The sequence below is a fragment of the Micromys minutus genome, assembly GCF_963924665.1.
Source record: "Micromys minutus genome assembly, chromosome: 27".
Classification (NCBI taxonomy): Eukaryota; Metazoa; Chordata; class Mammalia; order Rodentia; family Muridae; genus Micromys; species Micromys minutus.
Window position 1 is genome coordinate 42,233,351 of NC_137962.1, and position 69,344 is coordinate 42,302,694.

The window sequence follows — 69,344 nt, forward strand, 5'->3', positions numbered from 1 at the left end:
CTACTACCAACCAGAGTGTGAGAAAGGCGGGTTCCTGGTTAAGGGATCTGGTAACTCTTAGCAACCAGGGCCGCTCGCCCGAAGAGGATACGCATGCGCCACGCTAGCTGCAGGTCGTGCAGGGAAAGTTAGGAAAAGACACGCAGAACTGGGGGCGGCGACCGGGAGCGGCTGCGGCCTCTGCTGGGACTTCAGGGCTTTATCTCGTCACCCCGGCAACGGGACCCTCCAGGACTGCTCCAAAAATGTTTACAATGGGGTTTTTAAACGGTTTGTTAGAGACAAGTGCTTGTGCTGATTCTTAAACAATGCCTGCTTTCTTCCCGGTACTGCGAAGCAGAGCTCCGCTCTGGTCCCCTCGCTTCTAGAACCGCCCCCAGAAACCTCGCCTCCCGGACCTGGTTATATATTTGTTTCCAGAGCCTACATTCTACTTGACCTCCTTGTGCTTCCCAAACCGGATCGCCTCCCAGAACTCCTGTTTGGAGAATTGGACGTTTTCCAGAACCTGAGCTTCTTAGACGGTTTATCCCGAAGCTCTTCTCAGATTCCATGTGGGCTGGCTCACACTAGATGAGCTGAGAACACATCCTAGAAATGAGTGGCTAGCCCTTTATCAAGCCGCTGCAAAGGTCAGCCCCCTCCAAGCTGCCTGCCACCCTGCTCTCAGCTTGCCGGGACTAAGACTAAGTCGGCGACTCAATCTCTCCGCCCCACCCCCTCACACACACCTGGCTCTGTCATCTTCAGATCTAAATCTTCTCGGCTTAGCTCTTGAACATCCCTGGACATTTACAATGGGCACCCCCAGAAATACTTCTCTCCAAACTCCCTGGCCTTCCCCAATAGTTTTACTGAGCTCAGGGCATTCGGTTTTTTATCTTTTCTTTCCTCCAGCATCTTCCTGATGAGCTTTACTTAATTTCACTTCACCCTCCACAGATGTCTTCATGGCCAGCCTCCTCCATCGCTGGGGCTCTTATTATGCTCCCTAAGTGTGTCCAACACCTTAGAACTTCCCAGAGACCACGGGTGCTGTCACCTAGCACACCTGCCACCCTCCTGTATGGGCAACCTGGGATTCAGACTTCTCTGTGTCTGCAGAATCCTGTATGTGTAGACTGCATCCACGTGGCAAAGCATGAGTGACTAAAGCAACCGTTTCTCTTAAAGATTTACTGTAATTTGTGTGTGTTTCTGCATGAATACAGTGCCTGCAGAATCCAGAAAAGGGTACCAGATCCCCTGGAACAAGAGTCACAGGTAATTGTGAACTATTGGATAGAGGGTCTGGAAACCTAACTTTGGTCCTGCATAAGACTGGGCCACATGCTTAACCACTGGACCATCTCTCCAGCCCTTCCAGAATGGCTCTTAACTATTCTTTTCTCTGAAGGATTATTCCTTTCCTAAACCTTAGGAAACTCCACCCCTCCCCAGCTCACTAAGGAAAACTGCAGGAATTCACAGAGTTTTGGGAACAGGTTCTCCCTAGGGGCTTTTAGAGATGGGCTACTTCAGTGCTGTACTCCTCCCAGTAGTACTGTGGGGTGTTAGTTCATCAGGCAAGGCTGTTAGGAGGTGAGGAAGGCTCTCAATTGTTGAGGGTCCTAAGAACTCCAGGGCTTTTTAAATGAGAACCCCAGACTCAGCCAAAAAACAGGTCGGAGTGGGTTGGTCAGATGCTTTTCTAGCATGCACAAAGCTCTAGGTTCACTGACCAGCAGTGCATAAAACACCATTAATCTTGGTATACAGCAGGAGGACCAGATGTTCAAGGTCCCCCTTCAGGTGGGGCTGGCTTGGAATCTACAAGTCTGAAAACAAACAAACAAACAAAAAAAAAACAAACAAATCAGGTTGGAGAATAGAATAAAGCCATTTTCAGACAGAGAATATAGCTTCAATACCCCCCTCCCCATTTCTAAGAAAGGCAATAGAAGGCCACTGTCTGAAGTGTCAAACCAGTAAAGCTGCAGAGGCATTTGATAGCTGGTCCTTAGTGGGGACAAGCTGTTTGCCTTTTGCCTTCAGTGGTTACTCCCACTCTAGGAAGAGATGGTTCTGAGGGCCATGCCAGCACTCAGCCAAATGAAAGCTCAGGCAGAGAAGCTCCCAAACAGGGATTTACCCAGGAGAGTTCCTCAGAGTAAGGAAGCTGAAATCAGTAGACTACGTAGTGTGTTTCAGTTGGCAGAGAGCTTGGGGTTGAACTCGTGAAAAGTATATGAAAAGACAAGGTGGTTGTGAATTCTAGGGAATATGAAAAAGCTGGGGGCGGGGAGCAGTTGGAAGAATCCAGTGGTAGGAGGAGGTCTTGTCTGCAATGTCTGAAGTCCTAGGATTGAGTTGTGACATTAGACAAGAGAGGCAGAGGACGTGGATCCTTAACCTCCTCAGATAGAACCTGTAAATAATGCTCAAGTTAGAAAAGAACTTCCCAGGACAGGGGTGGGAGGGCTGTGGCAGAGAGTGGGGGGTGCCAGACCAGAAAGTAGGTACTGGGGCAGGGGCTGGGATACAGTTCAGTGGTAGAATGTTTGGGCCCCAGAGCATAGCAGGGGTTCCAACATTCAATGTCCAGCACAAGAACACAACAGCAGAAAACATTGGACGTGGACACAGAATCAAGAAGGGAAGCTCTGTGCAGTTAGATACCCAACCAGCAGTGTGGACAGTCTCAGAGGAGTGACTAAGAGGCAGAACTGCTTCCTTTTTTTTTTTTTTAATTAATTAATTTATTTAACATATATCTATATGCTGTTTTCATGCACACCAGAAGAGGGCACTGAATTCCATTTCAGATGGTCATGAGCCACCATGTGGTTGCTGGGAACTGAACTCAGGACCTCTGGAAGAGCAGCCAGTGCTCTTAACCACTTAGCCACCTCTCCAGCCCAGAACTGCTTCTTTCATTGGACCATTTATTCCAGCATGTGCTGGCCTGCTTTTCTATTTTTTTAAGAGTGGATGTCTAGAAACTGACGGCAGCAACAAAAAAAGCCCCCAAACAAAATGTAACTGTTGGAAATAAAGGGCTATCTTTTAAAAAAAAGATTTATTTATTTATTTAATGAATGTATGTGAGTACCTGTCGCTGCCTTCAGACACACAAGAAGAGTGCACCAGATCCTATTACAGATGGTTGTGAACCACCATGTGGTTGCTGGGAGTTGAACTCAGGACATCTGGAAGAGCAGCAGGTGCTTTTAACCACTGAGCCATCTCTCCAGGAAGTGCTCTAGCTTAATAAGACTGGGATGAAAAGGGAAGTTAGAATACCATACATAAAATTTGTGGTGTATAACTGAAAGAAACTCTGTAACCTAATTAAGCTTGCCAAGTTGAAAGAAGATAGGGCTCATAGTCTGAGCGGCTGATGGTTTCTTGAGAACAGAAGGCGAGAAGTCAGATCAGAGGAGAGGCTGTGTGGGTGAGCACGGCCTTCTGAGCCTTCTGACTGCCAGGTTGTCTGAGGCCAGAGGGAAGTCCTACGTCCTGTCTCACCTTAAACATCTTTGTCATAGCGGTGAATGAATAAACAAATTCTTCAGTCCATATCTTTTTTAAGCACTTGAACTTTATGTAATGAGTCCACCCATCCTGCCATAAGAAAGTAATCAGTAACTGGCAGCTTATGCAACAGAAACCCATTTTGTAGGAGGCTCTCAGGGCTCCTGAGAAAGGCCTGCAGAGGATGACCATGTCTTCTGCCCTGGACACCACTATGGCCAGGTCCACTCCAAGAGCTGTGTTGTGGGGCAGTGTCCTGAGAGTGGTAGGGAAGATGGGCTTTCAGGAAGTCCGTGCTGGGCTTGCTCCTCCTCCAGTTCTCCTGGGGCAGGAAACAATTCCAGTAAGCCGCCCTAAATGAGATAAGTCAGCTAAACTTGATAAAGAAGGCATATTAGACACAGGTGACTATACATAAGAATCTTCACAGTGGGGCTCTAGGACGAAGGGTGGGCTTGGGGGCCAGGCATTAACGCTGGGAGGATCCGAAGAGGTCCAACCAAAAGCAATTATAACTCACTGGGAGGGCTGGGTAGGGTTTGAAGCAAAGCAGATCACGGACTGATTAGCTGTGTCCATCCCAGATTAACATGTTGAAGGCTGTCTCTCCCTCCACGGGATGTCATGGAGACGGAGCCTTCTGGGTTAATGCGGGCTAGAGGAAGTGCAACCAGGCCAGTGCCTCCTAAGATAGCTCTCTATACCCTCAGGACAGGCCACACCCCAAAGATTGAATGCACAAATCGGGAAAGAAGGGTCACTCACCAGGAATTGAATGGGCTGGTACTTTTCAAGGGCAGTTGGAAAAGAGGTTCCTGTTGCTTATGCCCCCGCCCTGCCCCCGTGAAAGCGCTGCACAAAACACAACTGCTTAAAAAAGGACATGGAGACAGAGGATGCTCATTCATAAATGGGATATAACTATAGCTGTCTAGGAAGATACTGGATAGGAAATACATCTGTAGGGCTGGAGAGGTGGCTCAGGGGTTAAGAGCGCTATATGCTACTTCAAAGGACCTGGGTTCAATTCCCAGCACCCACATGGCAGCTCACAATCATCTGAAACACCAGTTCCAAGGGATCTGATGCCCTCACACTAATACATATAATAGGGAGGAAGGAAGGAAGGAAGGAAGGAAGGAAAAATACATCTATAACTGGGAATGGTGGTGTAAGACTTTAGGGGGCAGAGGTAGGCAATCTGTGAGTTTGAGGCCAGCCTGGTCTACAGAGTGAGTTCCAAGATAACCAGGGCTACATGGAGAAACCCTGTCTTGAAAGACCAAAGTAGGTAGGGGGACCTCTGAAGTAGACATGGAGAATTAAGAGTAGACATGATGTCCCCCAGTGTTAGTGCTCTTAACACAGCTGGATCAACATAGCAGCAGAGGTTTGGATAGTTTCTCTGACTATTTTTTTTTTTTTTTGAGACAATATCTCGTGATACAGCCCTGGCTGACCTGAAATTCTCTATGTCAGATCACACCTGCCTATGCCTCCAGAGAGCTGGTATCTTAGTCAGGGTTTCTATTCCTGCACAAAACATCATGACCAAGAAGCAAGCTGGGGAGAAAAGGGTTTATTCAGCTTACACTTCCACATTGCTGTTCATCACCAAAGGAAGTCAGGACTGGAACCCAAGCAGGTCAGGAAGCAGGAGCTGATACAGAGGCCATGGAGGAATGTTACTTATTGGCTTGCTTCCCCTGGCTTGCTCAGCCTGCTTTCAGCTGGGATTAAAGGTGTGCACTAACCATGATCCAACTTACCTTTTTAATAATGATTAGAATGATTTGATATATAATAGCCAGAAGCTGGAAAGAACACAGATGTCCTTCAGTAGATGAATGGATACAGAAATTATGGTATATTTACACTCAGCTATTAGAAACAATGACTTTATGAAATTCCTAGGAAAATGGATGTATCTAGAGAATATCATCCTGAGTGAGGTAACGCAGTCACAAAAGAACAGATATAATATGCAGTCACTGATAATTGGATACTAACCCCAGAAAGCTCTGAATACGCAAGAAACAACTCACAGATCATATGAAGCTCAAAAAAAAAAAAAAAAAAGCCAACAAGTGGAAACCTCAGTTCTTCTTAGAAAAAAAAAGTGTATAGCACCCTCTCAGAGTGGGGTACACCTAGAACTTAAATTATTAATAATTCAAGAGCTAAGAAGATAGCCTTGTGGCAATTTTTGGTATTTAAAAATCATTATGTTTAATCTTTACATATTAAGAAAATTTACTATTTCCATGTTACGTTTTGTTTTACATGTACTTTATGCTTATGGTAACTAGTAAGATTTCAATGCATACTATCAAACCTTTAAAAAAATCAAGTACTGACAAAATATATTCATATAGTTTTATGTCAAAATGCTTTTAAATATCTGTACATGTATCTCTGTTTTTTTTAATAAAGTTGTTTAAAAAAAAGAATGATTTGATAGCCAGGCCATGCTTTAGGATACAACATACAACACAGTCCCGTTAAAGCTGCATTTGGCTCGACAACCTGAGTTTAATCTCCAGAATCCACATGAAGGTAGGACGTGAGAACAAACTCTTGGTGATAATGCTTTGACTTCTACCTGTGGGGTGCAAGCACACAGATTTAGCTGCAGACAGTGAGCTAGGAGGATGTACAGGTCATATGTTCAATCGAATAAAACAAACCCAGTCAGGGCACCCTGTGGGGAGAGGCCTGTATTGACATTCATAACAAGGAAAGTTGAGGAAATTCCACTATCCATTAGTGAGGTCATCTGTGTCCCCTCCTGGTCCTCAGGGAAGGCAAAAGGGCACTGACTTTAAGTACTTATGTATCATAGCAAGAGTGGCTTCTTTCTTAAGGAAAAATGAGAGGAGGAAGAGAGATGAGTGGGAAGATGATTTCACTGTGAAAGTGGACAGTGGGTGTGACCACGTTTCGTGCAGGAGCTTTGTGCAGTCAGGAGGTCGAAAGTAAGCTGTGGTGTATGTGCAAGTATGTGTGAATGCTGCCTGTGCATGTGTGTCGCTGGGAATGGAACCCATGACCGTGTACATGCCAAGCAAACACCCCACGATCCAGCTGCACCCCCCGTCCCTGGTGGGTTTTGTTGTCATTGGTAACACTGGATTTCTGAATTGGGCAGAAAGTGGCCCCTTTCTGAGCTGCCATATGAGAACCTGGAGGTTCTAGAAATCTCTGACTTTCCTACCTTCCACTGGCTCCTGTGCTACAAGATTAGAGACCCCCAGCCCTGTCTGGCTTCCACAAGTGGCAACCTACCCCTTGGAATGGATTAGTCATGGGGATACCACCACAGAATCAAATTTACAGCCCGGAAGAGATGGGTTAGAGACAGAGATGTGGAAAAAAGAAGCTGATTCTAAAATATTACAGTTTGGTCTGGATTGAGCCGCTCTAGGGATTGCTCCTGCCTCATTGGGTACTGAGGAGTTTGGTTCCCGGGGTCTCTTGGATCGTTCCTGCTATAGTTTGGATATGCAATGTTTTCCCAGGCTCATGTGTGAAGACTTGGGAGAAGGTGGAAACTTTCAGGATGGGGCCTAATTGGAGAAGGTCACTAGGGACGCACCCTCAAACGAGACCTTGTCTGTCTCTCTTTGCTTCCCGGGAGATGAGCAGTTTCAGGCTCTCACCATGATGCCCCGCCCCCTACAGATCCCTAAAGCAACAAGTTCGCTGACCATAGAGGTTAACCTCTGGAATCGCAAGCCAAAATCAACCTCTGTTCCTTCCAGTCACTCCAGGTCACAGGAATAGACAGCCCCAACAGACACTTTTAGTGGTGACACTTACGTCAAGATTCCTGGCTCAACTGCTCGTCCTGCTGACACCTTGTTTATACTTGCATTTTTCCAGAATGAGGAGCAGAGGAGGTAGTCTTTGAAGGCCCGAGACTGGATAAAGCCGAAGGATTTAATTAGGGGCTTGTTTGTCCACGGCTGCGGACATCAAGATGTCAGAGCTGTGGCATGCACCTTATTCAGGGGGTGCACAGATCAACACAGCTGAAGAACAGATACTGCGTACGGGGGCGGGTGGGGGAGAACCGTACACTTGGTGTGTGAGTGCCTGTCTGTGATGAATGGAGAGATGGGTACCGCAGGAGGACAGGAAGCCTTAATCAATGTTGGTAATAGCCACCCATGCATCATGTGGAGGGGTCCCAAGCGTGAGGGCCAAGACCGGCAGTCTGTGAAAAATGAACTGTTTGTAAATACAATCAACACTTTCGTGTTTGTGAGAAAACCATTTGTCATCCGGAGGCCACCTTTAGTAAAAGATGTACCTAGCTCCTGGGTGAGATGGGCCATCAATCACTGCCACATCATGGGCCAGTGCAGGACTTGTCACAAGCACAGGCATGAATGCTTATTCCTAGTTGAAGGCAAGTTGAGTCACTTTAGAAAAAAATGGTGCCCCCGTGAGAGCATAAGCTTGCACCAGGCACCACAGTGAGCTCCCCCCATTTCCAAACCCCTTCCTAGAGGCACTGCAGGGGAGCCTCAGACAGGACATGCCCCAGCACACGGCCTTTCCCAAGGGGCCTGTATGCTTTCAGAAGGGAAGAAGGGAGGGGAAAGTTTTGTTAGAGCAAGAAGGCAGTTTGCTTGAGGTCTTCTGGGGACAGAACAGAAAAAGGATAATGGGGCAGGGTGACACCCAAATGATTTGCATGAGCACCTTTACCTTTAGGACTGTGCCTTGGTAAGGCCTGGGACTCTGGTATTGTGTTGGGCATTGGCGTTTGCCGGATCCTGGGTATAGTGGTTACCCTGAAGCACACCTTATAAACTGAAGCTGCCCAAAGCCTCCTGCCTCCCGAATAGCAAAGACTCCATGAGTGTGTCCAGGTAGCCAAGCTGGAACGGTGTAGCTCTAGCTAGAGGCTTGCTGACAATCTGATGTGGCTTCAGGGAAGGATGTGAAGGCTGAACCACGTGATGGTGTGGCCACCCCATGGAAAGTCCATTTAGGGCGCTTAGTGGAGCGGCTGCCAGATGGATCCACAGATACGTCCGATAACTATTGAACCTGGAGCTCAGGGTACATTTGCTTGTTTCTGTTATACGGTGCCCGGAACAGAGTTCATGGCGGTACTCAGAAAAGGAGGGACAGCATGGAGCAGTAGCACCAGGAAGCGGCAGAACCTACGGTCTAGGGAAGGAGGCGCTTTAAGCAGAGGAAGAGGCTATGGTACATCCAGGGAGTACCGGGCTGCTTTGGCTGGGCAGTAGCCAGGGGTATGGACGTGGACACACTGAGCTCAAAGAGATGGTAGGATTCAGGGCTGCGAGCCTGGGGAAGGCTTAGGGCTTGGTAATCTGCAGAAAGTGAGCCGTGGAATTAGGGCTTGGGCAGGGTACCACTGGTGTCGTGTGGATCTGGTGCTCTGAGGACTGACTGTCCTTTCTGACAGCGGCTGAGTGAGGGGTATAGGAAGTCACAAAAAGGGGCTGGGACAACAGCCCAGTGGGTGAGAACACACATTGCTCTTTCAGAGGACTGAGTTTGACTTCCAGCAACCCACACTGGACAGCTTACAACTAACTACCTGTAACTCCAGTTCCAGGGGAGTCTAATGCTCTCTTCTGGAACCTGTAGTTATGTATGTGCATGCGCATGTGCACACCCACATGCACACACATACACACACACACACACACACACACACACACACACACACACACACACACGAGCGCTCGTGCGCACTTGCTTTCAGAGACAGTTACACCTCCTGTGAGGTATATTACAGGATTTGAGGATGTAGATCAGAAGAACATTTGCCTTCTGCAGTTAGGGCCCCAGATTCTAATTCCAAGGGCATTTACTCATTTGTGGTCTAATCTAGGCTTGACCTGGATGTAGGTGACTCTGATGTCTTTATTGTGTATTGTCTGATATTTTTGGACACAATTTGTGACGTATTTTTGATACTTGTCTAGCCAGACAACTGAGGACCAGACCACCTAGACGTTGCCTCCCCGGGAAATATTTGTCTCCAGGAAACATATATCATTTATTTACTATACAAAAGAGGGCGCATCATTCAGTGCAACCATCCCTCCTTCTTGTGAAGCCCCATTTCTATTTTCCACGTCTGACTAATTTTTAATCTCGGTGACTGAGTGGTGCTGTGTCACTTGCTGGCGATGGTGTTTAAGTATATGACACATGCTGACTTCACAGGATCCTTTTTGGCGATTGTTCCTGTGGCGTTGTGAATAAAATGAGCCCAGCCTCCATGTGATTTCAGTGAATCCAGGTACAAATGCATATTAGACGCTCTCTTTGTGCAAAGGCTCCGCAGAGCATGGCAGAGAACCATCTCCGCGGTGACGTCTGGGCCTCATCATTCACCAGCACAGGAAAACAGCTATTTGCCTAACACCGATTTGTAAAGAAGACAGGACGATGGCCTCGTTAATAACCCTGAACATGGGCTACGATTTATAAAGCAGCCACAGCGTAGGGGCAGGGAACCTCTCTGTGACAGTCGCTTTCCCCGACTGTCCATTTTTCCTGAAGCCCTGCAAACCAGAGCCCAAATACTGTCCTCACTTCCTCCCAAGACTAATGTTTAACCTGCTCTGACCTCCTGTCAGACCTGTGGTTCAACCCCTCTGTCTGAGACCCAGCAGTGGGAGGGCACCCTGTGTAAGGCCCTAGAAAACATTAATCCTCCCCTAAAAGGCAGGTGAGATCCTGCCAGGAGTGGGCTCTTCACTTCCCCAACCCCTGAACACTCAAAGTGTGCCCAGTTCTCTCAGGACCTTGCCAGCCCATTCCTCCCGAAGGCCCCTAGGGCTCCTCTCAAGGTCCAAAGACATCCAGGGCCCAGAGTTTGCCAGAACGACCAAGGTTAATGTCCCCATAAACAGCTCCACTGTTTGTGGATGCAGATCAGTGGGAATCGTCACAGTGTGTCACAGGGTCTGCATGACAGGGAAAGCCACCTCTCCTCCAGCATTCGTTGGACCCACCTCTGAAAGTATATATGTGCATAAGGCTTTTCTGTTCATCTGGCAGCACTGCCCCGGGCTTAGAGTGGCCCGTGTGCTCCTCTGCTGCTCTGCTCTGTCACTGTGGTCATATCTACTGATGTCACGTGTTGTCTTTCTCTGATGTCTTCTTCTGGACGCTGTGATGGAACAGCAGACGGAATCTGGCTTGCTTGCTGTGAACACTCCAGACTGCATCTTCAATTCCTTGCAGGCTGGCCTACCACAGTAGGACTCACCCGTGCCATGATGCTTCAAGCATGTGCTGTATGTAGCACTTCTGGTGCTGTAATAGAAGCTCTAAACTACACCCCGTAAACATGCGTGTGCATGTGTGTGTGCACAGTAGGGTTTGCTGTGTCAGAGTGGCTTATAGTCCATTTGTTGGTGCTGTGCTCTGCCTTGCCACAAAGGTTCTGGGATTGAAGTAGAGGAGATAGGACCTGTCCAGTGTGCTGGGGCCAAGACACAGAGAGAACGAAGGTTTTTAGCCTTCAGTGACACTCCCTGGGACCAGTCTGCTCTTGATGATGACCTTTGCCTTGGTGTCCCCCTTTTCTTGGTGTCCCCCAGAATCTCCTCTCCTCTTGGTGTACTGCCATTCTCAACAACTTTCTACGCAGGAACTTGGGGCCAGGTCTTGACCAGTTGCCCTGCAGTGGCTGTCCCTACCAAATAAGGCCTGGACACAAGACACTGGGGCTGTCCTACCCTAGGGACCTCACTGGATTGTCCCTTGGCTCCTCCTCCTGTGCTGAAGGGCTTTCCTGCCTGGACTCCATGTCCCCCTCCCAGTCAGCTCAGGGACTGTTGTACTTTGTGTCTCCGTGGCCTTCGCACTGGTCTTTCCTGTTCCGTCTCCATATCCCCACGCTCAGACAGACCACGCCTCTTCCAGCACCGTGTGTCCCCTCTCGTTGTAGCTTTTCCTGCCCTTGGTCTCTATGTCTTAGCACTCGGGCAAACATGGTGAGCTGCACACTTTCAGTGGACTTGATGCTTCCCCTCTAAATACTTGACTAATATGAAATTCGACATGTGAATGTGAACATGACATACCAGACCCAAGAACGGGCTCAGGGCCAGTTAACTGACTCTCCCCAAGAGACCAGATTAGTGGATTGGGATCATCAAGGAATAATACCTACTGACAGTCAGAGCCAAATGACCTCACTGCTTTCACTTTTTCTGAGTGGTGGGTGATGGGAGGAAGCCATACTTCCATGCGCTCCATGTGGTTCAGCCAAAGGAAAGGCAGGCTAATAGGGCTGCCCCTGCCGTGGGGTCCAATCTCTTGTCTCTCAGAACTCTCCTGTGGATGGCTCCAAGAGCACCTCCTGCCCTGTAAGGGAGATGGCTAGTGGGGAACAGCCAGGACCTAGTGTGAAGGAGTTCTCGGTCAAGAACGAGGCTCCTGCCAGTAACTGTACTTTGGCCGTTGATGGCCTGAGAGTTGTGAATGTCAATCGGGCAGGTTCTGTGCTGTCTGACTCAGCTTTTGCATCACCATGCTGTTCCTTGATCTCACCCCTAAATGGTGCAGGCAACTAAGAGAAGAGGTACGGGGCAGGCAGGCAGTCGGGGGTGTGGGGGGGAGACTGAGAGGAAGCTGAAGAAGGCTGAGGAGGTAGCCATACCGGATGGCTGATTCTTCTTCTGAGATACCATGGTGACACCAGTTTTGTGAGTTTCTCCCTTTGGTGTCACATGGACGAGTTTCTATGCCTTTGTTTGTTTCAAGGAAGAGAGATTCCTGAGCAGATGAAACTGGAAATCATAAAGAGACAGAAAATGTAGCCAAACAAGGGACATTGGTGGTGGCCTGGAACTCGTGTCCTCTCAGAGCTGAGTAAGCACCATACGGCTGAGCTGTGTCCCCAGCCCTATGGGTTTGGATGTTGTTTACTTTTCGTGTTCCAGTCCAAACTCTCGCTTTTTAGAACGTTCATAGTTTTCATTCACCAACTTAAAAATCTGTACTTTGAATGTGAAAAGCATTTTAAAAAAAAAAAAACATTTTTTTTTTTTGGTTTCATCCATCTGTTGAAATTTTATTTGTTCTGAAAGATTTATTTCTCTATGTATTTTATGTCTGTGTTCCAGAAGAAGGCATCGGATCCCATTACAGATGTCTGCGAGCCACCATGTGGGTGCTGGGAGTTGAACTCAGGACCTCTGGAAGAGCAGCCAGAGCTCTTAACTGCTGAGCCATTTCTCCATTCTTTTTGGTCATGTGTTGATGAACTGGAAAAGGAAGGGGGCTGGTAGGATGGCTCCATGGGTAAAGACACTTGGAATAAGCTGGCTCTTACGTGTTGTCCTCAGATTTCCACACATGTGTTGTGGCCCGTGTGAGCCCCGTAGATCAATGTAATTTGGAAAACACACCCTTAGTGTTTAGGCAACGTGCATCGATTTCTCAGTCTGGGGACTTCAATTGTCTGCAGTTTGCTGCTTCCCCGCTTTGTGGGGGTGTTCACAGTTCCTGAATGTCAGAGCTGGTGTCAAACTCCGGGTGAGTAGGGTGGCTTTGGCACAACTCTCTCGCCCTGGAAGTCACTTTGGCCTCCTGTGGACACACCTCTGTGGCCATTATTGTGTCGTTAAGAACATTCCCACTTTGGGTCATGACATATAAACACTCTTGGTGTGAATCCTTTGTCTTGTGACTTGTAGTTAGGATCCAAAGAAGAACAGAAACCCCAGGCTCAGGTGACCCCTGCCACTAAGTGAGGTTTGTCTTCTTGTCCCTTTCCAGTATGGTTAGTAGGGATGCCAGGGCAAGGTGGGAAGGAGAGATCTTGCTTCTGTTCCGAGAGCCTGGCCATGCTGCAGAACTCAGTCCTGTTGTCTTTGATTTGGTTGCATAGGAATCCAGAGATGGTGGAACAGGTTGGTAATGTGAGCCGCATTCAGACACGTGAGCAAATTGAGTCCTTGAAGGTTCCTGTGATAGCCCTCAGGGGACAGTCTTCTCTCTCTCTCTCTCTCTCTCTCTCTCTCTCTCTCTCTCTCTCTCTCTCTCTCTCTCTCTCTCTCTCTCTCTCTTGTGCTGTGGGCCCTTTGTGTGTGTTTGGTTTTGTTTTACATAGATGTTGGAAAGAGCCACACATTTGGTGACAGTGCCTACAGCCATAGGCGCCTCCAGGAGCTATGGTTAGAAGGGTGAGGTTTGCTGTGAGTTCCTTCACCTCCTGGCTGTTTGCTTTGTTTTGTTTTTCAACTGCTTTCCTGTGACTGGAGGAGAGAAAGAAAGGCACAGGTCTGGAGGGGAAAAGTTTTGTTTTTAAATGGTTGGATACCATACTGGAACTCACAGCTGCTGGCCACAGTGACATCTCAGCTTATAGTAGACAGAGTCAGATTTAAGCAGCTTGAGTTGGTGTCTAAGGAATCACTTGGGAGCTATGCATCTGGCCTTGGGACTTGGAAGCGGTTTAATTCGACGTCTGATCTGCAACTGTCAAACTGTGCTGCTGATTTCCTGATAAGGGGATGGGCCGGTCCTTCTTACATTGGCCACAGGGGCCATCCTGGTGTGAGCTGTGTGCTCCTGTCTAAGGATGCATGCCGTCCCGACACCCACGCTTCTTAGGCTATTGACTTGTTTAAGTAGAGACAGAAACTGGAATCTTTGTGGTGAGACATCACAGGTTTCAAGTGCTATTACAGTTTTGCAGAAATGTAAACACTGGGTTGGCAGATGGAGCTCTGGCTGAATCCTGAGCTTCCAAGTGAGTTCTGTGACCCACGCTGCTCTCCAGCTCATCCTGTTTCCTCACAGAAAGCGTCAGGGCAGTGTAGAGGTTTTCCTTGTATTCTTAAGTCTTGATAAAAACTACATATCATGAACCCCTCATATTTGTCATGTTGAGGTGTCTAAGCGGCACTGAATTGCATTTACAGCCTCCAGCAGACCTCACCCCCTCTCTAATTCAAAGCTCCCCCATCACCCCAAAAAGAGACCAAGGGCCCCTCAGGAGTTTCTCCCCAGCCACTGATTCCAGTCTGTGGGCATACTTTGGACATTTCAGATGAGCAGAGCCCTACCGACCCTGTCTTCCTGTGCCAAAGTTTGTCCAGTTAGCATGCTTTCAGGTTCTGTCCACATTGCAACTGCTAGGACGTCGCTCCCTCTCAAAGCTGGAAAGTGTTGTGTGTTCCTTCCTCTTTTGGGTGGTTGGCTTGTTTTCTCTTTCCAGCTGTGAACTCTGGCTCAAGGGTGTTTGCTTCAATACCTGTTTTCAGTCGCACCACCGGAAGTCCAGTTAGTGTTCTGCCGAGGAACAGAAAGAACTGAGACCCTGAGTGTATATCACAAAGAGGACTTATTAGATTGCCTCACACAGCATCGGCAGTCAGTCCATGATGTCTGTCTCACACTGGAAAGACTGACAATCAGTGGCTGCACCCTCACAAGGCTGGACGACTGAGCCATCCTAACCCAGTACTGAAGGTCTGAAGATTCATTGGACAGGCACTGATCTCAGTCAGCATGAATAGTGCTGATGGTGAAGGATCGCAACCACAGGGCACACTAACTCCAGAGATGTGAAGGCGCATGCGTGTGGTTTGAGTGAAATGCCCCCCCACAGTCTCAGGCACTGAAACACTTGGTTCCAAGCTGATGGCGCTGTTTGGAGAGGTTTAAGGGTACAGCCTTGCTATAGGACGTGTGTCACTGGGGGAGGGCTCAAAGTCTTTCAATTTGCTCTTCCTGCTTCGTGGTGGTGGTTGGGGTGTTTCCAGCTCCGTGTTCTTGCTGCTGTGATTCCCTACCATGATGAACATTTGTGCCCCTGAAACCCTAAGCCCAAACACATCCTTCTTTCTGTAAGTTGCTTTCGGTTGTGGTGTTTTATCACAACAACAGAAAAGGAACTAACCCAGTAAGCAGGCAGGAAAGAAAAATAGAAATATTGACCTTTCTTATATCTTGACTAACAGTGGAAGACACCGCACACTTTTAGGGTGGGTTTTCCCATCTCAATGAAAATATTCAAGATTCCCCCTCCCCCAACAGGCAGGCATGCCCAGAGGCTTAGGCCCTGATTCCAGACCCAGTCAAATGAACAAGACCAGCCATCATGCTGAAGGACAGCCACGTCTTTCTTAAGCAGCCTGTCACGTCATACTGTCACCAGCAGTGTGCCAGGGGTGCCATGTCCCACACCGCACATCTCCACATCCTACACCCACACCCCTACGACCCCACACCCCCAGACCCCTACCCACAACACCCCATACCCAACAGTACTTGTTGGTTTTCATGTTCTTACTGGGTGTGAAGTGGTAATTCTCTGAAGTTAAAAAAAAATCTTTTAAAACATTTTTAGGGGGAGGAGGGAACCATGCAGTACTTGTGGAGGAGTCTGTCCCTGGGATCACACTCAGGTCATCAGGCTTGGCAGCAAATATCCTTACCCAGTGAGATATCTGGCCAGCCCTACAGGTTTTTGTTTGTTCTGTTTTGTTTGAGAATTTTTTCTCACTAAATAGCCCAGGATATTCTCAAACTCACACTCTTTCTGCTCCTGCCTCCCCAGAGCTAGGATTGTACAGAAGTCCTCCTCTAGGTTCTGCTCCTTAGAGAGCTCAGTTTTCCATTTTCTTCTTCTTCTTCTTCTTCTTCTTCTTCTTCTTCTTCTTCTTCTTCTTCTTCTTCTTCTTCTTCTTCTTCTTCTTCTTCTTTTTCTTCTTCTTCTTCTCCTTCTTCTTCTTTCTCCTCCTCCTCTTCCTCCTAATCCTCCTCCTCCTCCTCCTTTTCTTTTCTTCCTCCTCCTCCTCCTCCTCCTCCTCTTCTTCTTCTTCTTCTTGTTTTTATTATTTTTGTGTAGCTGTTTTCAGATATACCAGAGGAGGGCATCAGACCCCATTACAGATGGTTGTGAAACACCACATGGTTGCTGGGATTTGAACTCAGGACCCCTGGAAGAGCAGTGCTCTTAACCACTGATTCATCTCTCCAGCCCCTACTAATACTGGTGATTCTGGTGCTTGGGGAGAAAGTGATGCTCAGGCCCAGGGCCTTCCACACAGTAGGTACTTTATTGATGCTCTGGCCTGGGGCCTTACACACAGTAGGCCCTTCTATTGATGTTCAGGCCCAGGGCCTTACCCCTAATTCACGACCCCAACCCAGAAGTTTGTAATGTTGGTGATTCTAGTTGACCTGCTTAATTTCTGGTTGATTTACATGTGTATCTCCTTTGTTCATTGTCCTGGAGATTTATACCTGTGCTTTTATCGTCCAGTCTGTTACAATGAGGTCTTGCATATAATGGGAAGAATTTGAACTTGGTTCTTCTCACGCTGCCAGCCAGCACCGTCTGCTGTCTGCTGATGGTGTGGTCTCTGCTTGGTGTTGCTGCTGATAGACACAGGGTCCACGTTCGAACTCTCATGCCCTAATGGCCCATGTCTGTTCCACACCAGGACCATGAGGTCTTGGTTACCAGAGTTTTGAGGCTTGCACAGCAGGAAGGGTTCCTCCAGCTTTGTTCTTGGGGTTCAAGACCATTTTTGTTATTCTTGGTCCCTTATTGTTATATGAAGATTTATTTATTTTTTTACCAGATTGTCAATTTCTGCCACCAAAAAAGCCAATTGGGTTCATGGTGGTTCCTAATGTGTTATTAGGTTATTTTGGGATCAATCTGGCTCTGGTTTTGTTCAAAGAATTTTAAAATAATAATAATAATAATAATAATAATAATAATAATAATAATAATAATAATAACAATAATAATAACTGTATATATAATAATCATATTATTATTATTTTATGTTTTCAAGACTGGGTTGCTCTATGTCATTCTGGCTGTCCTGGAACTCACTCTGTATACCAGGCTGACCTTGAACATGAAGATTTGTCTGACTCTGCCTCCTAAGTACTGGGATTAAAGTTGTGCCCCATCACTGCCTGGCCAGCTTCTTTTTCATTAGGATTCATTTATTTTTATTTTATGTGTGTAAGTTTGCCTATGGCACCACTTTCTTGCCTGGTGCCCACAGATGCCAGAATAGGGGATTTGATCTCCTGGAATTGGGAGTCACAGATGGTGTAAGCTGCCATTGTGGGTGCTGGTAACTGAACTTGGGTTCATCAAGTGCTCTTAACTATTGAGCCATCTCTCCAGCCCCTGATTTTTTTCCTTAAGACTTATTTAGTGTATGTGAGTACACAGTTGCTCTCTTCATACACACCAGAAGAGGGCACTGAATTCCATTACAGATGGTTGCTGGGAACTGAACTCAGGACCTCTAGAAAAGCAGTCAGTGCTCTTAACCACTGAGCCATCTCTCTAGCCCTGGGTTTTCTGTTTTTGTTTTATATTCTTCTTTGGCACATGATTAAGCTTTTCTAAAGTTAATTTTTTTTCAAAAGTTTAAAAAGTATTAAATTTAAAATAAAAAAGAAATGGGGAAAGCTGGCTCAGTGGTTAAGAGTGTCTCTGCTCCTGCCTTTGCCACATGTTAGGTGACTCAAAACTATCTAGAGCTCCAGCACCAGGGCATCTGACATCCTCCACGACTAATTCCCAGCATGCATCTGTACATACATTCACACACACACACACACACACACACACACACACACACACACACATGAATAAAAATAACAAAATAAAAATTTCATTTTCCTTTTATTTTATATGTATGGTATTTTGTGTCATGCCTGATATCTGTTGAGGTCAAAAGAGGGTATCAGATTCCCTGGAATTAGAGTTACAGATGGCCGTGAGCTGCCATGTGGGTGCTGGGAATTTGTCTTAGGATTACTATTGCTCTGATGAAACACCATGACCAAAGCAAGTTAGGGCAAAAAGGGTTTATTTGGCCTACACTTCCACAACACTGTTCATGGGCAAAGGAAGTCAGGACAGGTGAGAACTCAAGTTGGGGAAGAACCTGGAGGCAGAGGCCATGGAGGAGTGTTGCTTACTGGATTGCTCCCCATGGCTTGCTCAGCCTGTTTTTTTTTTTTTTTTAAATCGAACCTACGATCATTAGTCTGGAAATAGCAACATTCACAACGGCCTGGGCCCTCTCCCATTAATCACTAATTAAGAAAATGCCTTCCAGGCTTGCCCACAGCTGGATCTTATGGAGGCATTTTCTTAATTGAAGTTCCCACCTTGACTCGAGCTTATGTCAAGTTGACATAAAACTATGTAGGAACAAATTGAAACTGGGCCCCCAGGAAGATCAGTCAGGGCCTTAGTAAACTAATTAGAGTCAGAGGTGTAGCCAAGTGCATTTGGACTTTTGATTCTGATTTATACAGAAGGTTCAGGGGCGGCGAGTCCAATGGTTGGTTGCCTAGCGTGGTCAAGACCTGGGTTCAGTCCTGTAAAAATCAAAACTAGAAAACCCAGGGCAGCTGAGGCACTCTGAGAAGTGTCTGGGAACTGGATGCTTTTAGAGCGTGATAATGGTATGTCGGCTGTTGTTTAACAGATCAGCCCTGACATGTGAGGTGATACTGAGGTGTCTGGGGGTGAGGTGCTGTGCTGGGTGGAGTTGCTTCGCAGAACTCCCGTGGCTATCGAGGAAGCGCTCTGAGCGACTACATTGTTGGAATCATCTTTATATTACAGCAGTGGATTAGCAGGAGTTGAGAGTCAGGAGAATCCATCGCACAGGCGCCTCTACTTTGTCAGCTGTGTCCCTTAGTCAAAAAAGGCAGGAGCTCAGCTCTGTCTCTCCAGTAGCTGAGAGGCAAGGCAGGCTGAACTCTTCTCTATGGTCAGCCTCACAGCTGTGATGACACTTGGCCAGGTCTGCTCTGTTTCTTCTGAGACCCCTTGTCCTCAAAGTCAGAGGTGTGGGAGGTGTGTGTGTGTGTGTGTGTGTGTGTGTGTGTGTGTGTGTTGTACATTTCCTTTGTCAGCCGCTGTATGACCGAGCTGCCACACTGTGAACCCTCCTGCCACACCGTGTAGTGGTGACTCCAGTGATGACATACCCCACGACTGAGTCTGAAGGAGGGCTGGGAAATGGGTCTGCCCAGTGAGAGTGGCCACAGGACCACAAACACTACAAGGACTGAGCCTGAGTCCGTGGCAGAGGGCTACAAGGCAAGGCTGCAAGTTCTGCTGCTGGCTGGGCCTTCCCTGAAAGGGAGGGCTGCTGAGGCCTCAGAGGCAGGGAGAAGGACTTTCCTACCCTTTTCATAGGCTCCCACCCACTTGACGGCAGCGTGGTTTTTAGTCTCCTTAGTGAGTCTGAGGTTTGATTTGGATGGTCCATCTTTACACTTGGGTCCCAAGCGCCCTTCCTGGCCCAGGGCTGGTGGCCCTTCCAAGCCTTGACTGGGAGGTTTCTGTTTTGAAAACCGCCTGGAAGTCTCAACCCCGGAATCTCAGGGATTTGGGAGGTGAAAGCAGGGAGGTCAGGAGTTTATGGTCCCCAGCAACAGAGTGAGTCTGTGGCCCACCTGTGTTCCTGAGACCCTGTTTAGAATTCTCTGCTCTGAAAGGAAACCCTCAATGTACCCTTCCTTCCCCCTGGAGCTTCTGCCGGTCCTCTGCTGCCCCAGCCTTTACAATCTATTCCGTGGTTTCTCAGAATCTTGGAAAGCAGATTTGAAGGCAAAACCTGATCCAAAATCCCGAGTCTAGAGTCTTCTGGAGCAGTGGGCAGTTCTCACTCTCTCCTCTGAAGATGGCCAATCAAGGGCTCTGGCCTCAGGGGAAATCCCAGCAGATGTGGAGCAGTTCCTTCCTCTTTGACCTCTTCTGAGGTCTTTGAGATGGCTGCTGGACCTCTGAGCTAAAGGGACCCTCCGTAAAGTCTCAGTCACACAGGAACTGAGAAACTTCCCGAGAGTTTCATGCACTGTGACAAACAGCAATGTCTCTGCAAACCTGCCTCAAAGCAAGTTTTGTCTTTTTTATCCCATGTCTCCAGCCAGGGTAGTGTGCCATGGTGGGTCAGTCAGCCCACTGAGGAAAAGCAGGCCACTCCCTGAGTGACAAGTCCTTAGGACAAGGCTTTCCGTGCATGGCTACTACTGAGAAGTCAGGTGGGTCTGAAGAGGTTCAGATTTTTCTAGAAGCAGCGCCAGCCATTGGACTTAATGTGGAAGGCATGTATGGAACTTTGCCATCTCTCTGGTGACTGATTTTATCAGATGCTTCAAGTGTGAACACCCCCTTCTCTCGTGTTCTAAAACTGTGTAGTGTGCTCCTGTATATTTTCTGAAAGCCCCGAGTGGGTGCTAAACTTTACTACTCAAATTAATGCAAGACGTAGCTGGCTGTGTTTTAATTTAAAACAGAGACAAACTCTCTGCCAAAGTGCCAGCCAGCAGTGTGGGAGTGCAGCCTGGGGCTCCAAGAGGTTCTGCTTAATGTGGGTGTGAGTGACACCTCGCAGTGACAACGTGTGTGTGTGTGTGTGTGTGTGTGTGTGTGTGTGTGTGTGCATGTGCCACAGTATGCTTATGGAGGACAGAGGACAACTTTTCAGAATTGATGAAACTCATGTTATCAGGCCTTACCCACTGAGCCATCTTGTCGGCCCCCTTGTAAATGGCTTGTGCTTGCTTTGGCACTTGGGCAGTGGGATGGTCCAACCACCTCTGAGAACAGTGTGCTGGCTGTACTTGTTCAGGAGTTCAGGCAGGGGAGGGAAGATCTCATCATTGACGCTAGTTGGCATATACTAGAAAACTTTAGCTGTCTGTGACCCTGTGTGCCATGTGTGGCTCATTGATGCCTTGTCCTTGTTACACATACACACACACACACACACACACACACACACACACACACACACACACTGGGCAAATAAGTTCTAATTTTATAATATCTAGCCTTTAGATACTAAATTGTTGTCACTGTAAACAACAAAGCCTGGATGTGGTGAAGCTCTCTTCCCTCTGATTGTCTCTGTCAGGTGCTGCCTAAGGTTGTGGCTCACTCAATGTTCATTTCCTCTTATGGTGAGTTTCCACGTTCCTAGGAGATGTCAGACAAGAAGTCTTCAGTGGACACCGGGCAGAGGGGCGTCTCTGTTAGGCCATACCTCAAGCCCCAAGAGCAAGGCATGAAAGAAACCACAGCTGTGTGCTCTCCTGAGGATGATGGCTGAGGGGAGAGCTGTGTGAAAACTTCAAAAGAAAGGGGAGAAAAACTGAAGAAGAAATCTGAAGAGGACGAGAAGAAAGGACTTCAGAAAATGCTGTGTCAGGAGACAGCCAGTTGCCAGCTTCAAGAACAGCAGTCCCCATGGAAGGTTTGGCCAGACCCAGGAGCCAGGAAGGGCTAGGGCAGGAGTGGAGCGGGAACCATTGAGGAGATGACTGAGGTGTGTGAACTGAAGAGGCCAAGAGAGAGGAAAATTGCAGGTTAGATGGGAGCACAGAGTCGGGAGACTGGAGTGAGTGTTTGGTAATTCTAAGCCAGAGACTTTGGCTCCCAAGAGAGAGAAGAAAGGGAAGGAGGTGGCGGGGTAGGGGAAGACCACAGGAGGAGAAAACTGGAAGAGAAAACCCTGGGGCTGGATATACAGCCTGCCCAGAGACAAATGCACTGAGAGTGAGCTTCTTGGGACTGCCCAACATGCAGCATACAGAATCATGGAGGGGGTGCAGCTAGGAATCTTAAAGAGATTGGCCAGAATATCACAAGCCAGGTGATGCTGGGGAGCTTTGAAGGGGAGCAGAGAAAAACCAACACGGGGAAGCGGGGTGCGGATGATGAGGAAGCTGTAAGAACAGATGACAAACCTCGGAGCAGTGCTGTAGATGACTGGGGAATGTGAGTTGAAATTCAGAGGAGCCTCGCTTGAAGTGAAGCTATGTGTGCATTCACGTGCACACAGTGTTTATGTGTGTGGTGCGGCGAGTGTTCAGGTAGCTCTGAGAGCAAATGAGGACCAGAGGACAACCTCAGGTGTCAATCAACCTACAGGAACTCACTACTTGGCTAGGCTGGCTGGCCATCAAGCCCCAGGGCCCTGCCTGTCTGGAGTTACAAGGGTGTGTCAGATCACCTCGATTTTCAACATGGGTGCAGGGCCCCAACTCAGGCCTTTATCTTGTGCAGCAAGCACTTACTGGCTTACCATCACTTCTTACCACTTCTCTGGCTGCTTCAGTGGAGTTTTAAGCTGTAGGTTTCAGGGGGGCCAGGAAGAGAGGAGGTTGAGTCTCTGAGTATGTATGTGTCTGCCTCGCTCTGATCAGACATTATGAGAAGGTGCTGGAGGAGGTTGAGATCCAGAGAAATTAAACTTGTCTAGTAAAGAGCAGATGATGGCCTCCTGTGGGCAGACGCAGGCCACTGTAGCTCATCAAGTCGAGGAAACATGAAAAGGCTTTTATGTTACTCATGAGATGGTTGCATTGAGTTTGTATTGAGGTCAAATGTCCCTGCTTAGCCTGAACTGTGGCTCCTATGCAATGAAGGATGCTCCCCAAATGTGACAGCCCTAGCTGGTCTTCTAGGGGACAAGGATCCAGGAAAGGCAGCTACAGATTTGGAATACTTGCATTTCCCAGAGAGTCTCGCGGGTCTGTTGATCATACTTAGCAAACTTTTTGTAGTGCTGGCTGTGTCCAGCAGGGGGCCCACTAGCCTCTTCCCGCCTCTGCCTGCCTGCCTCGGGCCGCTAGATGTCAGTAGGAATCCAGTAAATTGGTAGCTGTGGGCGGGACCTAGAGCACAGGCAAGCTCTTTCCTGCTGGTCTCCGCCTCATTCTTGCCTTCCCTGTTCACTACATTCTTGCGTGGAAATACCAAATGCTGCTGGCTCGGGGAGCAGCTGGCCACTGATTGGAAGGTTTTTGTTGCTTGAGATCGGACTGTGTTGAAAGGGGGTGCCTATGGCTTATGTCTCTGGTCTCTTGGCGGCAGGCCTAGGCGACAGGGACTTTGCATGACTTCAGTGCTGTTGGTCAGTCGCCCAGAGGAAGTTGCTCTGGGCTGGACCGCTGGCGCCTGCAACTGTAGGGTGTTTTGCCACTTAGGTGGGTAGATGGGGCCTCTGACCATGTGTCTACTCATGACTTCTTCAGGCTGTCATGGCAGATAGAAGCGCTGGGACACTGCTTGGCCCAGGCTGGGGAAGCGGTCCCAAGGCGGGCGGGGCTGGGCGGGGCTCTGGGAAGAGTGGGGGCGGGGCTCTGCTAGAAAGGCGTAGCCTTAGAAATCGGGCTGAGCTCACGCACGCAAGCACGCACACGCATGCTGCTGCTATGGCTCAGATCCCTATGCTGGCGTTTCCAGCATGTCCCCCGCCACGCATCCTGCCGCCAGGTGTCCCGGAGCGCGAAGGCGAGCAGAGCCGGGTAAGGCGGGTGAGACGGAGCTCAGGCTAGACAGGGCTCAGTGACTTGCCGAATCCTGCTCCTGTGCCGGGTCACACCAGACACGTTGGGAAATTCGGTCACCCATGTGATTGGGCCTGGGCCTCCAAGCTGCCGTGTTCGATTTGGGGGAGGTTCCCCTTGGAGTCTGGTTCCCAGATTCCCTGGTTGGTCTCAGGCCCACTCCATGATTCCTGCACCTTTGTCACGTGGCCTTAACTTTCAGTACCTACCCCAGATTACCAGCCTGCCCTGTTGGATTTCCAAGGCACTGGATGGCCGTCCAGGCTAGGTTTTTGTGTGAGATTCTAGCTTTTCAACCTTTCCCTTGTGTACTGAGGTTCCCGGAAGCACTCAGCTTGTGGGATTGTTGTTAGCCGCGTTTGGGGAGGGAGTGTCTTGGTCTGATCTCAGGAGTGGTGTGTGGGTTCACAGCCCTTCCAGGGTCAACCTTTAGAGTTGGTCTGCTGACCTGCTTCTGATAGCTCAGCCCCGGGCTGGGGCAGCAAAGCTCCTAGTTAGCCTGTAGGAATTCCAGGGGAAGACAGGTCTGTCCTGCCTCTGCAGATGGGACCGAGTTGTGGCCTCTAGGGGGAAGCTGCTGGTCTGCAGATGCAGAAGGTAACTTTACTGATAACTCTTCTCCAGCCGGACAAAGGAATGCCACTCATGCCACTGTAGTTGTTTATAGTCCCAATCTCAGTATCTGTGAAGTGGGGTTGGTCGGAGAATCCACCTAGCAGTTTGGGTGATGAGCTTGACGCTCAGTGTAGGCTAAAGGTGCTTGTCCGCATTTTATGACATCGAACTGAGCTGAATGCTGGAGGAAAGCTGTCCGAGACGTGCCATGAAGCACTTCCGCATCCTGCCACCGAACTGTTCCCCACCTAGACCCGTATGATAGGTGAAATGGGATTTGAACCCCTATCTCTGGGAACCTTTGACCACCACTTCTCTCTTTCCCTCCTGTGTGGTTCATAGGACACCCCTCATCCCTCAGGCATCCACATTCTGGCTACTTCGGCCAGAGTTGCTCTTATGAAGCCCAGCCCAGCTCTTCACTTTCTCAGGGCATGCCTGAAAGTGCTTTCTGGCTCAGGACCTGGTCCCTTGTCCCCGACCTCCCCTCCTATGCTCACTTTCCGTCACTGTAGCTCCATTGCACCTGATCCCTTCTTTGCAGGAATAGCGAGAAAGTCCCTTAAAAAAAAAATACTTGTCAAGCCAGATGCAATATGGAATAGTCTACAGTCCCAGCACTTGGGAGCCTGAGGCAAGAGCGCTTGGGATACACAACCTTGACAAACAGAAACAAAACGCCCTTCACTTTCCTGATCCCGGCCTTCCTCAAACCATCAGGCCTCTTGCCCCTCATAGGATACACAGTTGAGCCAACCAAACTCATCAGGATGGCTGCCTGGGAGCCCAGACATGTGCCTGGGAAACCCTCCCAGGTTTTGGGAATGCTCATATCTCAGACTGCCTCATCCCTTCCTGGCTAATGCTCTGCTGGGATTGCTCATGGTCCATTCTGAGACCCGCTAAGAAACCTCCCATACCCTGTCCCATCTTTTCCCCAGCATCTCAGCATCCAGCTTACCTTGGTGTCTTTATCCCAGGACCTGGTACGGTGCTGGCCTGGGACAGGCTCAGATGAACACACCAGGAGAGTTCTTGCAGTTAGGTTGTGGCCCCATGCTGGGCTGGGTCCGACTGACTCCGGAGTGGGGCTGGCCTGGGAGAGGATACCCTGGGTTGGGAGACAAACAGCACGGACCTTGCAGGGAGCCAGCCAGGGCATGTTGGTGTTGTCAGAGTGATGCCACTCTTAATGGCAGTCCCTTATTCAAAAGCCCTCCAAGGTGCCCTGCCTCTCTGCTTCCCTGTGCGTTACTCACGCCTTCCGTCTTTCTGTCCGCTCACCTCCCTGTTCCTCAAAGGCAGGGCTATCCGTACCAGCCACACTCTTAGTTGCCAGGGGTGATGGCTACACCTCTGAAGAGATTTCAGAGGAATGAGGATCCCTTGAGCCTCAGAAAAGGGCAGCCCCCCCTTTATACTCAGCTGGGACCCCTGAGTCTGTACCCTGGCAGATAACACACTGGAATATGGCAGGCAGCCTGTCAGCTTTTGCCCACCCCCACTCGGCCCCCCTTTCAGGCGTTGTCTTCATCCTCAGGAAAGCAGTGAAGGCCAGGGGAGAAATCCACAAAGGAGACTGGAAGGCCCGTGGCCTGGTGTGGTGAGCGCCATGTTTCACGTAGGTGCGCTCCTGTCTTTTCAGGTGGAAAGAAACAAGCAAGAACAATGTGAAGTGGACGCAGCTGGAGCACAGAGGCCCGTACTTCACCCCGGCCTATGAGCCCCTTCCCGATGGCGTGCACTTTCTCTACGATGGTGAGAATGGGGGGTGTGTATTCCGGCCACTAGGCTGACTTTCTCCACATGGTCAGCATTCTGAGATCACTGACCTTCCCAGCATAGGGTGCAAAGTTCTCTTTCCTGCCTGGGGTTCAGAAGTTCCTGAAGTTCCTGACAGACTAGCTGCTAGCAGGGGTCAACCCTGGAATCCCCCAGAACTCTGTGTGTGTGTGTGTGTTTGTGTGTGTGTGTGGCACAGATTTGTGCTTCAGTGACACAAATTGTATCCAGACTTGTTCACGTTTGGGTGAGCTGCTTTGGTGTCCTAGGCTCTCTGTATACACTCCTGGTGAGAGGTGGAGTGGAGATAAAGGTGCGTGTGCCCTGGTCCAGTTTGTTTGGTATTTTTGGCATTTGGAGACTGGGTCTTACTCTGTAGCCCTGGCTGGCCTGAAACTCTTGATATAGACCACACTGACCTTGAACTCATAGATATGTACCTGGTTCTGTCTCTGAGTGCTGGGATTAAGGTCTGAACTATCATACCTAGTCCAGTTTCTTTCTTTCTTCCTTTCTTTAATTTTTTTTCTCCCCAGACAGGGTCTCTCTACATAACCCTGGCTGTCCTAGAACTCATTGTGTAGACAAGGTTGGCCTCATACTCAGAGATTTACTTGCCTTTGCCTTATTGTATTCATACATACTGGTCAGAGGACATCTGTGTGGAGTCAATTTTCTTTTTCCATGTATTTTACATGGGTTCTATGATCAGATTCAGAATGTCATCTGGCAAGCCCTTTACCCGAACACGCCTATTCTGAAATTCTTGTCCTGAAACTCTTCAGACATTGCGTTGAGAGACTTCCCTCAGGAATAGCTTTGACACCTATCTGGTGGTCTTTCTAGGCTCCTGTGCACTGTCTGTCACAGTGACATTTACAGTGTCACCTGGATGGGGCCTGTGGCTGTCCCTAAGTCAGAGTGTGTGCTATCTACAGGCAAGCCCGTGAAGCTGAGTTTGGCAGCGGAGGAGGTCGCCACTCTCTATGGAAAAATGCTGCATCTTGAGTGTACGACCAAGGAGGTCTTCCAGAGGAACTTCTTCAGTGACTGGCGGAAGGTGTGTTTCTCAGCAGTCCCCGAGCAGCAACCCTTTCAGTGGCCAGCGTTTGCCCAGAGTGGCTGGATCCAAGATGGTAGTCTGTGGTGACTTTGCCCTGGGGACTCTAATTACAGTGTGCAGCTCTCAGAGTAGGCAGCTGGAGAAGTGTGTGTGGTGGTGTTTTCTGCTCCATGAAAATAAGCACACAGTATGGAGTGAGAGTACTGTGTGCCGTTTCTCTCTTCCTTGTTTTTACAAACATGGTTTGTGTGAGCCTGTTCTGAGCCTCATATCTTGCTGTCTAGCAGCGACAAGCCTGTACCTGCAGCATTTCTCCAGTGCCTGACAGCATTGAGCATTTGGATTTTTCTTTCTTCTTTCTTTCCATTTTCCCCCCCAAGACAAGGTTTCTCTGTGTAGCTCTGTCTGTCCTAGAACTCCCTTTGTAGACCAGGCTGGCCTTGAACTCAGAGATTACTTGCCTCTGCCTCCTGAGTGCTGGGATTAAAGGCGTGTGCCCCCAGCCTGGCTTGTTTCTTTCCTTTAATGTATATGATTGCATAAAAGAGACTTCCTTGTGGTTTGAACGGAGAGCAAGCCCAAATATAGATTTTCCACTTCTCTCCCTTTGTCTTCTGCCTGTCTGTAATTTGTGGTATGTAACCTGTCTGTTGTGCCTGTGTCTGTCCCTTCTTAACAAAGTGCTTTGTCCTGTATTTATTGAACAGTTACAGACAAAACACATTATTCTAGGCCAAGGGCATGTAAGAGGGCATGCCAGAGTGCATAGCTTAAGATTCGAGTGATATATTATCTTGGGTTGTAAAAGCTAAAGCTTGGGGAATCCGTGGCAAGGTCTTCTCTTAAAGGCAGGTTAAACAAGCAGCCTGACCACGTGGTAAGACATCAGGTTAAGTACATAGACTTTTTCCAAACTGTGTACATGTGTAAATATGTGCACCACGCACACGCCCAGTGCGATGGGTCTCCTGTAACTGGAGCTGCAGACAGTTGTAGGCCATGTGGGCGCTGGGAATTGAACCCAGGTCCCCTAGAGGAGCAGCCGGTGCTCTTACCCACTGACCCATCTCTCCAGCCCTGAGTACATAGTCTTAAATGATTTCAGGGCATGTTATTAACTTGGTTGCACAGTCTGGCAAAAGTTCAAACCTTCGAAGGCAAGAGGGAGTTTTCAGAAAAAAGACATCACATATGATTGTTTACCTGCATGTATGTACATGTATGTGTGTTTCTGCTGTCTGAAGAGTCCAGACGAGGGCTTTGGATACCCTGAAGCTGGAGGTACAGGCTTTTGTGAGTCACTTGCCAAGGGTGCTGGGGACTCTGGACCTCTGCAAGAGCAGTCCCAGCTCGTAGCTGTTGAAACACCTCTTTAGTGCTGTTTGTTTATTGAGACAAGGCTGACCCTTGATTTGTTATACAGCTAAGACTGACCTCGAGATTCCACCTTTTTCCACTGCCTCCCAGGTGCTAAGACTACACACTCGCCATAACATCTTTCTTCCTGTTACAGTGCGGTCTGTCCCCCGTGCAAGACTCTGTCCCTGATCCTGTCTCTCACTGTGACTCCCACCACCTGCTGCCTTGAAAAGCATCCAGGGACGCGGGTGGAGTGAGCCATCCAGCGTGCATTTCCTTCCCATCCGCCGTTCCTTAGTTATTAATACAGAGGGGAATGGTGGGCTGTTCTGTTCTCCGTGTCTTCAAGCAGGCAGGAGGGGGCCCAGTCCAGGTGACCAGAGGATGGCTGACAGACTGCAGCTGTGGCTGCGCAGCCTGTGTCCCATCTCTCCTCTGAGCTCTGCTTTACAGGAAAGTGTGGGTTGTCCCTGTGTTGGATCCCAGTGTGTCCTTGTGCCCATTGCAGATGACTGGGAGCCGGGACTTGACACAGGGCTGTGGCTTTTGTGGTGAGGAAACGGAAGTAGAGAACCAACTGCTCCCTCCCCCACTCTGTTTGCATCCGTGTCTCTTCACACTTTGATTTTGCACAAACACAGCCAGCATGCTAACAATATGTTTCTCCCACTTAGCTTTTTACTATAATGTGTGTGTGTGTGTGTGTGTGTGTGTGTGTGTGTGTGTTCTGCTGTGATTTCAACCATCCTCTCAAAAACTCTTCCCTGGGATGTAATGACTTTTGCATAGGAGGTTAGAGGAGGTACCAGGGGATGGAGAGATGGCTCAGTGTGTAGCTTTCCTTGAGTTAAGATCCTGGCACCCATGTACAGGTTGCTTACAAGCACTTGTAACTCCAGCTCCAGAGGGCCTGACGGTTCTGGATTCTGCAGGTACATGCATTTACGTGCACATACCGACCTCCCAACCCCCAGTTCAAAATAAAAGTAAGTCCTCATAAACCAGGTGGAGCTTCCTGGAGATATTCAGGACCTGGTGGGCCCTGCCTGCCGGGCGGGGCTCCTGCCCTGTGAGTCCCACATTTGTGGGAAGGGGTTAGTCAGGCCCCTGTTTTCTGGCTGTCTGCTCCCTCCATGGCCCTCTGCAGAGATCAAGTGAAATACTGCCCTCTAGCTTCCAGGAGTGAAAAATGATGCGACCTCAGGTGTTTCGTTGGAGAAGTGTTAATAGGCTTTTAATTTAAGCTTTAATATTCCGTTGAGTGAATTTGCTGAAGTTTATCCAGTGCTTTTTGGCTTTCTTCTTTAATAGTCCCTTGAGTACAGTCATCATGACCAACGTGGATAATTTGCATAGGACGGGATCAGTGGAGCTGGTGGGTCAGAGGTCTTACCTCTTGCATTACTGCAACGTTAAATTATAATTAGGAGGAGGCATCCCTTGCTCTCCCTCAGTAGTACCCTCTATTACTGTTGGCTGGAGACTGGGGCTAGTTTGGTTCTGTTACTGGGAGCCTGTCTAGGGCAGGCCGCCCTGTCAGACTCTTTGGCCCCTGATAGTCTGGGGCATGGCAGACCTTGCCTTAGGGAAGGATGTGGATTTAGGGGCTCACTTGGGGATTTTATTTGGTCATTTTCTGACGGAGTAAGGCTCGGGGTGTAAGTCAGCGTCACAAGTCTGAAGCTGAGGCTACACATGCTCTCCTCTAAGCTGTCCTTATTTGTCCCAGATGTCTACCTTGTCACCCATTTATGCTTTACCGTGTAGCCGGGTGAGAGCTGTTTCCAGCTGAGGCCATGTGACTTATTCCCAGGGCTTTACTGTACACCTGGGCCTCCGGTACAAAAGTGTTGGATGCTGAGGGTCTAGTGGAATTGGCCTTTGTCAGTCCCGTGTTTGTGATATGTCACCGTGATCCTGTGGAGTGGCCTCACTGCTCCCACGGGGAGACGCCTGTATTTGAGTGCTGAGCATATGTTGCTGTTTTCGGTACAGGAAATGACAGCCGAGGAGAGGAAGCTCATCACACACCTTGACAAATGCGACTTCACGGAGATCCATAAGTACTTCATGGAAAGAGCTGAGGCCCGCAGGACCCTGCCCAGGGAGCAGAAGCAGGTTGGCAGTGGGTTCTGGGAATCTTAGAGGTAGCTAGTGGATGCAGGCTTCAGGAGGCAGACCAGGGTCCCGTAAACAGCAGGTGCTGAGTGACTTTAAGTAATACCCCCTTTTAAAGTGTGTCTGGGATATAATTCCATTTTCCTGGGGCACATTTGAAAATACAGTACCATTTGAAAGGTCAGTAGTGTCAGAGGACCCAAGGGCAGGAATGTGGGGTGAGCTGGCTCTACAATACCTCTTTCCATGTCTCCCCTTTACTGGATGGGAGTCTGGCACACAGTTCTTTCTCAGTTGACTAGTCCTTGGCTATCTCTTGCAGGGGATTTGAGGCAATTCCAGAACCTGCCTCATATCCTCCTACCTTGAAGGCTACCCTACTTCTGCTGAACTGCATCTGAAGGAGATCTGTCCATGTGCTCCCCACACCTGCTGGAAAGCCGGGCGTGAGGCCTTTAGCAGCAGCAGCAGCAGCAGGGACCCGAGGTCAGCACAGGAACTGCGTTCGTTTTAGCTTCTCCTAATGCGTACATATTGTTTTGACTCAGAAGCTAAAAGAAGAGGCAGAGAAGCTTCAGCAGGAGTTTGGCTACTGTGTTTTAGATGGCCACAGAGAAAAAATAGGCAATTTCAAGACGGAACCTCCCGGCTTGTTTCGTGGCCGAGGTGATCACCCCAAGATGGGGATGTTGAAGAGGAGGGTCATGCCAGAGGATGTGGTCATTAACTGTAGCAGGTATGTGGGGGTCAGCCTGCTAGGCTCTTGTGGGTGAGCACTGGGCCCTGGCTGGTTCTAGCTCAGGCTGGCTACTGAGGTGACTTTTGTCCTTAGCTCTTTTGGAGTGGAACCCTTCACTGGATGGGTGACCAGCACTAGACTCTGTGTCCTGGGTCTTGTCAGAGGTCTGGGTTAACTAGGCTGGTGTATCTCCACACAGTAGAACCACTTGTCCTCTACATTTTCAACACTAGGCTTTCCACGTGCTGGTGTGTTGGGTGTGGGCTTGCTGTTTGCTGCTGGTGCTGTGCGGCTGTTACCTATGGTCCGTCCTGTGTAACCTCCCAACTTCGGTGGCCCTGGGTGGCAGCTGTGCAGCAGCTACCTGATATGTGAGTTGAGGCTTCAGAGTTCTCTGTATAGATCGTGCTGAGTGACCACTCTGTTCTGGCCAATCCTGGTGTGTGTGTGTGTGTATGTGTGTGTGTGTTCATGCCTATGTGTGTGCTACTGTATATATATATCAGTGCTGTGGCTGTACACATTGACTGTCTTGGTCTAGGGAGCTTAGAGCCAACTCTGAAGCCGTATCTGCACAGTGGTGTGACTGCAGGGCACACGTGGGGAAGTTACACAGAGTTGCTTATATTTGAGTACCAGAGATTCGAAATTATAACCACCCCTGTTTCACTGCAGGGATTCCAAGATCCCTGAGCCCCCAGCCGGTCACCAGTGGAAAGAGGTACGCTCGGATAACACAGTCATGTGGCTGGCTGCCTGGATGGAGAACATTCAGAACTCCTTCAAATACATCATACTGAACCCCAGCTCCACGCCAAAGGTGAGAACATGGCCTTCCAGGGAAGCCCTGTGCCCCAGAGCGTGTGTGTCAGGCCCTCCCCTATTCCAGAGTGGCAGGCATGGGAGACTCCTCTGCCCTTCAGTTCAGCCTTTAGAGATCAGGCAGGATCAGCAGCCGAAGCTGAGAGCAGCTGGGCCCAGTGGCTGCCTTTTAACAGGAATCTGAGTGGGGCTCATAGTAACTGTGGTGCTTTGAATATGCTTGGCCCAGGGAGTGGCACTATTAGGAGGTGTGGCCCTTTCTAAGTAGGTGTGGCTTTGTTGGAGTAGGTGTGTTCTTGTGGGTGTGGGCTTTAAGACCCTCATCTTAGCTTCCTGGAAGCCAGTATTCTGCCAGCAGCCTTCCAATGAAGATGTAAAACTCTTGGCTCCTCCTGCACCATTCCTCCCTGGATGCTGTCATGCCCCCACCTTGATGATAATGGACTCAATCTCTGAACCCGTAAGCCAGCCCCAATAAAATGATGTCCTTATAAGAGTTGCCTTGGCCATGAATGGTTTCTGTTCACAGCAATAAAACCCTAACTAAGATGGTCACTTCACATTTTTCTGAGGCCAGGCTCTGCTGCCCCGCCCCTTGTTCAATTAAACCTGCCTGAGGTGTCCAGTCACCTGCTCCGCACTTAATAGAAACATTTATTGTCTTTATTTAGGGGGAGTTGGATTGGCAGAAGTATGAGGTAGCGCGACGCTTGAAGGGAGTTGTGGACAAGATCCGTGCTCAGTATCAGGCTGACTGGAAGTCACCAGAAATGAAGAAAAGACAGCAGGCTGTGGCCCTTTATTTTATTGATAAGGTATAGCTTGAGAGTGGGGCAGCCAGGACAATGGTGGCTTCTCCCTGGAGCTAGAGCCCCTATCAAATAGGTATGTGTGTGGTTTATGTGATTGTGTGTGTGTGTGTGTGTGTGTGTGTGTGTGTGTGTGTGTAGCGGGGAGAGAGAGTTCATTTCTGTGTGTGTGCCATTGTGTAGACTTGAGTGCTGTGTGCCACAGACCAGCGCCTTGACCCATGTCTACCCTGATCTAGCTAGCACTGCGAACAGGAAATGAGAAGGAAGAGGGTGAGACGGCTGACACCGTGGGCTGCTGCTCGCTCCGTGTGGAGCATGTCCGACTACACGTGCCCGCGGAGGGCCAGGACCACGTTGTAGAGCTGGACTTCTTGGGAAAGGATTCCATCCGCTATAAGAACCACGTGACGGTGGAGAAGCTTGTGAGTGCCCTCAGTGACCTTGCTCACAGTGGGGTCTCTGTCAGGGCATGGCAGAGCCACTGTGGCTGTGTGAGGAGGCATGGCAGCCAGGGCTTACACACACAGACACACCACTATTATCAATGTTCTGGTTTAGAAGGAATGAAGTGCCATGGGAGCATGGAAAGAATCTGCTTCTTGCCTGTTCCTGCTTCCAACGCTGCCCCCCCCCCCATTTCCATGCATGCCTTGGCTTTGCCTCCCCGTTGTGAGCCCTCTTCCCTGCTGGCCTGGCTTCTGCCCCACAGATTTGATGCAGCTGCTGGTTATACTCTGCCTCTGCTGAACACAGCTGCTTCCTTCCTCCACCCCATCGACTCACACAATGCCATCCTGATGGGACACTGTGCTCTGTGTGATGCCATCGTGACAGCTCCACCTGTTTCTGCAGAAGGTCACATTATTAGGGGGCTTGATGCCACCTTGGCACCCTTGGCAGGATGGGCAAGCTGAAACCAAGGAGAGGCCAGTGCAGTCTGGGCTATCTCTGGAAGTTAGCCTGGCTGGGAGAAACTTTTATGTCTTCTCCTGAAAGTGAGCAGAGGAGAGAGATTGGTCTCCTGAGGTTCTGTGACATTAGGTGTGTCTGATTTGATCACAAGTATAGTGCCCTGGGTCACTGGGGTCAGTGTTGCTGGCAGAAGAGGGAGCTGGGAGTCGGTTGCCTACCAAGTCACTGAGTGGCTTTGTAGAGGCACAAAAGACCAGCTCCAGCTTTGACCACATGGCCGTGGGTGAGTTCGCAGCGAGTGACCATGTGCAGGATAGTGTTGGGAGGCATAAGGTTCCAGTGTGAAGGCCTGGTACCACCTCTTTCCAGGACCTGCTCTATGTACCCCTCTGTTGATCGGTATGATCTTTCCTGTCCTCCTGAGACATCCTTCCTGCTCAGCTAGCTTCCGCTCCAGGAGTCTCAGTGTGGCTGTGAATTATGTTCTTCTGCATTTCAGGTGTTCCAGAATCTTCAGCTCTTCATGGAAGACAAGGACCCTAGGGACAACCTCTTTGATGCACTGACTGTAAGCATGCGTGTATTTTCAAAGCAGTGATGGTGTCTTAGAGTTTCTGTTGCTGTGAAGAGACGATATGACCACAGAGACTCTTATAAAGGATGACACTTAGTCGAGTCTGGCTTGTAGTTTGGAGGTTTGTTTAGGTCACTATCCTGATGGGAAGCATGGCAGAGTGTAGGCAGACAGTGCTGGAGGAGCTGAATGTTCTGTATCTGGGTCCACAGGCAGCAGGAAGTGAACAGTGAGCAACTGAACCTAGACTCGAGCTTCTGAGACCTCAAAGCCCACCCTCTAGCACTCACTTCCTCCAACAAGGCCACACATCCTAATGGTGCCGCTTGCTATAGGCCTATGCGGGCCATTTTTATTCAAACCACCACACATGGGCACTAGGGGTCCTAGAAAAGAGTGGGGATTCAAGTCTAGCTTGTCTTTGTCCCCAGTGTGTTCTCTGTTCTGATCCAGTAGCTAAAGCAGCCTTCCTTACCCTCTCCTGGAAGCTGAGGATAGCCCATGAAACTCATGTCTCTATGACTCCTTTCTCCTCTCTGTACCCAGACTTCCAGCCTGAACAAGCACTTGCAGGACCTGATGGAGGGGCTGACAGCCAAGGTGTTCCGGACCTACAATGCCTCCATCACTCTGCAGGAGCAGCTGCGGGTGCTGACCCGTGGTGAGTAGGTCTTTGACCCTGAGGGCTAGCTGGACTATCCCCCATAGAAGCTGTCTAAGGGCTACACCTTGGCCCTCCCTAGGCATGAGCTGAGGTAAGACTGGACACTGTTGCCCTTTGGTGGAAGAATGTTTGAGGTCAATCCCAGAGTAGGGGTGGACTCATGGGTCCCCAGCAGGAAAGTGTCCTGTTTCCTGTTCCACTCCTTCTAGCTGCTGTCCCTGGACTGCAGTCTGTCCTTACCCTTCCTTCTCTAGGTAGGGCCTTGCCTCTCTTCCTCAGTCACTTTGGAGGTTCCTAACAGGCTTCTACACCCCACCACTCCTGACCCCTTTGTATCTTCAAACCCTCTCAGCCTTAGGCACTGTTTCTTTACTGCCATCCAGGGACCTTTGTCTCTCTTCGCTGTCTTCAGATGCTCAGCAGGGCAAAACCCACCCAACATCTTCTCCTTTGCTTCTCCCAGTGCAGGAAGGCATGAAAGCCAGTGCCCACCACCTATGCCCACACTGCTCCCTAAGCAGGGTTTTCTCAAGGAGACACAGTGACCCATGGGCTCAGGAACTCTCTAGTCAGGGCAGGGTAAAGACTCGGTGTCATGAAGTGTCGAATCCAGGCTATTCCCCTACTAAACCTAGGTAGCCAATATGGCTGACCTGGGGCCAGTGAGCTGTGTGGCCCTGAAGATATTTCACATGCATCAGGGGCAGGCATGCATGGAGGGAGCCCTTTTTAGAGGAACTTGCCATAGGAAGCCAGAAGCTGGGGCTGCTAGTAGACCATCCTTCAGGCCCAGCCTTTAAGAAAAGAACCGCAGGATCCTGTTTCCAGGTATGGGCTTGTAAATCTTGTAAGAATGGCCAACTAGCCTTAGATGTCTTCAGGTGGAAGTTAGTCTAAGAGCAGTGGTCATGCAGATGAGTGACTCAGAAACCTGAACCTGAGTCTCTCAGGCATGTAGCTGTCGAGAACCTTGCTCAGTAAAGCTGGGGTATACTGTGTACGGGGCCTCAGGGTTGTTAGCCATGTGTTCTTGTGAGGATCCAGGACTGCATAGGCTCAGTCAACACTGCCTTGGCCCTAGGGCTTTCAGATTATCTTGTTTCAAAAGGAAATGGCTGGGCCTGGGATGGCTTTGGGGCTCCTGCCTCTGTCCCAATAGGACATAATACAGTCCCCAAAAGAAGGTGAGAGCTCAGTGCAGCCATTACTGTGGTTAAACCCAGTTGGCCCCAGCTTGGGGGGCAACTTGGGTCATTGACTTCTTCCTTGGGATTTTTGTGTCATAGAAGGCACATTTATAACGTGCCCAGAAAGAACTCTTTTAGGGACAAAGATGTGGCCTAGCATGTCAAGGCCCTGGCCTCCATTGCCAGCGCCACCAAAGAACAGGAGGGAGGAATAGAGGCTCAGAGCAGGTTGCAGTAGAGTTACAGCTTCATTGTCTTTGTCATTGTCAGCTGAAGACAGCCTAACCTGCAAAGTCTTAGCTTACAACCGGGCAAACCGGGCTGTGGCCATCCTCTGTAACCATCAGAGAGCAATTCCCAAGACCTTCGAGAAGTCGATGCAGACACTCCAACAAAAGGTGGGATGGTGTCTGCCGTGAGTGCCCCCTCCCCCATATTGCTTCCCTCTCTTCTGAGGCTTTTCATGGAGGGCAGGGACCCAGACTGGGTATAGTGCTCTAGGAGGCTGGGGCTGGGGACTTGGAATCACACAGGGCTATGTCCTAGGCAGCCATGGGGTGAACCAGCTTAGCTGTCTCTCATTTCCCTGCTAGGACACTGCCAGTGTTCTAGTTTATGAGGAGCTATGGGGATGCTGGATCAATTTATGGCTGGTGCGTTTGGCACTATTAGGCCCTAGATGTCTCTTGCCCTTACTCTGTTCCTGGTCAGCCCCACGTGGCTTCCTGTGGCTTCCTCCCAGGCTACCTTGCCATTTTAGTTGTTTCAGAATGCAAGGCCAGGACATGGGTGGCGTAGTTCACCTACCATTTGTGAGGCTCTGGGGTCTGTCGGCTGTAACTCCCGTCTCCCCTCACATACCCCCAAAAAGAATGTTGGGCCAACGGCTGTGAACAGAAGTCCTCAGGGCAAGTCTGGGTGGGGACGGAAGCAGCCATGCAAGGGTTTGTTTCTTCACAGATTGAGACAAAGAAGGCGCAGGTGGCTGAGGCACAAGTCGACCTGCAGAAGGCGGAGATTGACCTTAGAATGAGAGGGGATGGCAAGTCCAAAAGGTATGTGTGGGGCCGTTGCCCTGAGAGCCACGACTCTGGGGCCCAGCCCGCGTCAGTCTGGGTGTGGTCAGCCTTGGCCTAAGATTCTCCTTAGCTAATGTTGTGATCTTTGAAAGCTTCACTACTCATATGCTGAGGTAATATGATTACAGAGCCGTGTTAGGGTCTCTGCTTGCAGAGCTTCCAGGTTCCTATGGCTCTTTCTGGCTCTTTGTTTTGAGCCGTTGGTTGAGCTAATTTTCACGGCATATATTTTACCCTTTCAAAGTGTCCCGTTCTGCTTGGCACAGTGACGCCCTTCAAGCATTCAGAGAGAGAGAGGCAGGAACAGGCAGACACCTCTATGAGTTCAAATCCAGTGTCGTCTATATAATGGGTTCCAGGCCAGCCCAGGCTACATAGAGGGACCCTGTCTCAAAAAAAGATGCAAACCACAATAGAAAGCAAAATACAAAGTTCTGAGAGATGTGTGACCTGCTTCATAAAGAGATGCTGTATCCATCAGCATCTCCTCCCATCCCCCACCTCCCCAGCAGCCCCAGCCTGCTTCACATCTCTTAGTAGAGCGTCTCTGCAGCTGTGCTGGGCTTGTGGGCGTGGGTCTTGTTTCTCTTCAGCCACATCTGTCTGCGCTGTGCCTAACACTTTCTCCGGCTCCACGCTAGTCCTCCGCTCATTCTCAATTCGCTTTTACTTGGGGTCTGAGGGTCCAGCCGCATCCCTGTGACTACCAGACTCTCTGGCACTGTGTGCTGAGAAAGCATTCTGCCCTTACCAAATTGCACCCAGCGCCTGTGTTGGAAACTGGTTGCTTGCAGGTGTGGGGTTCATTTACGGCCTTTGGTTTTCTGTTCCTCTGTGTCCTGTGTCAGCCCCAGTCCATCCTGGTGACTGAGTGTGGGGATCAGGAAGAACAAGACCTCCCACTTTTTTCTCTCAGTCCTGCCTTAGCCTCCGGGAGTATAGGCATTCACCACCGCTGCCTAACTCCTATCTCTGTCTTCTCTGTAGAGATTGTTCTGGCTACTTGGACACTTGAAATCCACACCCCTCCCATGCACTTAGGGGTGCTGTTATGCTCGCTGGTTAGTTTGAGAGCGCCACACTGTGCAGTACCAAATCTCAACACAATCTAAGCCCCTTTAATCCCAGCCCTGGGGGGGTAGAGGACCAGGAAGGGCAGAAGTCTGGACCATTCTCGGGTATACATATAGCAAACTCAGGGCCATCCTGTGTTACATGAGAGCCTATGTTTAAAAAAAATATATATACATATACATGTATGTATATATATACACACATATATGTATATATATGTATATGCACACACACACATATATGCATATATATATATGTGTGAAATTTAAACTAAGTCTTCCTTAACCTCTCAGCAATGATTTATGTATTTTTTTTCAAGGAGTAGCTAAGTACTTCGTTTTCATGCAGGTGTAAATAGGCTTTTAGCTCACGTTTGGATTGCCTATGGCTAGCTCTGTTAGGAGTTCCCAGTCTGCCTGGTGATAACAGGTTGCAGGCTCAGTGCTCACTCAGCCCATTGCTGAAAACAAGCACAGCGGGGTGGAGCAGGCGGAGTCCAGGATTCTGTGGGAACTCCTCTCTGAGGTTGTCACTTGGTGCAGTCCCTTCCGGAATTTCATAGTGTTGCCCCTCCCTGCCCCCACCCCCAGCTTGCCAGGGGATCCACATTTGCATTCAGTAAACACAGCCCTGCAGATACTCAATTTCCCATCCAGAGGTCACATCTGGACAGGAATGTTTTCATAGATGGGACTTTAAACTCACAGGCAGGCTGTGTCCTGGGTGAAGCCAAGTGGAAGATGGCTCATGTGCTCGGCTCAGCCCAGGAATTACTCCTGATCACTTAGGCAATCCCATTTGGAGCAAACCGTGTCCAACAGCCACACTGCCTCCCCAGAGGAAGGCAGGATGTAATCAGGCTCTTTGTCAGAGGCTGCAAACTGCTCATGCAGGGGGCTGACATCAGCATCGAGTCCTCCAGGGCTGAGTCCCATCTGGTGTGCCTTGTGCTGAGGCAGCAGTTGTAGGATCCACGTGCTAGGAATGGACACAGGCCGCCACTCCTGATTTCCCATGGCGGCCAGAGTTAGGCTCCCAGGTGACAGGCAGCATAGGTTCTTAGCTTAGGACTCCAGAGGAGTGCCCAGAATTGGTAGAGCTGCCGTGGTAGGCAACGCCAGGTTTAGGTCAGGACCAGGACCAATTGGGAGATCTGTGAATTCAGGATCCCAGGGAGGTGTCCTGGGGCTGAGTCCAGTCCTGAGCCTTTGAACCTCAACATGTTAGAGTCAGAATTGACCTGTTCAGAAAAGGGATATCAGTCCAGAGTCCCCAGCCTTTGGTTGCCAGGTGGCCCAGCCCTGGAGCTCACTAGCAACCCACCTATACTTCAGAGCCCTGGGTGGACCCTCCCCTAGTCTATCTCCTCCCAGAGCTTCCAGGAGGCAAAACCATAGTCAGGCCACTTAGGAAGACTTCTCAGACCTTAACACTCAGGGTTTCCGCTGTGGTCTTTAACACTGTCCCACCCTCCATCCTTGCAACTTCGATGGCGCTGAGCCCTCTGTATTCTTGACCATGAAGATTAAGTGTTCAGCGGTGTACCAGTTCCACTCGTGTGCCTAGATGTTGAGTCTTTCACCCCCTCCTTTTACTTGTTTGGTGTTTTGTTTTGGGTTTGGGGTGGCGAGTGGATATTAAGACAAGGTCTCATTACATAACCCTGCCTGGCCTGGAACTTGCTATGCAGTCCAGGCCAGCTTTGAACTCAGAGATCTGACTGCCGCTGCCTCCTGTGTACTGAGGTGAAAGGCATGTGCCACCACACCCAGTAACCCATCTTGACATCTTACCCTACCATTGCTGTTTTTAAAAATTTACATTTTTTTTAATGTGTATGGAAGTACAGAATGCCCAAAGAGACCAGAAGGGGGCATCAGCTCCTCTGGGACTGGAGTCGCAGATGGTTGTGGCTTCTGGGAATCAAGTCTGAGACTCTGGAAGAGCAGCCTGTGCCCATAGTCTCTGCAGCCTCCTTACCATTGCGTTCATGCTCTGAGTCCAGGCTCCAGGGGCACAGAGCCGTACTGGCCACCACGCTCTGTCCTTTCCTTTGTTATAGAACTTCCATATTGTGCTTCCGAGTCACCATTGTCATTTCCCCAGGGGCACATCTGGGTTGATGCCCAAGGGTGTGCGGCGTATGCTGGGAGCTGAGCATGCAGTAAAGGAGGCGGGATCAGCAAAGGGAACGTTCCACAAGAGAAGAGAATGCCTGAATACTCGGGCTCTTTGCTGATTTGTTCCATTTATTCTTGGCACCACAAACAGGATGACACTTGAGGGACTGCATATGTGAGACACCTCTCCCTCTCCCACAAGCCAAGACCCAGACTTTAAGAAGGAAAGCCAAGCTCGACTTGAACTATGTTGTCCATCTGCGCAACATGTCGAGCCTGATGTGCAGGGATAGCAGGAACCCTCTCGAGATACTAATTCTAGGCACCACCCATGGGCTGGTCTGTCCTGCGGGCTGTGTTGACTTCCACCACCCTGGGTGACCACCCTAGCTTACAGAAATACAGCTGCTGGTGATCTGTTTGCCTCGTTTCCCTGCGTTTGTAAATGGTTGCTTGTGCCGGAGTGTGTGCAGGTAGACAGTCACCACCTGTGCACATGGAGTTGCTCAATTATTCCTGTCCCACCCGGAGGCCGTATGCTTCCTTTTCTTGACTTGGCCAGGCCTTGCGGAGCTGTGTTAACAGTCGGTGGTGGTCACTGAGTCTTGCATCCGACCTGAGAGGTGAAGCTTCCGGTTCCAGTTATCAGTGTGATGGGCACTGTGTGCTTTCATAGCTCCTCTCGGGATTTGCAGGGTGGGGTGCACTCACGTGTGACCGTGATGGCTGCTGGGGGTCATCAGGTGTTCTTTCTGAGATGATGGTGGGGTTTGTCCATTTAGACCCGTGCACAGCGCCGATCTGTCTCAGGTGTAGAGCCCTGGCCGCACTCCCATGGCTGGGATCTCCGTCCTTTGTCTCGTGGGTGGAATCTGGCTTCTGTTTTCTTGCAGCTTCTCTTCTGTCTCAAGAGGGATGCCTTGGTCTGGTTTGATCACAGGACTGCTGTTTTCAGAAAATGAGTTGGGTCTTATTTCCCTTCTGTATTGGAGACCTGGCGGTGGTTCTGTAGGCCTTTGGTGGAGTGCTCCTGCCGTGCCCTTATGGGGGCTTTGCTTTGGGAGGAGATTTAAGTAATCAGTTTGGACTCTGTTTGACATCTGTCTGCCAGGTTTCTTACTCCTTCTTGAGTTAGTGAGTTCTGTTGTTTTCTAACGCAGCTGTCCTAGGCACCCCCACTCCTTTGTGTTTCTGGAATGTCCTTGAGCACTCCTAATCACATGACTATGGTTCTTAAGGGCTGAAGTTTGCTCCCTGACTTCTTCCTGAGGAGAGGAGCTCTGTCTTTTCACTGTGGCGAGCTACAGATGTCAGCTGGACCAGAGGGCATTCAGTGAGGCATGCAGCTGTCACAGTGCAGCTGCCATGAAATGTCCCGTGTGTCACCAGAAGTGTTCTGCAGGGCATGAGGCTTCCTGCCTCCTTCTCTGCATACGGTGGCCCACGGGTCACACTTGGCCTCCTGGCCTTTCTGCTTGTGCTCTTGACAGCGACTTTGTGGTTGCTGGAGTGTGGCTGTCACTGAGCAGGTGGCTGCTTTGGCTCCTGCTGCAAGTGGCAGAGTGTTCCAGCCTTTTGCAGCACATTCCCACATGCGTCTGTTCTTCCACATTTGTGTTTGGAGCACTGGTTTCTATGGTTGGGATCAGAGTGCCACATGGTGGTAGGCAGGTTGCCATGGGCTGGTAAGGAGAAGGGTAAAAGGGGGACCTTGTTTTAAATTTTATTTTCTTTAATAACTCTTTTTTGGATTTATTTATTATTTTATGCCTATGAGTGTTTTACCTGATTATTATATGTCTGTGTACCATGTGTGTGCCTGGTGCCCAAGGAGGTCAAAGGAGCGCATCAAATCCCCTGGGACTGGAATTACAGACAGTTCTAAATTGCCATGTGGGTGCTAAAAACTGAACTCAGGTTGTCTGGAAGAGCAGCCAGTGCTCTTAACTGCTGAGCTAACTCTTCAGCTCCAGTTATTTCTTTAAGAAGACAGAAATAAGGGCTAGACACCTTCTCTAGTCATAGAGGCATCTGTCCCTTGTTGGCATCACACAGCTCCCTCCATCCGTGCAGCCAGCAGCCTCCCTGGGTGTAGTGCGGGTTAGCCTTGGCTCTGACCCCCTCTGGACTTCTCTCGATTTATGCCTAGAGAAGGCTAAAGAGGCCATTTGCAGGAGGGAGGTGAAGGTGGGACAGAGGAGGTGGTGAGTCGGGTCTGTTCTAAGCAGCAGGCATAATGCATCCCCTCTTCCAACAGTTTCCTTCAGAAGCAGCGGCGGCGGTTGCTGAAACTCGAAGAACAGCTGGCCCGACTATGCACAAAGGCCACAGACAAGGAGGAGAACAAGCAGGTGGCCCTGGGCACTGCCAAGCTCAACTACCTGGACCCCAGGATCAGCATCTCCTGGTGTGTAGGCCTGAGGCCACTGTGCCTGTGTGTGACCTAAGGGCTATAGGAGGCCCAAGTACAGTTCCATAGGTGCCCTGTCCTGTACCTGGCCCCATGCTAGATACCACTTCTTGTGACAGGGACCACCTAACTGGATGTCCCTGATGAATCGTTCCTGAGTCTGAGTCCTCTTGTCTTTAGACTTCTTTCCTCTGAGCTTTGGGGTGGCTAGGACTGCCAGTGCCCTGTGGGCACTAAATCACATAAATGCTTGATCTGCGTGCGCACTGGGGATTAGGGGGCAGGGCAGGATTTGCTCAGTGGCTACCTAGACCATACCAGGGATGTCTTGATACCTGGGGAGGGGATACAGTTGGTCATGGTGCCTGGGAGAGCAGATCTGGATGGCACCTCTTTCTGCACCTTGGCCTCCAGGGCAGGACTCAGAACTGACGTTGTTATCCACAGGTGTAAGAGGTTTGGAGTACCTGTAGAGAAGATCTACAACAAGACCCAGAGAGAGAGGTTTGCCTGGGCCTTCAACCAGGCAGGTGAAGACTTTGAATTCTAAGCAGCCTCTTTGCCAGTGAAACTTTCTTACTGTGAAGCAGTATTGCGGTTTTCCATAATAAAGTGTTGGGGGAAGGTGTTTGTCGTTGTCCTAGAACAAAGGCCCCAGCGACACTGACCTTGGGAGCACCCTAAACATGACCTGAGTCTCCCACTCGCTGCTTCCAGCCCCCAGGGTGAGGCATCTGTTTGAGGAGAGAGCAGGAGAGAGGGTGACTAGAGGCTGCTGGGTCATCGCCGTGTACCTCAGCTGTCCACAAGGTCACAGCTGTACCTTGTCACAGTTCCCAGTGGGAGTTCTCAGTTCCTGCCTCAGCCAAGACTAAGATGGAATCCGGGACTCGAACCTGGCAAGCGTACACGTTCCCACGGGACACACCTCCGGCCATCTGTAGCTTTCGACTCACATCTATCTGCCTCAGTTTAGCAGTCTTGTACTCTTCCAGGTCTTGTCCCGCTCCTTCAGTTTCTGTGTCCTCTGGGGCCACCGTCTTTTTGGCACTCTGTTTTCTGCAGCTGTCTGCTTCTTTGCTCCAGTGCCCTCCCTGGAGTTCTGAGCCTCCACTGCATGAATTAAAGTGATGTCCCGGCCTCCCATGCAAGCCCCGTGACAAGCCCAGAGGACTCCAGAGAATTGTGGTTGTTAGTGACCCTCCATGCTTAGGATGCTCTCTCAATGGCTGGTATGAGCCAGTAGCAGCCACAGTTTCAGGACTCAGCCAGCAGGATCCAGCTCTTCCACATCCCTCCCCACCCCGTGCCAGGACCTTACTGTGCTTGGACAGTAGGAAAAAGTAACCCTATGTTGTAGTAGTGCAGGGCCCAGGGAGAAAGCCAAAGCAATATAGGCTTGGCTTCACAGAAGGCTCCTTGCACACTGAGCAAGTGCTGCACTGAGCTGCACCCCTCCTTTCTGTCCGTAACAGAATTGCCTCTGCTTTGTTTTTAGTTTGGGCTATCCTCCCATTCTCAATATCTTTCTTATGTTGTTCTTTGATGGGTGTGGCAGCCCCTGCCTGTAAGCTGCTCTTGAGGAGAATTGCCTGAGTCCAGAAACAGAGGCCAGTGACAATTTAGTAATGAGACCTTGGCTTCAAGGAAGGAAGGCAGGAAGGAAGGACATCTAGAGCTGGCAAAGAGGAGTGAGTGAATAAGACTGTATTTAACACAGGGCTCCTTTCAGCCCCTCCGCACTCCTGTCTTTTCCGAAGGGTCTCTCCGACACTGAGGCTTGATTCAAACTCCTGGGCTTAAGTGATCCTCTTACCCGGCTTCCAGTAGCCGAAACGCCTGCTTGCACCATCCAAACTGGCCCCGTTAGTGGGTTTATGAACTCTGGATTTGTTCTGCAAGTTTGTTATGGTTTCTATATACTTGGCCCAGGGAGTGGCACTATTAGGAGGTGTGGCCTTATTGGAGTAGGTGTGTCACTGTGGGTTTTAAGACCCTAATCCTAGCTCCCTGGAATTCCGTCTTCTAGAATCCTTCAGATGGACTTGTAGAACTCTCAGCTTCTCTTGCACCACGCCTGCGTGGATGCTGCCATGCTCCTGCCTTGATAATAGACTGAACCTCTATAAGCCAGTCCCAACTAAATGTTGTCCTCATAAGAGATGCCTTGGTCATAGTGTCTGTTCAGAGCAGTAAAACCCTAACTAAGACAAAGTTCATAAACAGTTCTCTTTCTTTGATGGACTTGAGTACCTCAAAGAAAATGGAGAACAACTGGGCATATTCTTTAATCCCAGTTCTCAGGAGGCAGAGGCAAGCAGATCTCTGATTTCAAGGACAGCCTGGTCTGTGTAGTGAGTTCCAGGACAGCAAGAGCTATGTAGAGAGACCTATCCAAAATAAATTATTATCCAAAAATAAATAAAATAAAAGGCAGTGAAGAGCAACACCTCTGGCCTCTGCAAACACTACACACAAACGCACAACTTGAGTGGTACCAGCTAGGACTTTAAACTGGGTGACCCCAGTCCTACCATGGTTCAGGCAGAAACTACCTCCTACCTTGCAGCTGCTGACCACCCCAACTCCCTAGACTGTCTATTGCTTTCCAGAAGCTTGCAGCCCTGCCCTGCACTCCCTGGCCCAATTCCACCCCCGTTCTCGGCGGTCAGTGGCCATGCTTGCTGTCAAGGGACATTTATACCACTGAGCCCACCATGGTGGCCCTGAGGTGCTGCCCGGGACTCCTCTGCTCCAGCCAGAAGGTTTCAGCACTGGGCAAAGCCAGTCTAATCAATTAGAAGGAAAAAGACATACCTATATGGAAACCGAACATGGCTGCTTAACTGGCTAGAACTTTGAAGTTTGGTTAGAGTATTGCAAATCTAGAACCAGATTACATTGCAGCCTCTTCAGTGGAGGTGCAAAGGGATGAGAAAGCTCACACGTGAGGTGTGATAGGGGAGAACATGCTATTGTTAGAAAGCGCCAGAACCAGCTATGTGAGGGGACACCTTGGCAGACTCCCACATCAGGATGGAGGACAGTTTACCTGGTTTTCAGGCATAGCTTAGAGAATGTGCGCACCTATGGGCAAGCTGACTGCCCTCATTTTCTCCAGGCACTCCCCTCCCCCCAGCGTTTCTATTTCATGGTATTCTGGCAGGAGGCAGATCTGGCCACTCCGTCGTTTCAGGGTCCAGCCCCAGGAACACTCAGGCCAGAAGCTTATGGAATTCAAGAACCTTAAGAAAAGACATTAATTTAATGTATAGTTAAGTTTATTGGAAGTGTTAGAAGGACAGTGTTTGAGCCAAGCCAGAGGCTGCTGTGTGAAGGAGTGAGGGAAGGAACTGTAATGGCAAAATCCACAAGAAGACCTTGAGTGTCTGCACCAGCAAGCTAGGAGCTGTGCTGCTCTGTCAAGGCTAGGTAGTCATGGCAACCTCAAAATAATCTTTGAATGTCTGCATAAGCAGGTTATAGAAGCCACAAAGGCAGGTAGTCAGTCATAACAGGTCATAACAGGGCATAGCTGTACATTTTTGGGTGGGAGTCACTGAGTCAGGGTTATTGGGAACTTATCTTTCAGGGACTGGAGTTAGAGACAAATGGCTAGTGGGTACCAAGATGGATTCCTATCATAAAATGGAGAGTTTGTAGCTATCACATTCCCTAATGGCTCTATTAGAATAGGTAGGGAACTTAAAAAAATTAGGGCTCCTGGTATCGAGTGTTTGACATCAATATTTACAAACGAGAATTAGCAAAGAGACTGAGAAAATAAACACCAGGTATAATCTGGTGACCATGAAGTAAGCCGTTCAGTTAGATCCCAGCCTTGTCTTGAGTAACCCTTTTTGTGTTTTAGTGGTGGTTTGGTTTGGTGTTTTTGAGATGGGTTTTTTCCGTGTAACCTTGGCTGCCTTGAAACTCACCGTGTAGACCAGGCTGGCCTCAAACTCAGAAATTTGTCTGCCTCTGTCTCCCAAGTGCTGGTATTAAAAGCTTGCACCAGCACATGCAGATGAGTAACAACCCTTTCTGTAGCTCTCTAATTTTAACAGGTCTTTGTAAAACCGAAGGATCCTGGGCACAGCATGGGCTTTGCTGTGCTAATTGGCATCATCGATAGCTATTTGTTTCTTTTGCCAGAGAGAAGGAAAGTGACCTCCTTTTGGTAGAGAGGAAGTCGTTTCCTTCAGACCTAACATTCCAGCCTTCAGTTAGTGATAAGGGACAAAGTACTCTCTTTTTATAACTGCATGTCAGCTAAAAATTGGGGTTTTGTTGTCAGGGCTCAGGAAGGCTACAAAGCTGGCCAAAGGCTGGGAGGGGGCAGGGTACGTCTTGCTGGATTGTGTGGAGGTATCTAAGTGCAGGTAGGTTTGGAGCAGTTCTGGAATGCTGCCTAAAGTTGGGGCTCAAGCTGGTAGGAAATTCTGTTAGAAGCATCTGGAGCTTGTCAGAGTTCAGCAAGGATAGGGACTGCTGCCACTGTGGAGTAGTTGGCTGTAGATTGTCCTGAAGCTGTTTGTATTTTAATGTTAATTCCACTTCCCCAAGAAGGGCTTCCTAGTCACATGACTCCAACTGAACCTTCTCATTTTAATCAGTACAATAAAGGAAAGCCGGTGACTGGGTGGGGCGAGGGAGGGCTGAGAGGTTGAGGATGGAGGGGAAAGGTTGTGGTGACAGGGAGCTTCCTGAGGACCAGCTAGACCCAGGTGATATTGATTGGTGTTAAAACCCATGAACATTAAGGATTTTACAGGTCTAGTATCTCATATAGAAGGGCAGTTTGTACCTTTGTGTATTTGATGCAGTCTTGTTGTGTAGAGGGTTTGTGGATTGAGAGTTTAATATATAAACCTGTATGAAAAGCTATCAGGCTGTAGAGTTGTGTTTGTGGGATTTTGGGGTACAGAAATACCCCAGGACACAGGCGGTAGAAAATTGCCAAGGGACAGGAGTTGCCTGGACAAGTTGGGTCATGGTTTCGGCTCAGACCAGGCGCCAGAGGTGCTCGTGGCTCTGTATCAGAGTCGGGCCTGAGGAATGAGACCTCAGGGCTGGTAAAGAGATAAACCAAACCATATTTTTTAATATTTACTGCAACAGTTGTCAGTCTGCAGTTGATTGGAAATCTGCTGGGACAGAGAGACTTTAGGTGGGGAAGCTTAGGCTGTTGGCTGGCAGGAGTACTTATTGGACGCTGTTTGACAGATGGATCCAAGTCCAAACTTCCTGAAGCTTACATGAAATACTTTTCAAAGTTAACAAACAGATAAAGTTTTAGATACATTAGCATCACCACTGTGATCTGTACTGAACCCATACCTTTGAGCCATTGCAAAAGCTTGGGGACCCAAAAACTGATTCTGGCTTAAAAGCATGAACATACTTTCCTCTGTCCCTGGCTGGATACATAATTTGGTCAGCGATGTTTTCAGCACAACGAGGATTACTGTGTAACAGTAATCAGTGCTTTCCAGAGCTAGATTTATAGCTCATGAGAACTCCATGACTAATGTTAAAACTCTCAACTTCTGAAGTCTTAGAATAATAACATAGCAAGAAGGAAAGAAATCTGAAACTTTATAAACTCTGTTATATATTTTAAATTGCTTTCTTAGAGCCACACAATTTATTTAAGCTTTTATATCCTTAGACCTTTACAACTAGACCTCATAACTTATAAACTCCAAGTATTTAATTCAGTTATGTATCACGAATCTTAGGTGGTTGGTTACTGAGAGCAGTCATTGAAAAAGCAAGTTTCGCTGGGTGGTACTGGCACACACCTGCAGAGGCACGTGGATCTTTGAGTTCAAGGCCGGCCTGGTCTACACAGTGAGTTCCAGAGCAACCAGTGCACTGTAGCTGTCTTCAGACTTGCCAGAAGAGAGCATCAGGTCCCATTACAGATGGTTACGAACCACCATGTGGCTATACAGAGAACCCTGTCTGGAGAAGGGGGGAAGGAATACACCATGTGGCTATACAGAGAACCCTGTCTGGAGAAGGTGGGGAAGGAATAGTAAACATTACATTGAAATCTGTTTTGTGAGTGTGAAGCTTGCCTTTTTTAGCAGGAGACTTAGTAATTCTAGAAAAAGCAAGGCCCGATTTTTATATGGACTGACTAGGCAGTTGCAACTGTGTGTGTGTGTGTGTGTGTGTGTGTGTGTTGTGTTGGGGCAGGAGTATGATCTGGGAGCTTGCTATTGTTAAACTGATAAAGGTACAGTTAGCCATCACCATCATTAGAGATCAGGAAGTATAATCCAGGGGCTGGAGGGATGGCTCAGTGGTTAAGAGCACTGACGGTTCTTCCAGAGGTCCTGAGTTCAATCCCCAGCAACCACATGGTGGCTCACAACCATCTGTAATGGGATCTGATGCTCTCTTCTGGTGTGTCTGAAGACAGCGACAGTGCACTCACAGGAAGTAAAATCTAAGTGGCCTCTCTTTCAATTAAAATGACAGAATTAACCACAAACTGGACGGTTACCCTGGACTCCTCCATGGTGATCTTCATAGTTTCATTAGGAGCAGAGGTCAGGGGCAGGTTTCAAACAGAGGCAGCTATCTTCAGCCACCACAGGGGGCAGCATCAGCCTGCAGCTACCAGGCCCAGTTGAGATACATTCCCTTGGTGGAGGAACATGAGAGACTGGCCTACCTTGGCAAGGCAAAGAGGGGCGTCAATTCTCCAGTGTCCTGCTTGCTCACAGTTTGGGCAGGGTCCCAGAGGTAGGCAAAGCATGGGGCAAGTATCTGCCCGGTGGTTAGCATCATCATAATCCAGGTGGAGTCCTCTGTGTCCCATCGTAGTCTTTGGAGGGGACCTTAGGGCTGTTTTTAGGAGCTGGCATTTTTATGTTATGGGGAGTTTCTTCTTAGTAATCATTTTAAATGCTGTATTTAGTATATCTGATTTTTAACAAACTTTACTTATTTTTTAATTACTTTAGGCTTAACCTTGAAAATAAACAGAAGGTTAAAGCTTGTCTCTGTAAGTGAATTATATTTGCATTTGGCATGACTACAAATACCGTTTTGAACACATTAAAGAACCTGATCATTTATGAGGCAACTGACTAGTAACTTGCATATCTTAATTATCTATAATAATTTACAGTAATTTAACAGCTTTTTACAAGATTTTATATAGTTTTATCCTTTTTAAGTTTTATTCTTAAAATTTTGAATTAAAGATTTAACTGAAAATCCTCTAGCAGTAAAATAAAACTTTAAACCATCAGTACAGTCCACAGAGAGATTGGGAGCCTTACTTCTCTCTCTCTCTCTCTTTTATCTTTTTATATCATAGTTTTTTTGTATGACTTAATTTATTCCAAATATTAGCTTAGCAAAGTTACTAAAGACTAGGAGGCTAGATATGTATCTTTAAGTTTCTCTTAACCTGAGTAGACATTTATAACCTTAAAAAGTTGAAAGTCTTAATCATTAAGTAATATTTTGCTTGGAATTTTACATGACACCCCCCTCCCCAGTCTTACAGATCCTGAGAGAGAAAAGTTTAGTTTACTCAGAGCTCTGAATATCCATCACAGTGAATGCAGGGCCTTTTCCTCTTTTTTGCTAATACGAACTAAGAAAAGGGGACGAAGTCAGAGATAGATACCTGTAATTATAGTTGGCCATTCTAATTACCATGTGAGTTTTTATTAAAAAATTTAGGTAACAGGAGACACACAGTAACAAATAAATAGACCATTTGTTGTAAGAAGTGTTTCCTAAGGGGCTGTTGGACAATAATTGGAGCCTTTACCCAGCTTTCCCACTGCTGCATAGATGGGCTCTCTTATTTCTTAGCCTGCACACCCTAGTTTTCCCAAGTCCTTGAGGTCTCATGCCATTCAGGGGCTAACTGCATACAGATACCTGGGAGGAGCCACTGGGTCCTCGAGTGAAGATGCGATGACCTTGTCTATCTCGTCCTGTTTGAAGGAATGCTAACTTAAAAAAAAAAGATGTTTCTTTTCAACTTTTGTATATTGGTGTTTTGACTACATTTATGTCTGTGTGAGGGTGTCATATCCCCTGGAACTGGAGTTACACAGTTGTGAGCTGCCATATGGGACCTCTGGAAGAGCAGCCAGTGCTCTTAACCACTGGGCCATCTCTCCAGCCACAGCTCTGATTATTTTAAGCAAGTATATCTGTAGTTATTAATGAGAGATCTTAGACAAAGGGTTTTTATTTTACTTCATAACCAGTTTGTGTGTCTGCGGCTGGAGGCAGACAACCCGAAAAGCTCCATAGAATGTTTTTTTCTTTCCTCATAAGATCATCAAGTTTTCAATTTAAGCATCTGTAACCTAGAGGCCATTAAAGAGAAAACCATAAAAACAAGACACATGTGGGAACGCAGGAGGTGTTGGCACCAGGTTGCTTTTGTGTTTACAGATTTTTAGCCATATCCAATAAGCTTACTTCTCTTAAGGCACAGAAAGTCTATATAATAGTCTTACACGTCTTGAGATAAGTTTGTATTTTAGCAAAAGTCTGAGAGAGCTAAGTAAAACCAAGGAGAGGAGAGGAGGTAAGCAGCTGTACCTCCTATTGGACAGTCTACTTTTTAGCTGTTTTAAAGCACCTAGTGTCTCCTCCTGGATTGTTTGGTTTTTTCTTTTGCTGACAGAGGCAAGAGGCCTGTCTAACCCAAGACAGAGATCCTGGGGAAAACAAGCATGCTTGGGTCAGGCAAGGGGGCATAACACAACCCCAGAGCCAGGTGTTTTATAAAGTAGGACAGCATAGAATATTTCAATATTAACCATACCCAAAAGACCCCTGAATCCCTGCAAAATCAAATCCAGTGACCAGGGCAAGCAGAGAACAAAGAAGGCTTAGAGACAAGACATTCTGGGTGTGGGGCACAGGCACAGCGAGCAGCTGGTGTAAGAATAGAGGGCTTATGGTGCCTGTAAGGGTTGTGCTGGGCGTGGGGGTGGGGGTGGGGCTTAGCAGGGACAGGGGGTAACAGTAGCCCGAGCTCCAGCTAAGAGAAAACAAGCAGGAAAAAGATTTCCCGTCAGAAGCAGAGCTAGAAAAAAGGATCGCAAACAAGAGGTGACTGATGTACCTGTGAAACTTAAACATCAGGCTCCAGCGAGCCAGACAGAGCAGGCAGCTCCTAGGACAAGGGGAGCAGAGACAAGTAGCCATGGTTATAGGAAGAGTAAGCTGCAGGAAGTGAACAAGAGAGATGGAGCAAGCTCCTGAAGGGAGCTGGGAAGCAGTAAGCTCCAGGAGTGAGCTGAGAACCTACAGAGGGAGGCGGCATCTGTTAAGGTTTGGTTTCCCATGCTGCAACAAAACTCAGAAGCATCCCGAAAACACAGACCTACCCAACAAAATGTCTACACAGTCTGTGGACCAGACAGACATGTGGTGGCTATGTTCACTCATGCCAGAACTGGGGGACAGCAGGACATCTCCCACTCTGTCCCTGGAGACTAGGGCTATGATCATGTCTGATGTCCCCCATACCCTGATGTCAGGACTTCCAGAACAGAACAACTAACCAGTTGCTCTGAGTTTCAAATATGCATTGGCCGATAAGTTTTACTTTTGTTTACAAATCTGTAATGATCGATGTGGGGTTCCCCTGGGTCTCCAAGTCCACAATGTGCTCGCCCCCATTTAGGACCTGTCGCCTACTATGACTCTTTCAATCTGTGGTAGCCTTGGTATCGGGCTTTCCCAGGCCTCACTCAGCTTAGGACCTATCCTGAAACCTGACACAGTATACGGGGTCTCCCAGGGATCCTGGACCAGCCCTCAAATGCTATAGAGTTTGAGAACCCCAGGAAAAGACCAGACTCAATCTGGATTATAATTAGTTATAAATTTATTGAAACCAATAGCAGGACAACAGTGCCCAAGCCAAACCAGAGGCTGCTGCGCCAAGGGGTGAGGGAAGGATCTGTAATGGCAAAGCCCACATTGAATGTCTGCACCAGCAAGCCAGGAACTGTGCTGCTCTGTCAAGGTTAGGTAGTCAGGGCAGCCTCAAAATAGGCCTTGAATATCTGCACAAGCAGGTTACAGAAGCCAAAAAAAAGCAGACAGTCAGTCATAAAAGGTAGATGGTCGTGGCTGTACATTTTTGGGTAGGAGTCACTGAGTCAGGGTTACTGAGATCTTCCAGGAACTAGAGTCAGAGAAATGGGTAGTAGGTTCCAAGCTGAATACCTACCATCAAATGGAGTTTCTTTAGCCATCACACCTGGACACAGGACATGTCCTGCCGGGTACCTGTAAAGCATCCCCATCTCCCTCTGTAGGAGAAGGTTTACCCAAACTTTATTGGGGTGTGCACTACTCATGGTAGTGCACTCTCTGGTGCTGGATGAGCTGAGAGCTTTGGCCAAAAGCTTTGCCACAGGTGCTGCAGGCAAAGGGCTTCTCACCCGTGTGGGTCCGTAAGTGCCGGAAGAAGTGTGACCGTCCTCGGAAGGCCTTGCCGCAGTCTTCGCACTTGTAGGGCTTCTCGCCTGTGTGAATGCGCTGGTGTTCGATGAGCACAGAGCTCCAGATGAAGGCCTTGCCGCACTGGCTGCAGACGTACGGCTTTTCCCCAGTGTGCAGCCGCTGGTGGCGCACCAGGTTGGAGCTCTGGCTGAAGGCGTGACCACATTCGCCACACTTGTAGGGCTTCTCGCCGTTGTGGATGCGCAAGTGCTGTGTGAAGTGTGAGCTGTGGCTGAAGGCCTGGCCACACTGGCCGCACTCATAGGGCTTCTCGCCTGTGTGGATGCGGTGGTGCTGCATGAAGCCCCACCAGCTCCCGAAGTGCTTGCCACACTCATGACAGGCGTAAGGCTTCTCCCCCGTGTGGATGCGCTGGTGCTTTAGCAGCAGAGAGTTGTACTTGAAGCTCTTACCACAGACCTCACAGCGGTGTGCCTTGGTGCCCCGTGGGCCCGCCTGCCGGCAGTCTCTACCCAAACTACTGCCCAGTTCAGCAGTCTTCTTGGCACTGTTCTCTGTCCCTGGGGTTCCCTGGGGCAAGAGTACCATGTGCCAAGTGTCTCTTTTCTGAGAGCAGGGCATGGCTCCTGGAGGCAAGCCTGCTGGCTGCTCCAAGCTACATTCCTGGCCAGTGCTGTCCCCACACTTAGACATGCTGGGAAGGCTCTTCAAGAGGCCCCTCACTGCCCTTCCATCTGAGGCCTGTCCGCCTCCAAGACTTTGGGAGTCAAGAGAGGCTGAAGTCTCCTCAGGTTTCCACTCAGAGTCTGAAAGGAGAAATGGCAGACAGCTCCCAGTCTCACCCCTACTGTGGCATTCTAGGAGCTGAGCCCAGGGAAAGTCTGAATGGGGACTATTCAGAGGAGAGGCTGGCTGGGGGAGAGAGTGTGTGTAAGGTGGGGAGATGGGTGTGCCAAGACTTAGAAAGATGGTATTGGGAGCAGCCAGGCCCCCATCTGGTGGAGACCGTGAGCTCCGGTAGGAGTCTCACTGGTGGTTAACTAGTCCTGTGATGCCTCTCTTAGGTGGGGAAAGGAAGTGCAGGTTCCTTAAGAGCTAGCAAGGACCTGGAGATTGAGAACTCTTAAAGTGGTCCTTCAGGCTGAGATGGCTGTGTACCTTACCCCACAAAAGTCAGGTGGTAAGAATGGCTGAGGCCTGCCCTGCCAAAGAGATCAGATCTGGATGACAGTTCCATAGGGACCAGCTATCGCCACGGTCACAGTCACAGTCAACCGTCAACCTCCCGCCCACCCAGCCTCTATGACTAACAAAAATGGGTAGCTAGGCTCAAGCCAAGACCCAGGCAGGGTGGCCTGGCCCTCAGCACATCCAGGGAAGTGCTGTGTTGCATCCAGTTGTGGGCTCCCAAGACTGCCTGAGGAGAGCTGGGCTGCTCACTCACCAAGCCAGGAGTCTCTGGTGATTTCCACTTCCTCTACATCTTGGAGGTCCGGGTCTGCTGTCTGGGAAGGTAGCTCAGGGCTGGAACAGGGAGAACCTGGAGGCAGGGGACTAAGGCTCATGCCCTACTCTCCAGAGGGCAGCATCCGGCCCCTTCCCTCCTTCCTGAAAGCAAGGCTCCAGGGCTCAGACCCCAACACACAGTACATTCCCAACCTACCCAGAATCCTCTTATGCCCCCAAAGAGAAGTTCAGGTGGATGAGGTACCACTGCCTTGGCTTGCCCATCGGGCAAACCCTCCTGAGGTCCTGGCTTTGGGAACTCATTCTCCTTCAGTTCTGTAGGCATGCACAAGCCTGGCTGTCCAGATAGCTCTTGTGCCTGCCCCATGCTGGCTGATGCCCTGGCTGACTCTGGTCTTGTCTCCTTTCTACCCATCCTTGCTCTTTGCACTCAGCCCTGCAGCTGCCCCATGGTCCTATCTTCTCAGTTCTTAGTATCACAAGCCAGCCCCAGCTCCTGATCTGTGTATTCAAGGTAAGAGAGATCCTGGAAGGACCACTTTGGGTCCCATACCACCTAGGCAGGCCTCCTGCTCATAGGTTAGCCAGGGTGGACTGGGCTGTGGCTTGGAGCCGTTACAGTAGGCCCCTGGCATAGGGACCCTTGTGTGTTGCTACCTTATGCCTTTCCTTACCTCCTGCTATTCCCAAAGGACCCTGAAATGACTACATAAAAGGTCACTCTGCAGGTTGCTGGGACCTATATATTCTGGATGGGAATCCAAGGTTCTAAGAAGTCCTGGCAGAACTGCAGGCAGATTTCAGGACACTGGGGTCTTCTCTGGTAAGGAATGTGTGGGACAAGCCCAAATGGTATGACACATGGTCATCCCAGTGACTCAGGGGGCTAAGGCTAACTCTGTGAGGCCCTATCCCCCCAAACCAAAAGAAGATAAACAAAAATGGAGTCCACGGGCCTTCAACAGCAGAATAGCTTGGACTCTGAGAGGCAGCCCTGACCTTGCTGGTGGCACAGAGGCCACCTGCCACCTGTATATCTATGCAAGGGGTGATGGCCATTCCCTCAGCTACATCCAAACACTCAGAGCCTTCCCAAGCTCCACTATGACTTGGTAAAGTCCCTGCCACCAACAGCCATCCCTTAGTCCAGAACCCATTTCATTTACTTGTTCACAGACCCACCAGGAACCGCCTAATGCTGTAAGGACCTGTCTAAGAATTGTTCTAGGAGTAGCCAGAAGGGTCCTGGAGCCAGGCAACAAACAGGACAGGGCTTGGGGTTCCTACCTGGTCTGGGGTTGGTCCCTCATCCGTGAGTGTCCATCTATAAGCTGTGGCTGGGCTTTGGCATCAACTAACAGAGTCTGGCCCAGAGCACAGCTGTCTTCCATGAAGCCCAGCTTCATTGTATCAGCCGTGAGAAATCTAAGACCGCATAGAGAGCTGGTGGGATCTTCTCACTACCATCAAGAGAACAGTGAGGCTTCCTACGTGCCTCAGGGATGAAGCCTCTAGACTACATGGCCTCTGAGGCCTGAGGTGTGCTCAAAGGCATGACAGGGTTGGGACCCTTAATACTTCAACTTTACTAGTTGACTGAGGAGGCCACCTTGTTGGGAGTGAAACCAGATTGGCAGCTGTCCCTGCAAGTCATGAGGGGGCTGTTCCCTGGGGTCAGTCAGAGGGTGGCCTCTACCATTGCTCCCTTCCACCACTCCCTTCAGGGCTCTTCCCAGAGCCCCCAGTGCTGAATGAGCTACCTAAGGGCATATTCCCTTCCTCAGCTGGCCAAAACATGGTCAGACAGGTCTTATAGGGTAAAAGTGGGGCAGAAGGGCATAGCAGTCTGGGGCAAATACCGTGCAGGTGCCCATGGAGTGCCACATGGTGCTGGTCTCCAGGTGTCCCTGGTGATGAAAGACTGTTGAGTGACAAGACAGGAGGGGCCTCCTCAACATCCTCTAGTGCTGCCATCTTCCTGAGCCTTGCTCAAGGGGGCACCTGGGACCTGAGGAAAATGAAAACCAAGGTAGATGGTGGGGACAGATTGTTGTTGAAGCTCACCATGTCAGCTCCTGGGCGGTCCTAGGTGATCGTGATCCTTAGCTTCTCTTCTTAGCAAGAGAAGGTTGCCAAGAAAAGGCAGGCGAACTCCTGAGGAGATGCAGGGCCCATGGTGCAAGGGCCTGAATGCTTATTCAGTGTGAAAAGAGTGGCCCCAAATGCTAAGCAATTAAACTAACTGAGCCCTATCCCAGGCTATCAGTAGAGTATCCTAGATGGTTTTCCCATTATAGCCTGCAGAGAAAAGATGCTTACTCTAACAGCAAATACTCCTGCATCACAATTGGGGCTCTGGCCCCAGAAAGTGTGAGGCGTCAGGATTCTAAATCTAATTTTTAAAGGGGTTACTTCATGAAAACCAGAAGGAATACATTTCCAGAGGGAAAACTTTTCCTCAGATCCTGTAGTCTAAGGCTGCTACCCCCAAGCCCAGATTTCCCACAGCACCACCCACAGGGGTACTGTGGTGTGTGTGTGTGTTTATCAAAGGCATGTTTTCCAGGCTGGGGATGGGGCTCAGTTGGTCGAATTATTGCTTAGCACGCCTCACGCTTTAGCCCAATCCCCAACACCAGAAAACCTGGGTGCAGTGGAGCATACCTCTAATCCCAACACTTGGGACACGAAGGCTGCAGAATAATAAATTCAAGGGCATCTTTGTTTACACAGCGAGTTCAAGGCCAGACTTAACTACAGGAGACTTGAGAAAAATAAAAAAGGGGGACGGCATTTTTCCTTAACTTGGTTTGTCATAAACGGATGAAGCCCAAAGAGAAAGCTTGCGGTTTTCTTCCACAAAGTGACAAGGGGGAGAGAGGATGACAAGGGGCGAGATGCAGTAGCACCCGCCGGGAGGCGGGGACGCTGGGTGCAGGCGCGGGGCGGACACTGTGAGGCCGCCCTAATCTCCCACGTTGAAACCACTCAGTGGACCCGGGCCGGGGGTGACCGAAGTCACTGCGGGATGAACAGACAGGAACCCACACGGACGAGACGAAGGGTCCCGGTTGGAATCACTTGGGAGGGGCGACCACTCACCTTGCAAAAGGGAGGAGGCCGCCCGCGCGCACCGGCCGGAAGTGCTCAGCCTTTGGGAGGCCCCGCCCCCGATTCCGCGACGCTCTGGACTCCGGAGGACCACGCCTCGGTGGCCTCTTGACGCTCAAAGCCTTTAATGCTTGTAGCTTCCCTGCAGAGTGTCCGCCCAACGGCCCAACAGAGTCCGGTCTGAACAATCCGCTTTCAAATTAGCTGAAAAGCCCGGAAGAGGCCCTCATTTCCACGCGAGGCAGAAGTATGAGAGCCGGAGTGTTGGGCCTCGGAGGATGTCAGAGTGGCGTCATTGGAATTGGCCCCAACCAGGGCCACACATGATGCAGCAGGCTGCAGCTAACCTTACCCAGTCTTGCAGACTCTGTCATGGGTGTGTCCTTGCATAAGGTTGTTAAAAATTCTCTCTGCAAACAGATTTTCTTAACCAGCGCCAACCTCAGGACGCTGGAAGGTGCTGTTGGTAGTGACTGAGCCTCTGCCAGTTGTTAGGGAAACTATGGGGAAAAGACCCCCTAGACTTAATTCAAATTATAATTAAGCAAAAATTTAAGGCTGCTAGCAGGGCCACAGTCTTTAACCCAAATTAGAGACGTGCTGCCCAGAAGTGGGTGCAGGAAGAAGGGGCTTTAAGGACGCAAATCACAAGACCTGCTTTGTTCTGCCAAGATTACGCGTTGAAGCTGATCTCAAAAATAGTCCTTGAATGTCTGCATAAGCAAGTTAGGAGACCAAACCGGCAGTTAGTCGTATTATAACAAACAGATGGCCATGGCACATTTTTGGGGGAGGGGAGTGTCAAGGAGTCAAGTTGGGGAGACCTTATCTTCCAGGAACTTGAGTTCAAGACATACAGAAATTAGGTTCCAAACTGGGTATCTAGCACAAAATGGAGTTTCTTTAGTCATAATACCAGGTGCTTGTGAGCCCTGTGGTAGAGTGTGAGTCTCTCCCAACACACACACACACACACACACACACACGGAGTTTCCAGGGAGAAATATTAAGTAGCTTTTCCTGATTAAGTCTGCACTACATGAAGAAGATGTTTTCAGCCTAGTGGGCCTGGAGTTCTTAAATGCAAAGTTGGAGAAAATTTGTTAGAGAATTAGGGTACACTCAGCACAAGATATCCAACCTGACTGATTAGAGCTGGCCCTCCAGGGTGTGTTCAGGTGAGCAGGGGGGCTCCATCTCACCCCAAATCTCCCAAGCTTCTTCAGGCAGGACGGCTAGTTAACCCCAGAATCACTTATATGAGGTTCTGAGAGCTCTTTCCATACATGGGCTCCCAGATTTTAGTAGACCCCAGACCTTAGAACAATTAACTCCATGGTGGCAGTACCATTCAGGCCATAAAATCCAGCACATAGAAATCACCTGCCAAAACAAAAACAAAGACCTAATTCATCAAAGTCCATACTTGTGGGAAATCCCAAAATGTATTATCCTTGTTTTTTGGCTTCTGTAGTTGTGTTTCTGGTTATCTGTTCTTGTTAACTCAAGTATGCCAAGCCAGGATATGGTTTTTGTGCTTGAAAACTCACCCTGAAAAAGGCTTGGTGCTACATTGGGATCCTGAACACCCAGTGTAGTCTCTGGTCAGCTAATAAAAACTTTGTTGACTTAAGCCCATGTCTGAGCAGTCTTCTCTGCTGGATAACCCGCAACCTTTCTGGAGGTCCCACAGAGATCCCCAAGACTAGACCCTGAGACACAGGGGTGATGGCAGGGGCCAGTCCTCAAATGCTCTCAGAGCAGGGGGGATGCAGTAGTCAAGGAGCTCCTGGGAGATGCACAACCTGAGATGTTCTAGGTCTCCAGGACTCCCTTCTAACACCTGCTCCCCAAAAGGACACAAATGAGAAAGTCACCTGGTCTGTTGCTTAAGGAGGTAAATCTGCCTTCTGTTTGAACATATGGGAAAGGTCAGATGTGGCTGTGTCCAGGATCCGTGTGAGATGTCACTGGATTCCTCCTGTCTGTTCAAGCGTATGGAATGTGTGGAGGCCACCCTATTGTCTTTATTGTGTGTCTCTGTATGTATGTGTCTCTGTCTTTCAATGGGTTTCTGTCAGCTTTGTTTCCCAGTATTGACCAGTGGCTGTGAGACACTCACCCCACCCCCAGCTTAAGAACTCCCTTTTGTTGGGGACTCAAATCCTTTTGGCTCTGCCAGGTTGCCCAGAGAAACCAAAAAAGCCTTGCCTGTCCTGCTCATGCTCCATGGGTGGAGGTGGGGAGAGGTCAGGGACTCTCATCTAGGCCCCCCTGCTATTTAAGCAGAATGCTCCAGGGGTGGGGTGTGGGAGGATAGTTCCCTGATGTATATTCCCTCTGCCCTTCAGCCTGCTTCACTTCTAGTAGGACAAGGGAAGGAGAAAAGAGGAAACTCTGCTCCTTTCTTTCATGATTTATGCCTCCTTTTCAACAAAGTCTCTCCATTCTCTGAAGAAAAAAAGAAAGAAAAAGACAAAAGGAGAAAAATCACCCCCACTCACTGCTGGATAATGCAGTCCCCAATAGAATGAATTTTCCCCTTCTGTCCAACACTGATCAAGGAGACTGTGGCAGTTTGAACAGAACTGGCTCCCACAGGCCCATAGAGAATGGCACTTTTAGGAGGTGTGGCCTTGATGGAATAGGTGTGACTTTGTTGGGGGTGTGTTGCTAGGGGGTAGGCTGTACGATCTCAGATGTTCACTTCCTGCTGCCTGTGAATCAAGATGTAGAACTCTCAGCTCTGTTTCCAGCACCATGTCTTCCTTCACTCCACCATGATGATGATGGGCTGAACCTCTAAAAGTATAAGCCAGCCCCAATTAAATGTTTTCCTTTATAAGAGTTGCCATGGTCATGGTGCTTCTTCATAGTAATAGAAAACCTAACTAAAACAGAATTTAAATAATTCCCGCTAGGTGTTTTTTAGAAGGAGTAAAAACAACTGCTAAAAAGATTTCCTTGTTAATATAAAAGTTAAAAAATGTAAAGGTATAAATAGATTTCAGTTGCTGGAGGTAACTCAAAAGGTGTTTAACAACAAAGAACCACTTGAGAGACAAGACCTTTTGAATAAGCTGAAAGCCACCATCATCTTCTCTGATGATGAGATGCAGTTAAACTTGCACATACCCCACAAAATTTTGGTGTCTTCCCCCTGTCAGAAGAAAAATTTCTAGCTGAAAGTCCTGTTTCCAATCAAATGATACAGTTGCACTGTCTCTTGGTTTGACAACAAAGATTACCAGAGGTATAGGCAGAAACCAATCCCCTAGGACTGGCCCAACACCAATTCCTGTAATTGTTCAGTTCAACCACCTGCATCCAGATTAAACAACACCCAAGGAGCCGGGAAACACAAAGAAATTGCAGTCCGCGCTCCCTGGTTTAGAGCCCTGCCAATCACCCTGGAACTCACCCCTCCTGCCTGTGAAGGAACCTGGGACCTCTGATTCCCATGAGTCTGACTCTTCCAGAGAAACAGGCATGCGCTGCCTTGCACCTGAACACTGCACTCTTCTGCCTTCTATGGACAGAGGTGAGACCACCCACCGCTGCTTTTCCATGGACAGAGCCAGAGGGAGGTTACAGCAGGAAGCTTTCCTGGACCAGGTTGCCTGGAGGAGTTAAAAATTCTCCAATCCTGTTTGATGAGACACTACATGCTGAGCTCCTGCTCTTCCGTCAGAGGTGTCCTGGGACCATACTATTACAGTATTTACTTACGTACTCTTACCGTACCTCCTCCCAGCCTCTAAAACTAACATACATTATAAAGGGGCCACTGAGGGACTGCTGCAAGAGTTCCATAGCTGGGCTGCAGAATGTCAGCGAAGGAAGCCCAACCTTGTACAACAGAGGCTACATATCTCAACTACCAGCTGTGGGGAGGCAAAAGGAGCCTGTCTCAGAGGATTGCTGCCATCCTTCTGATCCCAATGCCAAAAGACTAAGATGTAGTTTCTTGAGTTTCTAGGTGTGGCTAGGTATTATTTCCTCTGGATACCAGAGATTGTGGAAATAGCAAGGCCTGTGTATACCAGCACAAGAGTAGGGGGCCCTACTGAGCCCTAATCTGGACTGAGACTAAGCACAAGTATTTGAGGCTTTAATAGCAGCTCTGGCTCCAGCCCTGGTACTTCCAGATGTTCAAAACCTTTTCATCTGTGCCTTAGGGTTTCATTGCTGTGAAGAGACACCATGACTAAGGCAACTCTTACAAAGGGAAAACATTTAATTGGGGCTGGCTCACAGGTTCAGAGGTTCAGACCATTATCATCAAGGTGGGAAACATGGCGGCATCCAGGTAGACATGGTGCTGGAGGAGCCTAGAGTTCTACATCTTGATCCACAGCGAGAGACTGTCTATCCCACTGAGTACATAGGACCGTAAAGCTCACCCCAACAGTGACGAACATTACAAAGGGGGTTTTGAACCCTACATTTGGGACCATGGAAGTGCCTCTAACTATATACTATATATATAACTATAAACAGTTCTGAGCACATTAAAGAGTTTGATTATTTAGAAGTGGTTGATCATTAACTTGCATGTCTTAATTATCTTTAATGGTTTACAATTCAGCAGCTTTTACAAGATTAGGATTTTACGTTTTTATTTTTGGTAAGCTTTATCCTTAAAATTTTGAATTGGAGATTTAATTGAAAATCTTCTAACAGTAAAATAAACCATAAATACAGTCCACAGAGAGATTGGGAGCATTGTTTTTTCTTTCTTTTTATATCAAAGTTTTTATTATGACTTAATTTATCCAAATAGCTAATGATTAACAATTATCAGCAAAGACAAAAAAAAAAAAAAAAAAAAAGGCTAGGCCTGCATCTTTAAGTCAGTTTCTGCTAGCCTGAATAGGCCTAAGGAGTTAATAAACCTTATTATCAAACATGTTATTTTAAAATCAGTATTGAACACAGTTAAGAAAGACATTAAGTGGTTAGGCATACTTTAAAAGTCAGCTTCTGTTAACCTGAGTAGATTTATAACTCTAGAAATATGTAAATCTTGATTATTACAAATTTTTTTTTGCTTGGAATTTTACAGCACCCCAACCTTGTCATATCCCTTCCCCCTTCCCTGAAAGACAATAGTCTTACAGATCCTGAGAGAAACAAAGTTTACATTTTATCAAGAACTCTGAATATCCATGACCTTGAGTGTGGGAACATTTGTTATCTCCTAAGAAGAACTAAAAAATGGAGAAGTCAGGGCTAGACATCTGTAATTACATTTGACCATTTTAATTTTTATATAAACCTTTTTTAGTTAAAAATTTTTAATTAAAAATTTTAAGGGAGCCATAATAGCAACAAATAAAATACCATTTGTTGTAAGAAATTTTTCCTAAGCGTGTCAGACAATAGGTGCAGCCTTTACCCAGAATACAGATTTTAGTCTGCACTTCTAGTTTTTCCAGAAAACCTTGAGGCCTCATGCAATTGGGTCCTAATTGCATACAGCTACCTGGGAGGAGCGACTGGGTACCAATGTGAAGGCCCAGTGACCTTGTCTATTTCCTTTTTTTGAACCAGCCCAGCTCTGATTATTTTAAGTAGGCATATCTGGAGTTATTAGTGAGAAATTTTATTTATTTATTTATTTTTTGGTTTTCAAAACATAGTATCTCTGTGTGGCCCTGGCTGTCCTGGAACTGACTCTGTAGACCACGCTGGCCTCAAGCTCAGAGATCCACCTGAGTTCTGGGATTAAAGGTGAGAGATTTTAAACCTAGGGCTTCATTTACTTTCTAACCAGTTTGTGTGTCTGCGGCTGGAGACAGACAACCCGAAAAGCTCCATAGAATGTTTTTTTCTTTCCTCATAAGATCATCAAGTTGCAGAATAATGTAAGCATCTGTAACCTAGAGGCCATTAAAGAGAAAACCATAAAAACAAGACACATGTGGGAACGCAGGAGGTGTTGGCACCAGGTTGCTTTTGTGTTTACAGATTTTTAGCCATATCCAATAAGCTTACTTCTCTTAAGGCACAGAAAGTCTATATAATAGTCTTACACAGAAGTCTTGAGATAAGTTTGTATTTTAGCAAAAGTCTGAGAGAGCTAAGTAAAACCAAGGAGAGGAGAGGAGGTAAGCAGCTGTACCTCCTATTGGACAGTCTACTTTTTAGCTGTTTTAAAGCACCTGGTGTCTCCTCCTGGACTGTTTGGTTTTTTCTTTTACTGACAGAGGCAAGAGGCCTGTCTAACCCAAGACAGAGATTCTGGGGAAAACAAGCATGCTTGGGTCAGGCAAGGGGGCATAACACAACCCCAGAGCTAGGTTTTTAATAAAGTAGCACAGATAAAGCAGTACTTTAGCGTTATCCATATCCTAAAGACACCTGAATCCTCACAAAAGTGAATCCAGTAACGAGAGCAAGCAGAGAATAAAGAAAGCTCAGAGATAACCATCTGTAGGGAAGAAAGCCATGAGACTTAAACAGCAAGCTAAGCCAGTAGTGGAAGTGGTGGTGGTGGTCTGGCTCCCATGTCTGAAACAAAACTTATAAGCACATTAGTAAATAATCCATCAGACAAAAGCAAACAACTTAAAAAAAGACAGAATGTCCACACAGCCAGAGGAGACTGGACAAACAGACATGTGGCCATCTTCACCCACACACCAGAACCAGGGGGACAGGAGGAAGTCTCCAGCTTTGTCCCTGGAAACAAGCCTATGGTCTTGTCTAATCTCCCGTGTCTCTACAGATGTCGGGACTTCCAGAACAGAACCACTCACCAACTGGTCTGGGTTTCAAATGTGCACTGGCTGGTAAACTTGACCTCCCCCACCCCAGAGAGGGGGCTTTTCTGTGTAGCCCTGGCTATCCTGAACTTCCTCTGTAGACCAGGCTGACCTGGAATTTAGAGATCCCTTGCCTGTACCATGAGTGCTAGGCATTTACAAATATGTGGTGATCAGTCTGGAGTTTCCCTGGGTCTCCAAGTTCACCTTGGACTTGTCCCCACTTAAGGACTATCCCAAGATCTCTGACCCTCGAGTCTGGGATCTCCCAGGGATCCTGGATTTAGCCCCTAAATGCTAAGGAACTCACGACACCCAGGAAAAGACCACAGACTCAATCTGGATTATAATTAGTTAAATTTATTGAAACTGCTAGAAGGACAGCAGTGCCTGAGCCAAACCAGAGGCTGCTGCACGAAGGGGTGAGGGAAGGATCTGTAATGGCAAAGCCCACATTGAATGTCTGCACCAGCAAGCCAGGAACTGTGCTGCTCTGTCAAAGTTAGGTAGTCAGGGCAGCCTCAAAATAGGCCTTGAATGTCTGCATAAGCAGGTTTCAGAAGTTAAAAAGTCTTACTGAGTAGATGGCCATGGCTGTACAATTCTGGGTGGGAGTGACCGAGTCAGGGTTATTGGGAACTTACATTCCAGGGACTAGAGTTAGAGACAAATGGCTGTTGAATACCAAGATGGATTTCTAGCATAAAATGGAGTTTCTTTGGCCCTCACACTAGCAGCACTGCCTGGGTCTTTTTCATTCTAATTCTATTAATGGTGGGGCTCTGCATCTAAAACTATATGGCCAATTTTATAATGGTCCTAAGTACTATCTATACTGACTCCATGATGAAATTACCATTCATGTCATCAAACTTAGCACATAGACATCACCACTGGACAAACAAAACAAAAAACCCCAAAGACCTAGTTCAGCAAAGGCCATAGTTCTGGGAAAGTCTCTAACATACTTACCTTGCTTTTTGGCTTCTGTAGTTCTGTTCTTGTTAACTGAGGTGTGTCAATCCAAGATATGGTTTCTGTGCTTAACAGCTCACCCAGAGAAAGGCTTGGGGCTACAGTGGAATCCTGAACACATACAGTTGCTGGCTGGCTAATTAGACTTTCTATTGGCTTACACTCACCCCCCAGTAGTCTTCTCTGGATACCCCACACATAGTGGCCTGGAGAGTGGTTACTTGGAGGTGACTAGGAGATAACCTAAGGAGGTGCTATTAAAGGAGTGAGAGGTGATATTCAAAAGAAACAGTGTGTGCAGTTCTTGAGGTGTCGGAAGTGCTAGCAGTAATGTGGACCTGAGCGAGCAGGGAGGTGGGGTGTGGGAAGCAAGGGGAGAGTGGAGCAGGATGAGCAAGGGTCAGACAGAACAGCTCTAAGTAACGACACTCTCGAGAACATGGATGTTATTCCGAAGGTCCCGATACACTGACACTTCAATGGGAGGGATCCATCTACTTTTTCCTTTTTGCCTATTTATGTCTGTGTATCACTTCACATGCCTGGGCCTGTGGAGAGCAGGACAAGGAGACGGATCTCCTGGAACTGGAGTTACAGATGGTTGTGAGCTGCTGCATGGTGCTGAGGCTCAAACATGGGTCCTCTGGAAGAGCAGCCAGTGCTTTTAATTACTGAGCCATCTTTCCAGACTCCCCGCCCCACCCCACCCCTTTTTCCCCTGAAAATGCTGTAGATGGCACCAGGAACAAAGGGTCTCCAGCTCCACCCTATTTTTGGGTGGCTCATTATTTCTATCTCAGCTGTTCTAGGACTTTCAAGCTCAAGTGACCCCCTTTACTTCATTTTAAGGTTTGTCTTAAGACTGTGGGAGAATGGGTCAGGAAAGAGCAGGGTTCCTCTAGTACTTCTGCTGCCTGTGAGCCTGACTCAGTCCCTGGCTTCCTGAGTAACATGGCACCAGTGCTCCCTGTTGCCACGCTGGGGTTGGCCTGTGCATTGTGAGGTTTGGCTAAATCTTTGCCTTTTCTCACCAGATCCTCCAAACAAAACTGTCCCCAGGCACTGTTATGTGTCCCTTGCAGGATCAGCCCTTGTTGAGATTTGACCTCAATGAAGAATGAACGGCACTTCCCAGGTTTCTCTCAGGGTCTCCACTACAGGTACCAAACAACTAACTAAACCGTAACAGTTTCTGAGGTCAGAAAGGCAGGACGATGCCTTGCTTTTTTTGTTCAACCCCCACCCTCGCCCATGGTACAGCAGGGGTGACTTTTCTGAATTATACGTTATATATATGAGCTTGGTCACTGGAAGCATCCTAGACACTCCCAAGAAGCAGTGACCAGCTGGGACCCTGGTCTTGCAGCTGTCCTCAGTGGAGAAAGCTGGTGGCTTCCTTGAGGACATTTGTCCACACTGTAGGGAACCCAACAGAGCACAGTAAGCAAGTTGGAAACATTTACTTTTATGAGAAAATAGATGTGCAGTAGCAGCACCATCAGCATCTGCTCACAGAACTATGGCAGCAACTGGAAGGCAACGTGGAGCATCAGTGCCGCTGTCTACAGAGAAGAGGAGTCACATGTGAAGGGAGCCATCAAGTGCATAACAAAGCAGAATGTCTGGTCCAGTGTGCACAGCACTGACACAGCACCACATGGACGTAAGCATTAACAAACATCACAGAAACACCAGACGGGGGACAGTGTCTGCTACAACACAACAGGCCATGGCTGCAGCTTTTAAGAAGAATGCACCACTGCAGTGTACAGGTGGGGCATTAGGACACACAGGTGTCTGCACCAGCAAGATACAAGAAAGATGAGGTTCCATCAGATCATACGTGGCTGAGGTGAGATGTGAACAGGCGAGCTGGGTGCTACCAGTACACGGGTGCCAGGAACCCTCTGCAAGTCCAAAGCCAAATGACTGTAGGCTCAGATGCAGGGACAGCTTGTTGGCTGGGAGCTGCCACATGAAAGCATCAGTCCTAGGGAATTTGAATCAGAAGGTCAATCCACTTATCTTCCTTGAGAGGAACCAGGAGAAAGCAAACACCCAACTCCACAGGCACTAGGCACTGGAAAGGGTAAGCTGAAGGTACCATCCCTTGGTCTAAAGGTAAATGTGGCACACAGGCCAGTCTCCTTGTCTGCACTGTGTCTGGGTACACACTAGAGGTGACCCCATTCCCCTGAGTCTTCCCTAGAAGCCACAGAGCATCTGTCCCTTGAGTCAGGGTACATAGCCTTTCTTCCTAGAGCCCCAGTTCTGCATCCTTTTCAGGGCATCTTGATGTCCCAACTCACTAGCTCAGGAAATCATTGTGTCTTGATGATGATCCAAGGTCAGGAGGAAAAGAGCCCACACATACTCTGGAACAACAGACTTCCAGGAATAGAAGGAGGCATCTAATCAAGTCTAACTCACTGGTCTCCCCAAACAGAAGAGTCCTGGACCCAGCTCAGGGCTACTTTTGACTCTGTGAGGTGGCTTTGGCCTGTTCTCTTGGCTGGAAGGAAGCTGAAGGGATGGATATTAGTAAAGCTCAGAGCGCTCATTCATTTGCTTGCTGTCAGGCCCTGGCAGTGCTCTCTGCTCTAAGTGAGGCTCAGCTGCTGCTGTGCTGGTCAGAACTCTCTGTGGGACAAGGCCCACTGGACATGACAGCTGAGGTGCTGATAAATGGAGCTGCCTTGGACTTCTTAGGCATCTCTGGCTACAGTTGAGTATGTTTCTGTAATTAGAATCCCAGTACGTTGCTGTAGTGTTCTTAATTGCCCCAAGACACATCTCAAGACATCTAGAAGGTTCTGAACATTTTGTTTGCTCCTAGGTGGCTGTTCATAATGTCTCTCACTGAAGTAGAGAACTGGTTCATCAGCAGACTTCAGTGAGTCAAAACTAATGGTTGCTCATGAATGCTGTGATGTAGCCATCTTAACTTCAGGGTGGGAACAAGCGAAAGTGACCTGTAGTCACCATGTGGTGTCCGAAAGGCCTCCCTGAGCTTGCCCACTGTCAGCTTTCCTGTTGCCAATGGATTCTGTGATGACAGCCTCCCTGGAGCATGGCCTAGTGGGTCTCTGCTGTGCTCGGTGGTAGAGGTAGACACTGACTCTCTTGAGTTCTCTGAGCTTCTTATTGGAGAGATGTGCTCTAGCAGCCTAGAAAAAACAAAGAACAGTCTGGGTAAATGACAAGAGGCAGCTCCTCACTTGCTAGGAGACAGTGAACTGAAGGGAAAGGTAGGTTAAGTGCAAATTGGTTCTATTGGCTAATCAAAGAAAAGTGAAGGATGCAGAGGGATGTGGGGCTCCAGCTGTGGGCTGAGACCAGCGGCACACAAA

General features: G+C 48.8%; 2 protein-coding genes across 5 annotated transcripts; one reads left to right on the top strand and one right to left on the bottom strand.

Annotated features, from left to right (window-relative positions):
- Window positions 1-23,389: 23,389 nt before the first annotated feature.
- TOP1MT (DNA topoisomerase I mitochondrial) lies at window positions 23,390-43,789 on the top strand. 3 transcript variants are annotated; one of them, XM_080939312.1, is made up of 14 exons: window positions 23,390-23,514; window positions 26,138-26,250; window positions 27,213-27,334; window positions 30,692-30,814; window positions 31,363-31,550; window positions 32,229-32,373; window positions 33,047-33,190; window positions 33,424-33,609; window positions 34,599-34,667; window positions 35,220-35,334; window positions 36,795-36,922; window positions 37,485-37,579; window positions 43,055-43,204; window positions 43,655-43,789. In XM_080939312.1, the coding sequence occupies exons 3-14, from the start codon at window positions 27,269-27,271 to the stop codon at window positions 43,755-43,757; spliced, it is 1,512 nt and encodes a 503-aa protein (XP_080795438.1). In that variant the 5' UTR covers window positions 23,390-23,514; window positions 26,138-26,250; window positions 27,213-27,268; the 3' UTR covers window positions 43,758-43,789. The 3 variants fall into 3 exon arrangements, with proteins under 3 accessions (XP_080795438.1, XP_080795439.1, XP_080795437.1); XM_080939311.1 differs by lacking the exon at window positions 23,390-23,514 and adding an exon at window positions 23,724-23,835; XM_080939313.1 differs by lacking the exon at window positions 27,213-27,334.
- Window positions 43,790-53,130: 9,341 nt separating this feature from the next.
- Window positions 53,131-58,288, bottom strand: GLI4 (GLI family zinc finger 4). 2 transcript variants are annotated; one of them, XM_080939674.1, is made up of 4 exons: window positions 58,244-58,288; window positions 57,001-57,149; window positions 55,119-55,214; window positions 53,131-54,480 (listed from the first exon to the last, which is right to left on the bottom strand). In XM_080939674.1, exons 2-4 carry the CDS (start codon window positions 57,113-57,115, stop codon window positions 53,561-53,563), a joined length of 1,131 nt encoding a protein of 376 aa, XP_080795800.1. In that variant the 5' UTR covers window positions 57,116-57,149; window positions 58,244-58,288; the 3' UTR covers window positions 53,131-53,560. The 2 variants fall into 2 exon arrangements, with proteins under 2 accessions (XP_080795800.1, XP_080795801.1); XM_080939675.1 differs by lacking the exon at window positions 58,244-58,288 and adding an exon at window positions 57,806-57,958.
- Between the last annotated feature and the right edge of the window lie 11,056 nt (window positions 58,289-69,344).

What these genes read in the sequence shown, in the direction of transcription:
- TOP1MT (XM_080939311.1), top strand. Translation starts at nt 23,732, where the DNA reads ATGCTGCTGCTATGGCTCAGATCCCTATGCTGGCGTTTCCAGCATGTC. An exon ending in GCTGCGGGTGCTGACCCGTG is followed by an intron (nt 35,335 to 36,794) that starts GTGAGTAGGTCT and finishes TGTCATTGTCAG; the next exon opens with CTGAAGACAGCCTAACCTGC. An exon ending in GGGGATGGCAAGTCCAAAAG is followed by an intron (nt 37,580 to 43,054) that starts GTATGTGTGGGG and finishes CTCTTCCAACAG; the next exon opens with TTTCCTTCAGAAGCAGCGGC.
- GLI4 (XM_080939674.1), bottom strand. Translation starts at nt 57,115, where the DNA reads ATGGCAGCACTAGAGGATGTTGAGGAGGCCCCTCCTGTCTTGTCACTC. An exon ending in ACTCCATGGGCACCTGCACG is followed by an intron (nt 55,215 to 57,000) that starts GTATTTGCCCCA and finishes CCCTGCCTCCAG; the next exon opens with GTTCTCCCTGTTCCAGCCCT. An exon ending in CACCAGAGACTCCTGGCTTG is followed by an intron (nt 54,481 to 55,118) that starts GTGAGTGAGCAG and finishes TTCTCCTTTCAG; the next exon opens with ACTCTGAGTGGAAACCTGAG.